Here is a 72,089-nt window from a genome sequence, read left to right as displayed (position 1 = left end):
CCATAGAATTCAGTTACAGACCATCCAAACCATACCTTTTTGGAATCTTTATGATCAGGCAAGTAATGTGGCATAGGTTTCAATATGATTGGAGCATCTTTTAATTTTGACTCCTGTGTAATTCTTCAATTGACCCCTACCTGAACGCCAATTGAAAATTCAAGTGGCCAATAGGTCTTTTCAAAAGAGGATTGTCTGAGTATTTCTGCCGAAGTTGATGCTTTTATTACCATTTGCAGGATTCTGCTCTAAATATTCTCTTATCTGCTGCACTAATTGTGGCAGTTGTAGTTTTGTTGGATTGTTCAGAATATGACAAAATGTTTTTCTTGTAAATACATATGAAAAAAATAGAGATGTTATATTCATGTTCTAGACATTTGTATGTGAACACATTTGCAACATTATGTGATGCTAAATATCCACAACACGGTGCACCCCACAAGATGGAAGCAACCCACGCCAGTGACATTCTGTGAAAGCAATTATATTACATCTCAATGTTGCTGGTGTGTGTTGTTTTACTGAAACAAAACCCGTCTACAGTGATTTTTTTGAGAATTACTAGATGAAACATTTTGCAGTGGCTTGCAGTGCTTTTCTCCAAGGAAACAAATGTTATATGGTAACACGAAGCATGTGTAGCAGAGTCATCAAACAACTCTCAAGCACCCATGAAATACAAGCATAACATACTGTGTGTGTGTGTGTGTATATATATTTTTTGTCTAAATTGAATCAGACGTGATATATCCAGTTAGAATAGACCAGACCCAACAGACCCAATTTCCGATTTGAACTGCCATTCTGAACAAAGTAGCAAGGTTCATATTTCACCTCTACATTACGAAGCTAAATGTTTGTTTGTAGATCCACCTCAAAGTTTGAAACTTTTTATTCAATGGCAACTTTTTCTTCAAGATTTGTGAAAATCTCTTGACTCATTTTTGTGGAAAAATAATGTTGTTCTTGTTTACAGAAGCCAAAAAAAACTCTTGCTGTCGTCTGAAGCGTGTTTCGTGATGCGCTACACTGAGTTCTGTTTGGGTCACCTTTACCACATGACAGACACCGCTTATGTGAGCCATGTAAATCATTGTCTATAAAAAGCCCAGTGTTCTGTTTACTCCGCCGAGCGATGTAGTATGAGTGCATGTGTGCTTTCCTCCAAGTGAGTAATCCTGCAAACAAACAGACGAGGGGTTAAAAAAAAAAAATTAATCACGCACACACACATAACCTCCCCAGTGAAAGCAAACATCAGTTTTGCATTGTGCTGCAGAGGGAGGAAACTGACCTTTCTGCAAACGCTGTCATTTAATAAATAAAGAAGACGATAAGATGCTACATTTCTATCGCCTCCACCTCTGTGTAGTCATTTTTTGTTCGAACTTTGCCACTCTCATCCTGTTGTTGATGATAGGTTATTTTCTGCTTTGCCAGCTATTTAATCAAGAATTATCTAACTTGTTCGCAGCTGGGAACACATGGAAGGTCACGATTTATAACACTGAGAAACCAGCGTAGATCACAGTTGCCCGTGAATGTGATCTACCCTACGGTTTCATGGTGTAAACACACCAGACTTGTACCCTGAGGTATAATTTTAACTCCAGCCTAGGGCTTCCAGTAAACCCGACGGTGATGTCACGGCATGTACTAGAACGGGTACAGGCGCAGAGGAAATGCCATTAAAAAGGAAAACGCACCTGTTGTCATAGCTCAACAAAAGCGAATAGGTCCCTGACATGTCAGCGAAATCCTCTACCAGTCCGCTGATGAATTAGAGTGAAGGACTTTAAAATTGAAAGCCCTCCCAGAAATGACATCACCAGGAAGTAAAGGAGAAATGTTTTTCCACGGAAGCTAGCTTGTGCATTTACGGCCAATAATGGACATTAAATCTAATTTATTTTCGTTTAGTCCTTACCGCAGTTGACTGCAGACACCCCTGTATTTCAGCTCAATCCATTTATCATTTTAATCCAATTCCATTTTTTTCCACAAATCTGATTGGTTAATCATGTGAGATTTTAGACCGTATAATATTGGGCATAAGGTTGCAAAATATTTGACCATTTCACATTTCATGTATTACTTCATGCCCTGATTGCACGTGGTGCTACGTAGATGTCAATAATCGCGGTGTCAGCTCAGAGTGAGAGAAAGTCGCGTAGCGATGACAATGCCGAAATGGCTGAATTTGAGCTACCATATGAAAGTATTGATGCAGATTCTGATACAGAATTACTGTTTCACATTTGATGGATTATTCCGCATCCTGACGGCTATTGGAGTGACGCTGCCTCGACGGTAAGCCTCGCTGACCGAATTACCTACAGAAAAATAAACTGTTCAAACGATAGAATTGGATTAGAATGAGAATAACCCGCTTGTGTCTGATGATTTGCAGACTTTCATGCTGGTTATACGGTCGCAATTTGAGCTTTACCGGCGACGCGTTAGTGGAGCTAGTAAAAAGGAGCTTTATGGATATTTGACGGACAGATAACTGATCCTCATAGCAAATTTTAAAAAGCTGTATCTCGAAAGCTGCACTCATGTTGTGACTTTATTTCTGGAGGTGCATAAATAAACTGGTTTTAAACATATATTTCTGGACAGTCTGGATGCAAAAAACTGTGTATACGACCTAAACTCCAATACAGTATGGTGGCCCTGAAGTGCAAAACACAACAGCAAATCGCACAGCACAACAGCAAAAGAGAAACGACAACAACATTAACCAAAACAGAAAAGGTAGGTACCTTCGGGCAACACAAATCGTCGCTGATTGGACGGTGGTCCGTCCTGTCCTGTGTGTTGTGTGGGCCGCCAGAAGAGGAGGTACTGCTGGCCCACCACCAGAGGGCGCCCTGTCTGGAGTGCGGGCTCCAGGCACCAGAGGGCGCAGCCGCCTCACAGGAGCAGCCAGGGTGACAGCTGTCACGCATCACCTGCAACAGCTGTTACCAATCATCTGATCGGCAGGGGTATATCAGCAGGACGACGTCTCCACCTCTTTGCCGAGATATCGTTCTACCTGGAAGGTAACGTACCTCAGCTGACTGATTGACAGTGCTATTTTTGTGACTTTGTGCGTTGTAGTGTGGACTACTTTTCCAACGAGAGGTGGAGGTAGTTTTTCCTGCCGTACGGATTCCTGGGTGCAAACGCGCCCTCCTTTAATTGCTTTTTGTTCCTCACCAGCAGTACCAGGTCTGACACGTGGAGGCAGTGGCCACCTGGGAGTTCGGGACTTGGCGGCTCCAGTATTCCCGGGGTCTGGTGGCGGAGGAAATCGTGTGTGGTTCCGGTTCTGCTTTGGACAGGCGTCTCCTATCTTCGAGCCTGCCCACACGACACCTTTGTGAATTGACACCTGTCTATTGTTGTAATCTGTTGTATTTGTTGTGCACATTCACAACAGTAAAGTGTTGTTATTTGACCTACTCCATTGTCCGTTCATTTGCACCCCCTGTTGTGGGTCCGTGTACCTACACTTTCCCAACACTGTGAACCGGAAGACCGTATACTCAGGCGCCAGATGAACAGAAACAAATGAACATGCCGCGATGTATTGCCACAACTGTGGCAAAGAGTTTGAGGAAAAGCCAAACTTCTGCAGTGATTGTGGGAAAAGGCTAAAAGAAGACGGTGACGACACTCACGCGTGACCTTCAAGTTTAAGAGCACGTACGTTTTTACTAGCAGCACTTATATTTTGAAAACATGTAAACCTTCCGGTTCACAAGACAGGACGGAACACTGTCCAATCAGCGACGAATCTTGTCGCCCGAAGGTACCTACCTTTTCTGTTTTGGTTAATGTTGTTGTCGTTTCTCTTTTGCTGTTGTGCTGTGCGATTTGCTGTTGTGTTTTTTTTAATTTGCTGTTGTGCTGTGTGATTTGCTTTTTTTTTTCTGTTGTGCTGTGTGATTTGCTTTTATTTTTTTTTTCTGTTGTGCTGTTGTGTTTTGCACTTCAGGGCCACCATACTGGGGGATTATTATAATCCACTCAATGGAATAATTATGAAATAACCCTGTTGTGTTTGATGATTTGTGGACTTTTATGCTGGATTACGGTCGCAAATGTCCATAAATAAATATCCCCTTTGGTTTTAGTTTACGTCTTAATTCAATATTTTGCATCAAGACTGTCCAGAAATATGTTTAAAACCAGTTTTTTTTTATGCACCTCCGTCCGTGTGGACGCATTTCAGAGTCGACTGACAGCGAAGGAGGTGAGAAGTTATATATGAATCGGACTAATGAAAATGATTCCACCATTGTAAGCTAGTAAAAAAAAGGTGTAATTATCCATTTGTAAAAGTAAGTGACCTGAGAAAAAGGTTTTTAGTTTCTCTCGTTCCTTAAAGCTGCCGTGGCTGTTTCTCCAGGTGACTGCGTCGCAGCTTCAAGCAGAAAAAATAAATGGGAAAAAAATTCAGCAAATTAAAAACCGTTCTATGTCTTAACCCTCAGGTGTGTGGCGTCCCTGTCTTCATCTCATATCTGCCATCAAACATCAGGCTGCTGTGTTAGCCAAAAAGCTAATGGTGCTTGTTGCCCTTAAGGCTGTAATATGTTTCCAATAAAGCTGCTGCATTAGCGAAGAAGTACACTTTCCAGCACTGTGGCGCCAACGTGCCAAAATCATGTGACTGGTCACCCCACAGATGAAGGGCTAGCATGTACAGTTTAGCTTTTCTTGGGTCTTATTCTTCCGTTGTTATGCTAATAACATGCTAGTGCTAGCATTAGCAAAGCATGAGTATACTTTGGCACGCTAAGTTTGTCCATGTATCTATAATAGACCAAGCAAAACGTACAATGCAACACCTGCGTGCTACGCTAACCTGTTTCAGGAAACAGCTTTATGCCAATTGATTTGGTTTTTCTAATTAACTGTTTTTTTGCAGCTCGCGCAATTGGAGAGCAGGAAGTGATGTCGTGTACTGGAAGTACATGTGGCGATGTTGTGAATATACAAGGTCTATTAGAAAACTAACCGGCAGTTTTATAAAAAAAAAAAAACTATATGGATTTGAATCACGTGCGATTACACCAGACATGCTTGAACCCTCCTGCGCATGCGTGAGTTTTTTCACGCGTGTCGGTGACGTTATTCGCCTGTGGGCAGGCTTTGAGTGAGCACTGGTCCAGCCCTCTCGGCTGAAATCCTTTGTCTGAGACGCTGCTGGAGACGGCGCGCATTGCTGTATCAAAATTTTTTCAGGACCTGTGAGGGATATCCGAGTGGACACTATTTGAGAAATTCTGCTGGTTTTCGGTGAAACGTTTAACGGCTGATGAGAGATTGTGGAGTTTCTTTCGCTTTAAGGACAGCTCACAATGCGGATCGGCGCGGTCGGAGGTGGCGTCCGTCTGGCTGTTTCGAGCTGAAAACATCCTAATTTAAGACTCTGTTCACCCAGGTCGTCGTCAGAGAACAGAGAAGTTTCAGAAGAGGCCGGCATCAGGAGTTTACCCGGAAATTCCACTGTTAAAGGAGATTTTGTAATGAAAGAACGTGCGGGCAAATTCACCGAGTCGGTTCCGTGACGACGACACAAATCCGTCTGCGCCGTGACAGGAAAAACACATCTGTGTTGAAAACCATTTGTAAAATTCAGGCGGCTTTTGATGGCTTTCAACAAGTGAGTATCTGATAAATTGTTTAACAGCTGGGCATGTTCCAACTTGTCCATTAAGGTTTCCAATGGAGGTGTTTTTCCTGTCGCGACCCCCCGCGGTCGGGTCCGGCCCGACATGCGAATCTGCCCGCACGTTCTTTCATTACAAAATCTCCTTTAACAGTGGAATGTCTGGATAAACTGCTGATCCCGAATTCTTCTGAAAGTTCTCTGTTATCTCACGACGTCTTGGGTCCACAGAGCCTGAAATTAGGAAGTTTTCAGCTTGAAACAGCGAGACGACGATGCCTCGGAGCGCAGATCACCGTCAGGCACCGTGGGCCGTCCTTACGGCGACAGTAAAACTCCAAAATCTCTCATCAGCCGTTAAAATTTTCACCAAAAACCAGCTGAATTTATCGAATGGTGTCCACTCAGTTGTGCCTTACAGTTTTTGAAAAATTTTTTATCAACCAAAGCAGCAGTCTCTGAGCCATTCCTAAACAATGAAAAAAACGACGAGAGGGTGGGCCACTCCTCACTCAAAGACTGCCCACAGGCGAATGACGTAACCGACAGGCGTGAAAAAACTCTCGCATGCCCACGAGGCTTCAAGCATGTCTGATGTAATCACACGTGATTCAAATCCATATGGTTTTTGAAAAAAATAATAAGGTCGGATACTTTTCTAACAGACCTCGTATAATAGATATTCTGTTGCAGTAATCAACATTTTTAGGCTTCAATCAAAAAAAACAAAAAACAAAAAAACATTAGCCCTTCTCTTCTGTGATAGGCTAATTAGTTTATCCATATTTATCTCTGAGGTAATCTCATGATGCACTTTTTTCCAAAGTAGGGTTTTTCTATCGGATCTTTCTGAGCTTACAAGTGTTCTGAACACAGCAATAAACTTGCCATATTACCTGTTGGAGGTTACCACGCCCCTAATGGTTAGCTAATTTGTTAACATTAAGTGTTACTATTTACATTAACTTGTTGTGTGGTTACACACTGTATGCTAATGTATAATGCTACAGTAGGCTATGTTTTCTTTAATAATGTCAGTATTTAAACCCACTAATGGTGTGCAAACTGTTAGCATCAACGTCAATTGTTAGCGTCAGTTTTTATGGGGGCACATACTGTTTGCTAATGCTACTTGCTAACTTGTGATGTGACTTGCGATGCTTCCTTTAATACAGCCCGTCTGTTGGAAACTTTAACATTAATGGCTTGTGTGGCTGCATACTGTATGCTAATGCTACTTGCTAACTTGTGATGTGACTTGCGATGCTTCCTTTACGCTAACAAGTGATGCTTTTTTTAATACAGTACATCAAATGCACATCATGATCCTGAACATTTCTGTAATACTGTTTGAGTTTTTCAAACAGAAAAGCCAGGATGCCTTACAGAGGTGTTTTTCATCAGTAGAACGTTCCTTAGGATATGAGTTTAAATCTAAACATTAAAAAGGGAGGAGCAGAAATAACTGTCGGGTTGGGGGTCCACGTGAAGTCTCGTGTGGCCTGTTGGGTTAATGTTGACACTGAAGAGCCGTTGGCCCTACGTCCTGACCGTCCTGTGGCTCCACCACAACTCCTTCAGGATCTCCGCTCTCTCTTAAGCTCTCCACACACTCCTCTCCTGCTCGCCGTGCTTCATTTGCTCACCTCCTTTTTCCCATTCTCCTTTCTCATGTGGAGACGTGAATCACAAAGCCATCAAAGGGTTTGTTTCGCGAGCTGCCTCGTTAGCGGCTATGATTAATCTTCATTTGAATTTCATACGAGGACTAAACTGCTGAATTTCATGGCGGTGGTGAAAGTGGGGATTGGCGGGGATTTGGAGATTGATCAGCTCGATGAGGCGAAGCGAGACGAGGCAGCCTGCATGTTCTGCTTATTGCAGATGTGATTTGAATATTGATGCACGCAACTCAAAAACCCGAGAGTCATTCAATTAATTAAAGGAATGCATAGTGAAGCATGCCGTCGGATGTGATCTCACACTATACCAGGGAGCGAATCGCATCCAGAAAACTAGCACAATGTGGCCCGGCATGTATTAACGTAATTGCCCAGGTCCACGAGGTGTGTGTCCTTGTACAGGAGTCATTTATTTAAAGTTCCTACCTCCTCTTCTGTCCGGTGCATGACACACTGAACCCTGTTTAGAGTCGGAGGTCACCGAAGGTTTTCCCATGGCCTTCAATTAAAAAAAAAAAGGGGCGGGGGGGGGGGGAAGAAAGTTCACCTTGAAAGGCTTGAAGACTGACATCAAAGAGGTTCCTTCTACAAAAAGGCAATCGTTTGTGTTCCAGTTCTTCTCTCCAACAGGCAGGCTTGGGAAAATGTAAAATGGAATTTCCGTCTTAGCTAAAAGTACTTAAATTACTTCAATCCACCATGTGTAGAAGTGTGCAAAAAAAAAAAAAAAAAAAAAAATCAGCAACCACACAGTGATGTTTGACCGGAGACCTACTTCAACCCAGATCCCATCCACCTGATCTATCGAGAGAGCCTGTTCGGGTTTGTGGATCTTGTCCACCTGATCCTCCTTTGAGTCCTGTTGCAGTTCTTCCATCTAAGTGGATCCCGTCCACCTTGTTGGGTTTGTCTGTTTGAATAGACGAGGCCCCCCAGAACCGCTTATTTTGGGGATATAATGTGCACCATCAACTTTTATGTGAGGATTATCATCCCCAGTGTACACAGAGGAGCTACCCTGTGATATCAGCCGGAAATGGTCACGTGTTAGACTTCTGGGACATATGAATGTCACTCGTTGTGAATAATCAGGTCCCATCTTATCTTAGGGACCTCATAGTACCATATCACCCCAATAGAGCGCTTCGCTCTCAGACTGCAGGCTTACTTGTAGTTCCTAGGGTTTGTAAGAGTAGAATGGGAGGCAGCACCTTCAGCTTTCAGGCTCCTCTCCTGTGGAACCAGCTCCCAATTCAGATCAGGGAGACAGACACCCTCTCTACTTTTAAGATTAGGCTTAAAACTTTCCTTTTTGCTAAAGCTTATAGTTAGGGCTGGATCAGGGGACCCTGAATCATCCCTTAGTTATGCTGCTATAGACTTAGACTGCTGGGGGGTTCCCATGATGCACTGAGTGTTTCTTTCTCTTTTTGCTCTGTATGCACCACTCTGCATTTAATCATTAGTGATTGATCTCTGCTCCCCTCCACAGCATGTCTTTTTCCTGGTTCTCTCCCTCAGCCCCAACCAGTCCCAGCAGAAGACTGCCCCTCCCTGAGCCTGGTTCTGCTGGAGGTTTCTTCCTGTTAAAAGGGAGTTTTTCCTTCCCATTGTCGCCAAGTGCTTGCTCACAGGGGGTCGTTTTGACCGTTGGGATTTTTCCGTAATTATTGTATGGCCTTGCCTTACAATATAAAGCGCCTTGGGGCAACTGTTTGTTGTGATTTGGCGCTATATAAATAAAATTGATTTGATTTGATTTGATTCCACAGATACACTGAATCTATCTGCTGAGACTCACCAGGGACATTTCCTGGAAACATTCCGTGTCCAAAGAAGGCAGTGGAAGATCTATTAACCAATGTCTTTTTTAAAACTTTATTGTATCCATTCATAATTTTTCCCCAGATATAGTAAGCAAACTTATTATTGAATTTTTCATTTCTCAATAATTCTGGCGTATACGGGGGATATATAATGTAATTCTTGCAACATATTTGATACCAACAGTGATAACATTCATTGAGCTGTATTTACTTTTGTTTAGTTCTAGTAAAGTTCATTTATAAGCGCTAACAGTTAGCTGTGCGAATTTTCAATATTGTAAGCAACGACATTCCATCCATGCAACACGACATCAATAATCAGCTGAGATCGGCTTTGATTCTGTTCTATTTATGCGTGTTTGTAAGACACGACAGTGAGTCAACACCGGGTCCCAGCACTGACATTTAAATGGACCGCAGCCATAATTTCATTAAATTACAGAGGTGTGTCAGTTGAGTCAAAGTGCCACGAGAGAGAGAGCAGTCGAGACGGTCTCAAGGAAAAAGGAAGCGTTAATTAGCATGTAGCAAAATGTAACATGTTTTCATCAGATTCTGTGCTTGTTAAATGTTAATTAGCTTCACAACTGGCTTTAAGCCAAACCGACAAATCTGTTTTCCAGTCTGTGGGCAGCATGTGCCACCATGAATTTAAAATGCAACACTTCCCTTAGAAATCGCCTGAGAAGATGAGAAGGTTTGGAAAAGTAAGTTCAGAATTTATGGGTGAGCTTTGGAGATCCGAGCCACACCCCATGATGAGGTATTAAATTGTATATTCCCCCAGCTGAAACCAGTTTTCCTTTTACTCAATCCAGCATTATTTACTTAACCAGCGTCATTCCCCACACTCCTCGCAAAGATGACAAAGGTCAGAACTCCGACACCAGAGGATAAAACTTTAAGATTTACTGCTGAGCTGCAACCGTTGAGCTAACTGAAACTTGCAGAATTTCTATTGCTAATCAGCCTGTCTGACAGCTGTGGCTGTGCCACAGCTACAAATTAATTTCTATGTATATTTCCTTTCCAGTGATCCTTGCTGTAATTCTCAGTTCCAACTCTTACCAAATAATTGACTAGAAGGGCACCCTGATCCAAGTCAAGGCTCCACAGACCCCTGTCATTTAAGCCCTGCACATTCACCTTTGATCCTGATTACTCATCTTTCATCCTGACTGCAGATCTTTGTCCATTGTACTTTCTGAAGGAGGTTATGTTTTCATCACTATCTTGTTTTGATCCTATGAGCAGGATCACAGGAATCAACATCCTGACCTTTGATCCTGATCACTCTTCTTTGATCCTGACTGCAAATCTTTGGTCTTTGTAATTGCTTGAGGAGGTTATGTTTTCATCACTATCCTGTTTTGATCCTATGAGCAGAATCAAATGAATCATGATCCTGACCTTTGATCCTGATCACTCTCCTTTCATCCGGACTAGAGATCTTTGGCTGTTGTACTTCCTCATGGAGGTTGTGTTTTCGCTGCCATTTTAATTTGGTCCTTTGAGGCCAGGATCAAAGGAATCAACATCCTGGCCTTTGATTCTGATCACTCTCCTTTCATCCTGTCTGCAGATATTTGGTCTTTGTACTTCCTTGAGGAGGTTATGTTTTCTTCACCACCTTGATTTGATCCTTGGAGCAGGATCAAATGAATCATGATCCTGGCCTTTGATCCTGATCACTCTCCTTTCATCCTGACTAAGGAGCTTTGGTTTTTGTACTTCCTCAAGGCGGTTGTGTTTACAGCGCTGTTTTATTCACTCTTATATCACTCTTTTTTCATCAAGACTGCAGATCTTTGGTCTTTTTACTTCTGTGATGAGGTTATGTTTTCATCTCTGTCTTGTTCTGATCCTAAGATCAAGATAAAAAGAATCATGATCTTGACCTTTGATCCTTACTGTTTAGCTTGGGTCCTGATTGCTCACTTCTTTGAGCTTGAAATTAAGACCAATGGAATCTGGATCAGAATAAAAACAACCAGGATGGATCAAAGACCTAAGATCAAAAATAAGTAATGAAAGAAATTATGAACAAAGATTAAAACTAAGATTACGATCAAAGAACAATGACAAGGGCAAAATCTACTGTACAACTATAAAAGTCTTACATTTGAATTATATCATTTCCGACTGTTTCTAAATGAGTGTTCTAGCTCTTAATCAGATGAACACTTTTCCAGAAAGCTCCTGATGATTGAAAACACGATGTGAAAGAACACCTGAAAATGTTCTCTTAGGTGTCTTATGTAAGTGTACGTGTGCTCTGTAGTCAGTACACGCTGCAGTCTCTGACACCTGTTGCCATGGAGCGCCGATGATGCCACAGCGCTGCCACAGGCATTTAAATTTTATTCTTAGCCGTCATGTGTTATTTTGATAAAAGCTCTTGTGTTATTACAATAGTTATTACAGCGGCTTTGTTGGAGTTGAGTGTGGCTCAGAATCCACAGCTCATTTGATGTCAACATGAGGTTTGTCGTGACCATTTTATTCTGTGTTCACTCATCTGACAAATCCATCCCATTGTCCAACTTCAATACAGTAATATGTCATATTTGCATCTGAGATGGATAGATACTCGAGATGGAGCACAAACACAGCAAGTCTTATTTGTCTTCCTGCTACACAACCTGCTATGAATGCAGTACATGATATTACTGTATTTTTTTGTAGTTTTTGGGGTGCTGCAACTTATACTCCAGTGCGACTTATATATGGAAAAATCCCAAGTAGTAAAACGTACGCTACAACAATACACACAAATCCCAAATGAAAATGCTGCTAGCACAGAAAAATATAGTCTGGTTTGTTTTTTGTTCCTTGTATTGTTAATAATGAACCCAAAATTACAGACAGGGACAAAACGAGGAGTAACTGTGTAAAAAAAACAAACAAACAAAAAACAAAACAACAACAACAACAAAAAAACCAAGTGGTTTATTGGGCTGAGTCGGGAGCAAACAGACCGACGGTTTGTGAAGTGACAAAAACGACACACAAACCTTTCCAACAATGACAAAATGTGGCAAAAACAGGGTGACAGCTGAGTAAACTAACAATGACAGAACAGACTCGAAGGCTACAAGATTACACGAAGATAATAACAATACTTACAGGGAGCGTAGGAAGCAGACGAACGTGAAGGAATCCGCAAAGACGGCAGGTGACTAATCATGACAGGTGCACAAAATCAGAGTGGAACGAAAGAAAGACGTGGAAATGAACACACCACCAGGTGGGTTATGGGGAGTTATGGTTAAGGTTAGAGGAAGGTAGAGTGATGTGGGGGGGGGGGGGTTTGGGTGATGTCGGGGGAGGGGGGAGGGGGTTAGGGTTAAGGTTAGGGGAAGGGGTAGGGTTAGAAATCGCAAATAAAAACTGTCATGAAAATATTAGAAACCCAATGACCCACTAAAGTGGATCACGTGATGACACCATTGCGCTCGACCAATCACAGTGTGTTCTGGACAAATCACAGCGTGTTCCGGACAAATCACAGCGTGTTCCGGACAAATAGCCAAAGTAAGTCCTCTTCAAGTGAGGGACGAATAACCACTGCCCTTTTTTTAAGCTACCTTCTCTAGTCTCAGCAGGTGGCCTCGTGTTAAACCACATCCCTTAGTAACGTTTTAAGTGCACATAAATTTCAGAAGATAGCAGGGAGGAGACGGTGGGCGGAAGCCGGGCAGATTTCAGCAACGTCCTGCTGAGACAAGTGAGAGCTGGAGAAAGAAAGCAGGGACAGATGAGCAGTGGGTGACGGAGACGATAGAGTGGGAAGACGGAACGAGGAGGAGCGGAAAAGATGCCCTAAAAAGAAAAACCCAAAACGAGGTAACGTTTAGCAGGGATGAAGGGTGTTAGAAGGAGGTGAGAGAGCGCGCGGTAACAAGATTTCACAGTAAATTCTCTCCACAAGTGTGAAACACTCGCAACCCACCAGATTAACACTGTTCACGTGTGCTGTACATTCCCACGCTTTTGTTCAGGCCCCCTGCTGGGTGACAGAGCAGGCGGTCTGGTTCCTCATATTTAAATTAGGGGGGCAGCGTCTTTAGCGAGTGCACTGGCTGCAACTCAATCAAATATGCCATACAGGTGTTAAAAGTCAGATCAGATCTGGATCAAACTTTGTCTATTCATTGAGAGTGCCAGTTTGCACCTCATTGTCACAAATGAGAGAGATTGAGGCACTTTTGATTGAGAAATAATGCAAAATGTAAATCAAATGGGCTTTTCAATATTAAATTCAAATGTCCACAAAATCTACAATCCAGATCAGATCTGGATCAAACTTTGTCTATTCATTGAGAGTGCCAGTTTGCACCTCATTGTCACAAATGAGAGAGATTGAGGCACTTTTGATTGAGATATAATGCAAAATGTAAATCAAATGGGCTTTTCAATCTTAAATTCAAATGTCCACAAAATCTACAATCCAGATCAGATCTGGATCAAACTTTGTCTATTCATTGAGAGTGCTAGTTTGCACCTCATTGTCACAAGTGAGAGAGATTGAGGCACTTTTGATGGAGATATAATGCAAAATGTAAACCAAATGGGCTTTTCAATATTAAATTCAAATGTCCACAAAATCTACAATCCGGATCAGATCTGGATCAAACTTTGTCTATTCATTGAGAGTGCCAGTTTGCACCTCATTGTCACAAGTGAGAGAGATTGAGGCACTTTTGATGGAGATATAATGTAAAATGTAAACCAAATGGGCTTTTCAATATTAAATTCAAATGTCCACAAAATCTACAATCCGGATCAGATCCGGATCAAACTTTGTCAGGCGATACTGACCGCCAGGCTGCACCTCACTTTCAAATATGAGAGTGATTGGGGCATGTTTGATTAAGATATAATGTAAAATATACATTAAATGGGGTTTTCGATGTTAAATTTCAATGGCTATAAAATCTGTAATCTGAATCAGATTCAAATCAAACTTTGCCAGTTGATAAAGGATACCATCCTACATACCACCTTCAAATATGAAAGAAATCTGAACTTTTTTTGACACAGTTATGCGTTTTTGAAAATGTATTCAATGTTAAAGATAGGGATTTTTCCAAGATTTTTACCTCGCTTTGCCCTTTGACCTTGAAAATTTTATCGATTAAACGGTGTATAATACTGTAGATTCACACCATTTGGCACATCAGAAAATATTTTTTACAAATCTTTTTCTAATTATTTGATTATGTACAATGTTGTTTTATGCACCTTCCATATCCACCGAATAACCGAAGGTGCTTAAAGAATTAAGAAAATATATGAATCAAAAATATGTTTTGATGTGCCAAATGGCTCGAAGCTACGGTGCCTCATTGGATATTGATGAAAAGGTGAGATGATTTCAGCTCGGTTTTCCACTTATTGTGCTTCCCAATAAGAAGTGTGGCCTTTGCTGTAGTTTGGGGTATTTCTGTCAAAAGGCAGCACTTCAGTCACTTCACTCTTCACTAAACTCCAGTACTAATGTGTGTATTTTTTTATTTTGGTGTCAGAGTGACTGTTACCATTCTCCCCCCTCAATAAGCGGTTTGACCCTGTGAATGCAGAGGGACCCCCCCCCCCCCGCACACCGTTTCCCGCTGAGTCGCCATCTCACTGCTGAAATTGAAATGAGGTATTAAAGTCTATTCCGGCCTTGAAGCTCACTTTCTAAAATAAGCCAACCTTTCATGTCGACTCCGGCTTTCCCGTGTTGTGTTTGTGCTTCATTCCGGTTGGAGTCGTGCTGCTTTGGAGGCTTGTTTGTGTGTTAATTTGCACATTTTATTGTGTGAGGTAAATGCCAAAGGGAGAAAAAAGACCTATGTAGAGTGAAAGAACAGGAAAAAACAATTGGCATTTGAAAACATGAAGGTGGCTCAAACGCATAATGCCAATTGCCAAAGTAATGGAGTCATGACAGGGTGTCAAAATATTAAATAATCCAACCCCTCAGCCGTGTTGTGACACACTGGTAATGGATCACGTAGGGGATCGCCCTTTTGGGCGAAATACGGTGAAGAACTTGTGCGTCCTGTGGCCCAACACGAACCATGAACATGAGATGGCCAATGGGGTTCTGGTGAAACAAGAAGTCCTCAACGGTGCATCAGGCAGAAGAGGTGTTGGCTTCCAACCCAACGGCCGTGAAAAAGGAAAGAGGCTGAAGCAGGTCCTCAGACCCCAATTGTCTGGAACTTCTCAGCCATTGGACCAGACTAAGGAGCTATGTAAAGCCCTTTGTTTGTCTGTGGGGATGTGGGAATGTCACAGGCATCTCGAAACCGACCCTGGATGTAGATATTCGTCTGAGAATTGACCAAGAGACGAGCTTCTTCACCACAGAGGGATTGCCACAAAGACGAGAGCTATACACTTCATTTTTCATTGTTTTTTTAGTGCATGGGCTTTACACTGCAATTAAATGTTTGATTTGAATCACAATTTATTTAAATGGTTTAATCTTGCACCCTATGAGAAGACCATGACTGTCTCGAATGTCACTTCAGAAAATTGTGGTATTTAGTTGATGGGATCAAGCTTAAATTTTATCCAATATTTCACCAAGAAACATACACGTCAAACCAATCAGAATGTACATTACTGACGAGGTTTCACTCAAAATCCACACACTCCAAATCACATGGGCACCCACATCATTTTCCTCACAGATTCCTCAGATTTCACAGATAACACTCTACAAAAAGAAAATGCTGTCACCAGTAGTTACTAAAAGGATACATACAGTGCATCCATAAAGTATTCAGAGTGCCTCACTTCATCCACATTTTATGTTACAGCCTTATTCCAAAATGGAGTAAATCAACTCACAACACCCCATAATGACAACATAATTTTTTTATAATTTTTGCAAATTTATTGAAATAAGAAAAACTAAGAAATCACATGTATATACACTCAACAAAATATAAACGCAACACTTTTGGTTTTGCTCCCATTTTGTATGAGATGAACTCAAAGATCTAAAACTTTTTCCACATACACAATATCACCATTTCCCTCAAATATTGTTCACAAACCAGTCTAAATCTGTGATAGTGAGCACTTCTCCTTTGCTGAGATAATCCATCCCACCTCACAGGTGTGCCATATCAAGATGCTGATTAGACACCATGATTAGTGCACAGGTGTGCCTTAGACTGCCCACAATTAAAGGCCACTCTGAAAGGTGCAGTTTTGTTTTATTGGGGGGGGGGGGGGGGGATACCAGTCAGTATCTGGTGTGACCACCATTTGCCTCACACAGTGCAACACATCTCCTTCGCATAGAGTTGATCAGGTTGTCAGTTGTGGCCTGTGGAATGTTGGTCCACTCCTCTTCAATGGCTGTGCGAAGTTGCTGGATATTGGCAGGAACTGCTACACGCTGTCGTATACGCCGGTCCAGAGCATCCCAAACATGCTTAATGGGTGACATGTCCGGTGAGTATGCCGGCTATGCAAGAACTGGGACATTTTCAGCTTCCAAGAATTGTGTACAGATCCTTGCAACATGGGGCCGTGCATTATCCTGCTGCAACATGAGGTGATGTTTTTGGATGTATGGCACAACAATGGGCCTCAGGATCTCGTCACGGTATCTCTGTGCATTCAAAATGCCATCAATAAAATCCACCTGTGTTCTTCGTCCATAACAGATGCCTGCCCATACCATAACCCCACCGCCACCATGGGCCACTCGATCCACAACATTGACATCAGAAAACGCTCACCCCCACGACGCCACCCACGCTGTCTGCCATCTGCCCTGAACAGTGTGAACCGGGATTCATCCGTGAAGAGAACACCTCTCCAACGTGCCAAACGCCAGCGAATGTGAGCATTTGCCCACTCAAGTCGGTTACGGATGACGAACTGGAGTCAGGTCGAGACCCCGATGAGGACGACGAGCATGCAGATGAGCTTCCCTGAGATGGTTTCTGACAGTTTGTGCAGAATTTCTTTGGTTATGCAAACCGATTGTTTCAGCAGCTGTCCGAGTGGCTGGTCTCAGACGATCTTGGAGGTGAACATGCTGGATGTGGAGGTCCTGGGCTGGTGTGGTTACACGTGGTCTGCGGTTGTGAGGCTGGTATGATGTACTGCCAAATTCTCTGAAACGCCTTGGAGACGGCTTATGGTAGGAGAAATGAACATTCAATACACGAGCAACAGCTCTGGTTGACATTCCTGCTGTCAGCATGCCAATTGCACGCTCCCTCAAATCTTGCTACATCTGTGGCATTGTGCTGTGTGATAAAACTGCACCTTTCAGAGTGGCCTTTTATTGTGGGCAGTCTAAGGCACACCTGTGCACTAATCATGGTGTCTAATCAGCATCTTGACATGGCACACCTGTGAGGTGGGATGGATTATCTCAGCAAAGGAGAAGTGCTCACTATCACAGATTTAGACTGGTTTGTGAACAATATTTGAGGGAAATGGTGATATGTGTATGTGGAAAAAGTTTTAGATCTTTGAGTTCATCTCAGACAAAATGGGAGCAAAACCAAAAGTGTTGCGTTTATATTTTTGTTGAGTTCACATCTTTTGCTCAGTACTTTGTTGATGCACCTTTGAAAGCAATTACAGCCTCAAGTCTCTTGAATATGATGCCACAATCTTGGTGCACCTATCTTTTGGCAGTTTTGCCCATTTCTGTTTGCAGCACCTCTCAATCAGGTTGGATGGGGCGCGTCGGTGCACAGACATTTTCATATCTCTCCACAGATGTTCAATCGGATTCAGGTCTGGACTCTGGCTGGGACACTCAAGGACATTCAAAGTTGTCCTGAAGCCACTCCTTTGATATCTTGGCTGTGTGTTAGGGTCATTGTCCTGCTGAAAGATGAACCGTCGCCTTACTCTGAGGTCAACAGCGCTCTGGAGCAGGTTTTTCAGATTGGTTTATTCCCACCATTCCTAAAGCTTTAGCTAGTGTTAGCTTATCATTTTTTCTGTAATTTTTTTTGTATTTGAGATGGGCCAGGCTAAAAAGCTGACCGGCTATGCCAGTGGTTTTATTTAAATGTAATAGCATAACTTAATGATTACATAAATCGGTGTTTCAGTACCCGCCATGCTAGCTTCATTGACCTATGTTACATCTCTTTAGACCCATTTCAAACATTCCATCCCGCACATTCCAAACACCTCATCCCACCTCCTGTCTTGTTTTCTGCCCTCTACCCTGGCATTTGCGTCGGCGTGCCTTCATCCATGAAGAGCTTGAAAATGCATCTTGAAAAAACTTGCTTTGGCAGCCTATGACGGGAAACAAATTAATAGTTTACAACTTCAAACGAAGCCTCACCAAGGCAACCCCTAGCCGTCTGCCAAGGGTTTGCCTCACTCGCTCTGAGACAAACTGTGAGAAGAGTTTTAATAAGCACCAGCTCCAGCTGAATTCCTTTGACGCGAGAAGGCTAGCACAGCTAACGTTTCTAATCTGCCTTTCATTTGACTATGGATTTGTTGCTTTGTAAGACATTATGCAGTTAGTTCTTCCAATAATATACTTAATTCGTGTTAAGTCTAAGATGCTGTGCCTGAACTGACAGCAGATTAGGTTTTGTCACTTCCTCGACACCTTTTGTTCGATTTGGTGAAGGGACACAAATGTGCAAGACGTTTTCTGAGAAGACGACGGGGGGGGGGGGGGGGGGGGAAAGATGTGTTCAGGTTCTCATACAAGTTTCCTCTGTTTTTCTGAAGCCAAGCGCTTTACTGACTGCCTGAGAAATGTCAGCAATTACTCCTGTCAGCCGCCTTCCTTTTGCCTTGTTTACCTAGAACACTGTACATCGCTATTATTGATCTACAGCGTGTAAAAGGTCACAGGATTGACGATGACAGCCGCTCCAGTAACCATGGAGATGTCACTCTCTCTCTTTATGATGGAGCACAGTATCAGTCAGTGTCAGGGGATAAAAGTTTGTTTTTGGAGCTATTTCTTCTGCACAAATGCATGCCCACACAGAACAGCTCACAATCACAAGTACAATGAGGGATTCGCAATGAGGGATCCGATGGTCCGGACACAAGCGGTTAGAATTTCAAATAATACTGGGAGCAAGTAAGTTGATCCCAATACACCTGTTGACTCTAAAGTCTTGAGATACTGCATAATCCTCCCAGTATATTGATTCTATCACGTAGATTGCTTATATTTGGTATAGACCTTGTGCAGACCAGATGGATCCCTTGCATCTTCGTGGCAGTCCCTCGGGGTCAAGGATGACAGTCTTCACATATTGTCACTAATGGGTCTGTAGGTGACTGATAAGGCCAATCCCTGCTTGGAAGGATCAGCGGCAGTGCGGGCATGTGGTTCCACAAGGAAATGCATTTCTTGGCGCTCTTTTCGTTGTCTTCTTTTTTCTTCCAACTCTGTGTACCTTTTGGACTCAAAGGTCACCATTCTTCTCTGATGGTGGTTCTCCAGAGAGGTCTGTTTCTTGCAATTTCCTCCCAGTTTGTGAAATCAATGTTGCATTTCTTGAGGTTTGCTTTCAAGACGTCTTTGAAACGCTTCTTTTGGCCTCCTCTTGAACGCTTGCCATCCTTGAGTTGGGAATAGAAGCTGTTTGGGGAGGCATTCATCAGGCATCTGTACTACATGACCACTCCATCTTAGTTGGTTCTTAATGATGCAGGCTTCAATGCTGGTAGTGCGTGCTTCTTGTAGTACACTGACGTTGGTTTTCCTGTCTTCCTAGCTGATGTTGAAGATCTTCCGAAGACAGTGTTGGTGATGAAATTTCTCAAGTCCTTGCATATGAACTAAACTATCAACTTGTAGCTTGGATTCCTGGTGTGTAAGTCGGCCCTACTTGTTTGGTGGCTTGGACAATACACTTAATTACATTGTCCTAGTTCATCTAGCAATAAATAAGGACCATCTGTAGTTGGGCTAGAAACCTGCAATGGACTAGCATCCGATCCACATGTGACCCAATGACTTATTTTTGTGGCAGGGATGGTGATGGGATTTGAACACCGGATTGCTCGCACTCGAGACCAAGACTCTACCAGGTCAGCGAAAGAGGAATTCCCAGCTAGCCATGCTAGCAGGAACATCTTTTCAATCCGGACTTCACCTTGCTACATATTTCCCCCCATTTTTTACTTCGTTCCGAAGTCACAGGTTCATTTAAGCATGTTCAGCGACTACCCAGTCAACTTCCACATTCTGCCGACAACGCCAGTTTGTAACCGGAGGGTTGTTTTTGTGGCAGGGATGGTGGTGGGATTCAAACACCGGATTGCTTTGCAAGCTAGCAGGAACATCTTTTCAATCCAGACTTCACCTTGCCACACACAGGTAGCTGGGGATCCACATCATGCCATAGCGTACAGAGATGATCACTGGCTCGATGGCCCTCGGGGTGTGTATAGGACTTTGGTCGCAATGTTCACAGTTCTGACCCCAAACTAAATTGGCTCAGTTACAGATTTTCTTCAAACTAATCTGGTCTGGATGGAGTGTTGGCCACATTGTAACAACAGCTGAAACATTTGTTAAAAGCAACTTTGGTGGTGTTGGGGATGGCATCATTGGGAAGGCATAAACCACACATCCAAACAGATGCAGACCAAAGGTTGCTCCGTGATCCAATGAAAATGGGGGAACTTGGTCTGGTACAAAGAGCCCATGGTACGGTTAGATTGTGACGTCTCCAAGAACAACGCAATTGTTACAGTGGATTCCACATAATAGGACACAGACAATTCCAAAAAAAAGTACTTCTTAGGATGAATTTACATTAGTGATATGCAAGTTGACTGTAAACTGGATAAAGAGGGGAAGATGGAAAATTCCACCATCGCTGGATGTGAGATCGGTAGCTGCACATGGTCACAGTGTGGACCATAGAAAGTTAAAAATGTTATATTTTACCATTTTGATAGAAACATCTATAGGGATGCCAATTGCCATTGTAATGCCAATTCCTAGAATGACAGTCACTAAAATATCATTTCACACAGGGGGTTGTTGTCAGTCCTTTCCCACATCACAAAGAGCGAAGAGGCCCAACCGCAGAAGAGTTTGCCCAAAGATACGCCAACGTTAAGTCATTTTATACCTTTTGATTCGACAAACAGGGATTTCAGAAGTGGTCAATTTCTGCTGGTGTATAGTCTGATTATTAACAGAATGTATTTGGGGGTTTGACGTAGTGCCTCAGTCACTTTCGGCCAGACAACTGTAACTCAGCAAAGCTTGCAAAAACCCACAATATACAGAGGGGCATAAAGTGTTGAGTGACCTTCTTACAGAGAAGATGTCCCACCGGTCTGAAGCACAGTGTCACAACAAGAGATGAATTCATCGGGATGACCAGGTTGAGGTTACTGATGGCCTTAATGTTCATCTCTCCATTTAACAGGCTGCTGAAGTTGCTACTATGACATAAACCCTGAAACCGAAAGGCAGCACTTCTGACTAATGAGGGATATGTTTCAAGCTTCTCGTTGTTTTGATGAGTCAACCATCGAGCAGCTTTATAACTACAAGGCTAATAATGCCCTGCACCATGTTGCAAAACTTTTTTTTTCATTTGCTTAATTATTTTCGTCACTGCTAATACCCACTCAGCACGAACTTGACGTCATACCGCTGAGAGGTTTGGCTCTGTTTGGAGAACACAGAAGCGAAGGTTGTTTCCCTGTTGTATGATTAAGAGCACCATTGCCAGACAGTTGTTCTAGTCCTTGAGTTGACATTGTTGGATGGAATGTTCCATGACGCTTGTCCTCAGACCACTTGATGACACAGTGTACATAACTGATAAAACTAAGGTCTTCATACTCCATCTGGACAATAGGCGTCATCTCTGTTCTTTGTTTATCATGCTGACACAAGACACAGCAGCACAAAGTTTTGATATCACACCTGCCGTTCAGACATAACACAAGCAATTCACCTGCATACAAGGTCAAATGCAACACTCTTCATCCAATCCATAACTGTACTTATCCACACAGCAGGGGAAGGCCCGTCCACCTGGGGTCGGTCAAGCGCAGGCTTAAAACATAGGTGGAACGCAATGTCAGGGCTCTTGGTTGCAATGCTGAGTGGGACACTTGAAGGCATCTTTTCAATATAAAATCTGGTTTATGAAGTCCGTTTCCTGTCAGTCTCTGAGTCTTCAAGTTCAGTCACCACATAAAATTACCGGGATGGGATCCGAAGGCAGCAAAATCTCCTACAACATGAATACCGAAAAACGCCTGGACCCCTCCACTCCAACTTGATGGAAGTCCTCAACTCTTTGCTTTGCCACAAATTGTGTTGTTCTTCAACTTCTATCGCAATGACTGACTGCAAGTCAACACGGTTGTATTGTTGTTGCCATTATTTTTTACATATTACGATTCTTGCTAACAAGCAATACTCAATCAAAGTGACCACAGCAACGGGCGCCATTAAGCAACATAAATCCAACAATTAGCAAAGCAACACATCTGCTTTGGACTGATTTGTGGTCTTCCTGTTGGATACTTTCATGCATAATGTAACAGTCTTAGTCTGGGTGATCACAGCATAGAAGAAGTGAGGCGGGAAGATCTTGGCTAACTGCTTATTATGCCGCGCGTTTCAGGGGCTCATCAGTGAGCAGCCAGTCAGCCATTAAGTGTAATATGTTATTAAATATTTATTTGGTCAAAAGCCACCGCTGCGTACATTACATCTACATGTTCGGCATTAGAAGACATCAGCTGCTTTATGAATACAGAACGTGAAACGCAGAGGGCGTACAGCACCTGAACACGCCTGAATACCTGCTGGTCCAGTCCAAGGTCATCGATCTATGCATTCTTGCACAAGGTGTTGAATTGTTAACTTTGTATTTTCTGCATGTTAAATCCTATTTTACACATGTACGCAGTTCATACTCTAGCGTAGAGCTACTGTAGTTCGGATCATTGATGAACAACTCTGACACAAACTTGCCAGCAGTGTTATTGCAACTGTCCTGATCAACACAAATATTAATTTCATGCTATATCCACCTGGGTTGTGCAGAATTCATACTTGGAGACTTGGTGCAACCTGAACTCAATTACACAGCACAATACACTTCCTCAGTCTCTAATGTGCCAATGCCTTTTTTTTTCAATAACAGTCCCGAATGGGGGAGGTTTAACCTGCTGAATCCTATGAAAAGTTGGCATTCCTTCAGAAAATGCTTTAAATTCAGCTCATAGTCAGCTCACTTTTGTGATTGTAAAAGTACAGAAGCCTATGGACTGACTAACAAGAGAATTAGGAAATCTGGCTTCAATCACACTGATAACATGAAATTTTGTTTTTAAATTAATGCCAATACCTTTAAATAAAGTTCCATCAATACACTGCGAGCATTGTTTTTTTTTTTTGTTTTTTTATAATTTACAGTCATTTAATTATTAAGATGTTGTTGTCCTTATGTACAATTTGTACATGTTCAAATCAAATCAATCATCATTTGTTCATGTTGTCCAAATCAAGGAATATTTATAGCTCACCCTCTGTGCATTTGCACGTATTAATGAGACAAATTTAACTCCATAAAGTGGAAGTTAGCTTTGAGTTAGCGGGACGTTAGCATGCACACTAATGTCATCAAATATCTTGTAAATGACTGCAGAGGTGTTATCAGATTCCAAAAACACCATTTCAGTTTAGAAGTGTTTATTTCTCGCTAGCTTTTACATAATATATGACAGAGAGGTTAAATTTACCCACAAACTCAACAGAGTTTTGCAGCTAGCTACCAGCCTGTGACGTCACCATGCTACCGTCAGCGAGAGTCTTGTAAATAAGTTCAGAGGTGTTATTAGTTTCCAAAACAGAATTTTCTGTTGTGTGGGCCGCTGAAGAGGAGGTTACTGCTGGCCCACCACAGAGGGCCACCCTGCCTGAAGTGCAGGCTTCAGGCACGAGAGGGCGCAGCCGCCTCACGGGAGCAGCCAGGAATGACAGCTGTCTCTCATCACCACCTGACAGCTGTCACTCTCACCACCTCGTCACCATCTCCATAAAGCCGGGCAGCTGGTGAGTGCTTGCAGCTGGAGGCTGGGTTTGTGGTACGTGGAGGGCTGACGGCTTCGCTCCCATGCCAAACTTTGATAAGTACTCACAGGTTTCTGCACGTGTCTAGTTTCTGGATTTGAGGTGGAGGTGTTTGTCCCACCAGAAGAGGGAACTGTTTGCTGACTGTTTGCTGGGTCTGCACACACCCACCATTAACTGTTCTGCTTCCTGCCAGCAGTACCAGATCTGACAGCTGGAGACGGTGGCCACCTGGGGACTCAGGACTTGGCGGCTCTGGTGTGCTCCAAATCCGTGGGCAGTGGAAATCGTGTGGGACCCGGCTCTTCTCTGGACAGACGTCTTCTATCCTCGAGCCTGCCCACACGTCACCTTTGTATATTTGACTTGATTCTAAATCTGCTATTGTCTGTATTCCGTTGTGCACCTTCACAACATTTTCTTTTTTAGAAGTGTTTATTTCTTGCTAGCTTTTACATAATATGTGACACAGAGGTTAAATTTACACACAAACAAAACAGAGTTTTTCAGCTAGCTACCAGCCTGTGACGTCACCACGCTACCATCAGCAAAATGTCTTGTAAATAAGTTCAGAGGTGTTATTAGGTTCCAAAAACAGAATTTTCAGTTTTAGAAGTGTTTATTTCTGGCTAGCTTTTACATAATATATGAAACAGAGGTTAAATTTACACACAAACGAAACAGAGTTTTGCACCAGCCTGTGACGTCACCATGCTACCGTCAGCGAAATGTCTTGTAAATAAGTTCAGAGGTGTTATTAGGTTCCAAAAACAGAATTTTCAGTTTTAGAAAGTGTTTATTTCTTGCTGGCTTTTCATATAAACACACAAAATTAAGCGGTTTTGGAAAGACCTGCCACTGACGTCACAGTGCAGCTCGGCTTTCTCACCCCCGCCACTCAAAAACAAAACTGAACAGACTGAAACAGAATGTGACTCTTAAAATATCTCTTGAAATAGGTCAAGGTTAGCCATCTTTAAACTTGTCCAAGGTCTGTGTTCCAAGAATGTTCCCTGTTGAAGACTCTGACAGTAATAAGACTGGACTTATGCTGAACACAGACAGATGGACGGATGGACTGTCTGATGGACGGATGCAAAGCGTTCACAATAGCCGATGACCATATTTGATAGACCTGGGTAAAAATGGACAAAAGACATAAAAAATGTGTTGTAAAACTCAATGGGTTTGGTCGAATGGAACATTTTGAGGAAACCGACTGCCTTAAACCGATTACGATTGGTGATCAGAAATCAGAAACTGTTGGGTTGGTGTGGAAAAAAAAAAAATAAAAAAAATAAAACCTTCTAACCTTTTAACCTTTCAACCTTTTAACCTTCTATTTCACTGCAGATAGTATGAACCCAATATAGTCCTTGTTTTAGTTCACGTTCTTGAGGACTCCAGTGGCTGGAGAATGTCCAAGGGGGTACCCACGCTTTATCTGGCATGATAAGTTGCGTTCGAGAGATGAGGATGGACCGGTTGTGTGTTTGGGTGGTTGCCATTCAGGTGGTTCCACGGCACTAGCATATGATCCCAAACTTGACTTGACAAATTGTACTACTTTGTATTGTAAGTGATATAGTTTTGACAGCGGTATATTTCCACCTTGAACGTGTAACATCGTAAGTGCACTCCATTACTAAACAGTCCCCCCATCTTCTCGGCTTACATCCCATTGTGTGGGATTTCCCACATCTATTGTTCTTGGCATCCATTTTAATATCCATAATGAGAATTAGTCAAAAGTTTTTCGCTGTTGTGTCAACATGTTTATTTTGTTGTAGTTAATTTTGTTCTCGTTTCCTTGTGGGTTTCACTACTTAAGTGTATGATTTATAATTAGAGACAAATTAAAGAAATAATCCATTATTGTAATATATTACACTATTGTTTTTAGTGCACATGGAGCAAAACAATTAGATTTGCTGCTCCATATCCACAGGCAGCGCTGGCTCCTGCAATTACAGCCCTAAAATAAAAACGTGCAAGTGTGTAGCTGTGAATTCATGTTGAAGTCAGTATGAAATGCGCTAAAATGAGACTATCTTACTTTTGCACACACCAGAGTGAGGTGAGCAGTGATGGGGTCTCCACGGCGCTGTGCGTGGTTTTGCACTGTAGACCTCGCTGCTGGATGCGTTTTGGCACATGCACACACAAAGTTGCACAGTGGGGTGCAGCTGCAGCTTATAACTGCCAACTAAAATGTAGTGCAGCACCCGCGCCGGGATTAAATGGGTAAATACCTCGAATAGAACAGCGTGAGGAGTTCTCTGCCATCGTGTGCTGCGCTGATCCCTGTGCTGCGTATGTAAATGCGGATGCATGCATGTGGTCACAAGAATGCATATTCACAGCAACGTAGTGCAAAATCCCTTTCCAGCTTCATCAATATCTGTCAGAAAAAAATGACGGTGGGAGATGGAGAATATTCATCAACACTGCTGGGGAGGAAAGGTTGGCTCTGGGGGAAACTGCATGTTGGTTGTTGAAGCCAGAAAATGTGTTTGTTTATTGTTGAGGTCTCGAACCAGCTGCCTTCCTACTTACTGCCATCGGAAAGGGGTAATGGACAACCCCGCAGCCGAGCGGAAAACCAGCTAATTATTCTTGCACTTCTTTTTTTGTTATGGTTAATTGTAGTCTGTCTATCTTCATGTCTGTATTGTTAATGAGGTAATCAGCAGGTTAGATCCTGACTGGGTTTCAGTGAATTTTCCTGGACAAATACTGTAGACATTTAGTCAAGTCAAGCCAAGACTGGGAGCATGCGCTGGTGTTGAGCTTTGCCGCACACATGGTGCTACGGATCCAGATTGAGACCTGGAAGAAACCCACCCCACTGGGGTCCACAAGACTTGAGCACCTATGTAGTGGATCACGCCTAGAGAAGCATGCCACATGACGAAAATGTCCAAGCTGACTTTCCCTCACGTTGGAAGTGTCTCGGTTCTCTAAGTAACTATTGTTTCACATGGAGTCATTCCAGTGGTTCCCAAAGTTCCTCTGGAGCAACCTAGTGGCAGAGACATCCAGTACTCACCTTGGGTCAGTGGTTTGTGTCCAAGTCTCACAACCATACAGTAAGACAGGAAGCAGCAAGACCTTAAAGACTTGGACCTGTGTTCTCTTGAGAAGACATTGGCATCACCAAACACCTCTGTCCGGTGACCTCATGAGTCCATGAGCTTTTCCCAGACACCCATCAACCTCAAAGGACAAAGACCCAGACACATGAATGTCACTGCCAAGATGAGGGAACACCTCAACACAACAACATGTTCACCGCATACAGATAAACGTCTGCTGGCCGAACCCAGGACATCATTAAAAGCCTTGATCTTGGTCTTGATCCAGGACAATGGCAAACCCAGACACTCCGATCCCCCACTCAGCTTCTGAGGTACTACAGTTAAGGTATTCCACAAAGATGACAGCATAGTCCGTGATGTCAAGGTCAGTAAAGCTTTCCTCACCAACAAAAGCACCTAAGAGCCCTGCTTCTACTCTCCGTGGGAATAACTGTATCTCCAGACAAGAAACCACAGGACAACACCAAAGGTCTTTTTCTGAGAGGATGCCCACTGCACGGTGGCAGAAGGGTCCAAAGCTGGTGGCTGAAAAATTCTTTCTCTCAGTGAGGATAACCATTATTACGTATTGCCTTGGATCTAGTTCATGGTTGAAATCTTGCCTTTGATCTTTGATTTTGATTCTGATCCTGCCTTTCATGGATCTTTGCATTTTAGTTTTTGTTGTGTGATTCATATTCCTTTGATCCTGAGCCTGTTAATTTATCTTTCATCCTGGCTCCTTTGATCCTGATACAGAGCCAAATACTGCCTTTGTTCATTCATCTGACCATCTTTGATACTAATTGCTTCATTCCTGTCTTTGATTCTGACTTGTTGATCCTGAGCTTCAGGCAGTCTTTAATCCAAGAGAATTGACACTGTTTCTGTTGGTCCTGATTACAGGATCAAAGCAATCAGAAATTAGGAAATAAGTTCAGCAATGAGGATCAAAGGTCAGGACCTGCTCTTTTATCCTGAATATTTTTAATCCTGAATATATGACCAAAGGAACACAAACAGATGGTGACAAATACATAACCTCCTTGTTGAGGTTCAACAATCAGAATAAAAGATAAGTGATCAGGATGTCATAGTGCATCTGGAAAGTTTTCACAGCGGTTCACTTTTTCCACATTTTATTATATTACAGCCTTATTCCAAAGTAGATGAAATTAATTTTTTTCCTCAAAATTCTAAACACAATACCCCATAATGACAATGTGAAAAAGTTTAGATCTTTGCAAATTCATTAACAAACAAAACAAAACAAAACAACAAAACAAGAAATCATATGAACGTTTGTTATGAAGCTCAAACATCCTTCAGATGTTTCTGCGGCTTAATTGGAGTCCACCTAGGGTAATTTCAGTTGATTGGACATGATTTGGAAAGACACACACCTGTCTACATATAAGGTCCCACAGTTGACAGTGCATGTCAGAGCACAAATCGACCATGAAGTCAAATGAATTGTCTGTAGACCTCTGAGACAAGATTGTCTCAAGGCACAAATCTGGAGATGGGTACAGAAACATTTCTGCTGCTTTGAAGGTCCCAATGAGCACAGTGGCTTCCATCATCCATAAATAGAAGAAGTTCTGATCCACCAGGACTCTTCCTAGAGCTGGCTGCCCATCTAAACTAAGTGATCGGGGGAAGGGCCTTAGTCAGAGAGGTGACCAAGAACCCGATGGCCACCCTCAGGGCTCCAGCATTTCTCTGGAGAGAGGAGAACCTTCCAGAAGGCCAACCATCTCTGCAGCAACCACCAACCAGGCCTGTATGGTAGAGTGGTCAGACGGAAGCCACTCCTTAATAAAAGGCACATGGCAGCCCACCTGGAGTTTGCTAGAAGGCACCTGAAGGACTCTCAGACCATGAGGAACAAAATTGAACTCTTTGGCGCAAATGCCAGGCGTCATGTTTGGAGTCAACCAGGCACCATCCCTACAGTGAAGCATGGTGGTGGCAGCATCATGCAGTGGGGATGTTTTTCAGCGGCAGCAACTGGGAGACTCGTCAGGATTGAGGGAACGAATGAAGCAATGTAATGAGACATCCTGGATGAAAACCTGCTCCAGAGCACTCTTGACCTCAGGGATGACGGTTCATCTTTCAGCAGGACAATGACCCTAAGCACACAGCCAAGATATCAAAGGAGTGTCTTCAGGACAGCTCTGTGACTGTCCTTGAGTGGGCCATCCAGAGACCAGACCTGAATCTGATTGAACATCTCTGGAGAGATCTGAAAATGTCTGTGCACCGATGCTCCCATCCAACCTGATGGAGCTTGAGAGGTGCTGCAAAGAGGAATGGACAAAACTGCCCAAAAATAGGTGCACCAAGCTTGTGGCATCATATTCAAGAAGACTTGAGGCTGTAATTGCTGCCAAAGGTGCATCAACAAAGTACTTGTTGTGTGGGCCGCTGAAGAGGAGGTACTGCTGGCCCACCACCACCAGATGGCGCCCTGCTTGGAGTGTGGGCTTCAAGCACGAGAGGGCGCCGGAGCCACTGGGAGTGACAGCTGTCGCTCTTCATCAGCACCAGCTGTCACTCATTCAACCCATCACCATCACCATAATGGCCGGACTGCAACTCCACCTCGTCGCGGAGAAATCATCTATCATACAGGTAATTTCTCTGCTTAAACTGAACAAGAGTCTGATCTCATTTACAGCTGTTTTCCTGTGACGTGTCCTTGTCTGCTGTATTGGCGTTTGGTGTGGACTGCGACGGCTTCGCCTCACACCCCAACCAGATAAGTGGTTTCACAAGGAGCTGTACGAGTGTGTGATCGGAGGTGGAGGTTCTCCCTCCTAACTGAACACAGACTGTGGGATTACTGAGTGTGCGTACTCACCTCATCAAACTGTTTCTGTTCTCTGCCAGCAGTACCGGGTCTGACTGCTGAAGACAGTGGACACCTGGGGCGCAGGGCTTGGCGGCTCCAGTGTTCTTCAGATCCGTTGGTGGTGGAAGCTGTGTGGGTTCCGGCTCTTCTATCACCAGACGTCTCCTATCTTCGAGCCTGCCACACGCCACCTTGTGTATGATTGACATTCCTCACTATTGTTATTGTCTGTACTTCGTTGTGCGCTTCACAACATTAAATTGTTACTTTTTGGCTTATCCGTTGTCCGTTCATTGACGCCCCCTGTTGTGGGTCCGTGTCACGACACCTTCCCAACAGTACTGAGCAAAGGGTGTGAATACTTATGTACACATGATTTCTTGGTTTTTATTTTGAATAAGTTTGCAAAAATGTCAAAATAACAACTTTTACATGTTGTCAGTATGGGGTGTTGTGAGGAGAATTTTGAGGAACAAAAAATATTTTATTCTATGTTGGAATAAGGCTGTAACATAACAAAATGTGGAAAAAGTGAAGTGCTGTGAATACTTTCTGGATGCACCGTAAGCATTTTGACCAACAGTAAGTGATCCAGATACAGGGGTGGATCCTACTTGCTGATCTTTGATCAGAATAAAAGATAAGGATTAAAGGTCAGGATCAAACAAGAGAGGAGTGATGAGTATTAAAGGTGAGCGATCAGCATCAGCGATCAGGTTCAGCCATCACAATCAAAGGTCAGGATCAAAGCTGAGTGTTTGAACATGGGGCCTTGGCTGAGATATTTACTCTCTGAGTGCCCTTATCATTTAAAATATTTATTTAAATGCGAGCAGTCTCTCTTCCGCATTATCATCTGAAATGCCTTCACACACGTACACAACAGCGAGCTGGCCTTCACGATAACATTCAAATTCAGCCAAGGGAGCTTGTATCCTTCCTCGCCTTGAAGGAGGCAACTGAGTGACTGCAGCAAGCATGTGATTAGCAGATATTTAAAAAACCCTGTCAAGATTTCACTGCATTCTCATCGGTAAATGTTGGATGTTTTCAGTTTTAATGCTCCACATGTGCTCATGTGTTTGGTTTGCAGGCTGAGTTTGTGGTCAGAGTGAACAGCAGTAACAAGCAGGATTTAATTTCTGATTTCTCCAGTTTTGAGCCCTGATTATTAAAATGGTATTACACATTTATCACCCGAGGCCATGAAATATGGCCATCAGGTATTGCGAAGACTTTGCGTCTGTCCGTCCGTCCATCCGTCCGTCAATCTGTCTGTGCTCAACATAACTCCAGTCCTATTCCTGCCAGAGGCTTCAAATTCACAGGTAACATTCTTGAGACACAGACCTTGGAGAAGTTCAAAGATGGCTAACCTTGACCTATTTTAAGAGGTTAAAAACTCACATTCTGTTCCTTTTTTTTTTTTCTGAGGAGCAGGGGTGACAGCCAATCAGAGAGGCACCATAACATCAGTGGCTGGTCTAGCTAGCTGCAAACTCTTTCGTTTGTGTTTAAATATAACCTCTGTCATATATGTAAACCCTAGCCAGAAATAAACACTTATAAAACCTAGAAAGCTGTTTTTTGGAAGCTGGTGAAACCTCTGAAGTGACTTTCAAGACGTTTTGCAGATGTTACTGTGGTAACATCACAAGCTGGTCTAGCTAGGTGCAAACTCTTTCATTTCTGTGTAAATATAACCTCCGTCATATATTATGTAAAAGCTTGCGAGAAATAAACACTTTTCAAAACTGAGAAAGCTGTTTTTGGAACCTAGTGAAACCTCTGAAGGGACTTACAAGACATTTTGCAGATGTTACTGTGGTGACATCACAAGCTGGTCTAGCTAGGTGCAAACTCTTTCGTTTTTGTGTAAATATAACCTCTGTCATATATTCAGTGGTGGGTGGGCACAAATAACCAAAAAATTAACTTCGATAACAGATAAGATAACTGAAAAGTTATCTTTGATAAAGATAAACTGATAAACCACCAAAAATGTATCGGAAGTTACAGATACTCGATAACCGATAAATTCCGGTATTGTCCATGGGACATTTGCAGTTACTAAAGACCTGAAATTGATTCTTAATACAAAGCTGTAAAAGATCTAAAGAATAAGCAAGAATGTTTGACAATGCTGCCCCCTGCAGGAAGCAGCACAGACAAATCCTGAGAGCACCCACAAGTCTTTACTAATCATAATCCATTTTTCTGTCAACATTGTGCCCCCACTGGAAGCTCTTGTTTACAACAGCGCTCCCACCACAGAGGCACACCAAGAGCAGCCATAAGACCAGATCCCTGTCAATTTCAACACTCCGGTCAGGCAGAGGTCTTGAAAAATAAAGTCATACTAACTTATGGTTTTTGAAAATACTGATAGAATAACTCCATTAATGTCAGTTCTGTCATTTGTACAAAGTTAAATATAACATATATCTTTTAATGTTGAATAAGGCACTAATTCTGAGGTTTTGTAACAAATACAGACCGCAAAGCATTCTGGGTAAAAGTGCTAAACAGTGATTGGTTCAGTAATCCATTATGTAAACCAACACGTTAATGTGACGTGTTTCGTGTGTTGGTTTAAAGATAAATGTGCTTTTGTAAAATATTCCATTTTTATTTGTAAAAACAGGCATTTTTACAGAGCCCTGGAAGTGTCATCGCAGTTGCATGTTTTAAAACTTTTATGATGTTGTAAAACGTGCACTCAATTAGTAAGTAAGTAAGTAAATTTATTTATATAGTGCCTTTCACAGTCATAAGGCCATGTACACACGTTGTCGGGTATTTGTAAAACCGAATATCTTACCCTTTCAGTTTGGGGAAAAAAACTTCATCCACATCGAGCCATATAAATGTGTTGTAATTAGTCTGCCAAACCTTTGGGTGGCGGTACTGATTAAAATTCTATCCAATCAGGAGCCTTATTCTCTTGTCGTCACTTCCACAAAAACTAAAAACATGGCGCCAACCTCGTTCGTGGATCGATAAGGAGTCGGAATTACTTCTAACCAGAATACAAAGTTAAATATATGCACACAAAAGCGCCTGGACAATGGACAATACCAACACTTTGAGAGCAGCCATGTACCCAGACGTTTAATACTGCCATGAACACTCCTGGCCAGTAGATGGCAGTAGTGGCCTCGAAAAAATGTCAAAATTCCAGATAATCTGTGTCTGCTACATTTAAGATGGGTGGAATTTAACAAACGCAAATACACTAACGTCTATAAACCCAGAGAATATATTCACGAGAGTTTTAGGCACTAGAGTTTAATGCTGTTATCTGTGGACCCTGAACAGAGTGTCTGAAATGCATTTGTCCTGTCGTGAACGTCTGAGATTACCTTATGCTACCCATAATGCATTGCTGCCTGGCACAGCATGGGCTTACAAAACCTTAAAAATTAGCACATTACTTTAAAACGAATACATATATCTGATATTTTCACTTTATAAACTTCAGACATGACAATAATTTTAAATAACTTGTCTAAAATGAGTGGTTAAAATTTGAACCATAAGTTAAACATGTATGCCTCTGGATGACTTGGTGACATTGCAATTACATTAGTATGACGTTAAAGGAAGTGACTTTTTTTGGTCACCAGTTCTCCTTTGCTTACAGATTATAGAGTAGTTTCTGATTGCAGAGGATAGAACAACATGCCTATTACGAAACCTTTAACAGTTAGGTTTCAACAGCTTTAACAGTTTTGAGAATGTTTTTCTGTGTTCAGCTTTGTTTAGTATGTTATCGGTCTAAAAGTTATCGGACGGTAATTCATCGGAAGATAATTAGTCCGATGATGGTTTTTAAGTTTATCTAAAAAGATAATCCGATAATGAAAACATTATCTTCGTTAATTATCTGTTATCGGATTATCGGAAGTATGCCACCACTGCATATTATGTAAAAGCTCACGAGAAATAAACACTTCTAAAACAGAGAAAGCTGTTTTTGAAACCTAGTAACACCTCTGAAGTGACTTACAAGACGTTTTGCAGCTGTTACTGTGGTGATGTCACCAGCTGGTCTAGCTAGGTGCAAACTCTGTTTCATTTGTGTGTAAATATAGCATCTGTCATAAATTATGTAAAAGCTTGTGAGAAATAAACACTTCTAAAACTGAAAACATTGTTTTTGTAACCTGATAACACCTCTCGAGTGATTTACAAAACATTTAATGGACGTTGGCGTGCGCGCTAACTTCCGCTAACTCAAAGATAACTTCCATTTTTGTCAAAAGCTAATGTATCCGCCCTCCTGCAGACCGGTAAAACATAAATATTGTTATGATTGATTGATTTGACAGATTGGCTTTATTGAACATGTACAAATTTTACACAAGATAACAAGAACTTATGCCCCTTTGGGTGCTCCTCTGTTTGCTCTTGGGCCTCCCCAGCAGCACTTGGATACCAAATAAACAACTACAAATTATAAAGAAGACAACGCTCATATGGCTGAGGGTATTTTAGCATTGTGTTATATTTTTATTTCCACAAGCTGTGCAATATCCTCATACTATATGCATGTTTATGGACAGTAAACAGAAAATGGGCCCAATAACTATATTGTGAGAGCAGTTGAATGTTGTTTTCCATTTGTACAGCGGCATGAAATCTTTAAAAAGTACATTGTTTTTTTTAAGAACCCTAGTAGTAGATATAATAATTTAACAGCTTTTAATGTGTTTTTCTGAGCAGTTACGCATCACACAGTACACAAAATTGGACAACATATAGTTCCTGATTTAACATTAGGGGAAGAGCTTGGATGAGGACAGAATGAAAAGCCAGCAGAAGTCCATCTTTTTCAAAACATAACACGATGTACGAGGTCTGTCCGTAAAGTATAGGTCCTTTTTATTTTTTTCAAAAACTATATGGATTTCATTCATATGTTTTTACGTCAGACATGCTTGAACCCTCGTGCGCATGCGTGAGTTTTTCCACGCCTGTCGGTGACGTCATTCGCCTGTGAGCACTCCTTGTGGGAGGAGTCGTCCAGCCCCTCGTCGGAATTCCTTTGTCTGAGAAGTTGCTGAGAGACTGGCACTTTGTTTGATCAAAATTTTTTCTAAACCTGTGAGACACATCGAAGTGGACATGGTTCGAAAAATTAAGCTGGTTTTCAGTGAAAATTTTAACAGCTGATGAGAGATTTTGAGGTGATTCTGTCGCTTTAAGGACTTCCCACGCTGCGAGACGTCGTGCAGCGCTCTCAGGCAGTGTCGTCAGCCTGTTTCAAGCTTAAAACCTCCACATTTCAGGCTCTGTTGATCCAGGACGTCGTGAGAGAACAGAGAAGTTTCAGAAGAAGTCGGTTTCAGCATTTTATCCGGATATTCCACTGTTAAAGGAGATTTTTTTAATGAAAGACGTGCGGGCGGATTGCAGCGTCGGCTCGCAGCCGCCACGACGCTCCGTCACAGGAAAAACACCTCTGCTGGAAGCCTTAAGGACAAGTTGGAACATCTCCAGCTGATAAACAATTTCTCATATACTCACTCCACTGAAAGCCATCAAAAGCCAACTGGATTTTAACAAATGGTTATCAACACGGAGGTGTTTTCCTGTGCCGCCGCGCCGCGTCGGCTGCGTCCCGACGCGCGGACCCGTCCGCACGTCTTTCATTAAAAAATCTCCTTTAACAGTGGAATATCCGGATAAAATGCTGAAACCGACTTCTTCTGAAACGTCTCTGTTCTCTCACGATGTCCTGGATCAATAGAGCCTGAAATGTGGAGGTTTTAAGCTTGAAACAGGCTGATGACGCTGCCTGAGAGCGCTGCGCGACGCACCGTGAAAAGTCCTTAAAGCGACAGAATCACCTCAAAATCTCTCATCAGCTGTTAAAATTTTCACTGAAAACCAACTTAATTTTTCGAACCATGTCCACTTCGATGTGTCTCACAGGTTTAGAAAAAATTTTGATCAAACAAAGCGCCAGTCTCTCAGCAACTTCTCAGACAAAGGAATTCCGACGAGGGGCTGGACGACTCCTCCCACAAGGAGTGCTCACAGGCGAATGACGTCACCGACAGGCGTGGAAAAACTCACGCATGCGCACGAGGGTTCAAGCATGTCTGACGTAAAAACATATGAATGAAATCCATATAGTTTTTGAAAAAATAAAAAGGACCTATACTTTACGGACAGCCCTCGTAAATGTAAGATATGTATTTTACATTTACATTGTGGTTTGTGCTATAAAATTCCAACTGCTACAAAAGATTTATCTCTAAAAAACAGCCATGGTGCTTGTCTGACAGGGTTTCCCCATGACTGTCAATGGGACATCAACATTTCCTTACTCCCACACATGGATTTGAAGACATTATTATTTAGAGACCTAAATGGAACAAAGCAGCTCTTGTTTTCCCCCAAAACTTTATTTTATCAATGGATACACATTATTTTAGTTGCTCAAACTGTATCAGGAGAAATTTCATCTTAATAAAGAGAGCAGCAGAATCGCACCACGCCGTGTTTACATCCAGCCCCTACTGTGCATAACTCCAGCAATAGTGTAGAAAGCATGCACAGAAGATTCTGCTTGTGGAAATATGAATGACCAGCTAACATGGTCTGTGGAGCATATTGCTTTATGCATTCTAGGCTACTGCACTGTTTTCAAATAAAAGCATTTCTTTTCCAAAACCAAGGTTTGGTGTTTTGAAAGTATTTTTGCAAAATGTCTTGAGAAAAGGGGCCTGTCCATATTTAAGGCAGTGCCATAATGCTAGGCATTTCCTTTTAGCAATTTTTGCAAAAATGCTTTCTTTGACAATTGTCTAAAGTCAATAAAGCACTTAGACAATCAATTGCTACCAATTTTTTATATGGCTAAAGTGGTTTTTAAAAAAGGTGTATTGGTGTTTTAATCAAAAGAAAACAGTAGTTTTCTATTACCATCTGAATTGCCAAAACTGAATAACTGAATTGAAAACACGCTGAATGGAAATGTGTGTATTTAAAAATAAAAAAATGATAAATATAACAGAAACGTTTTTATGCTTGCATGTTTTTACATTTCTGTAAAAGTTTTGCAAAAAAAAAAAAAAGAAAAAAAGAAGCCTTACTTACTTCAAAAAAGTGGAACGGAAACACTTTTTTCACTATCACAGGTCACGTGTCTCGAGATAGCCTCATTAGAAAGATAGTTATTGCAAAAAATACAGAATCCAGCAGTGGCATTCCACTGGTTAATGAAAAGCCTGTAATTTTGCTTTTCTGCTTTGTTAACATTATGAAAATATCACGAAGCATCTGCACAAATCAGTCTTGGAAACCCAGCTGGTGATGTCATGTAGCCATTGACCGTTCAAGGAGTCTTTTTCTTCTGTAGGTTTTGACCTAAAGTGCTGTTTTGTTTTTGTTTTTTTAGTTTTTATGATCTTAAAGCACCTTACTGTAATAAAGAACAATATGTTTTGTTTTCTTGGAGTATTTCTGGGGCAGATCCTCCATGGATGAAGCTGCTGGTCTATTTAGTTCGCGCGCGGTCCTCGTCTGGGCCCTCAGGGTCCTCTCCTCTGCTCTGGCTGGTCGATAGAGCTTAACAGCCGGGGAGCGGGACTGCAAGAGCGCCGAGTGCTTGATAATGAAAAGACCTTCAACAGATATTCTTACTGTTCTTTTTGTGCGTCTCAAGAGCACTGGGCACAAACACACTGAATGCACATCCTCAGTTGTTCAAGTCGGCATCCACAGTCACACAGAGATACAGGAGACTGGACATGAATGGTCACACGTGTAGTTTACAACAACGTGCACACGTGTGGTCGCGGACCCTTTTACATGTACACAAATTAGCAACGTAATTGGCCTGTTTGTGTTTGTCAGCATGCATAGGTTTCAATCGTAAAGCATTTACTCATGATTACTGTATCAACTGTTACAACACGAACATCATTTTTATTAAAATGTAAATATATGCGTCAATTAATCCTAAAAACATAAGCAGTTTATCTGCTCCCATGCAGGTACCTACAAAGTAAGTTATATACACACACACACACACCACACACACACACACACACACACACACACACACACACACACACACACACACACACACCCACACACACACACACCACACACACACACACACACACACACACACACACACACACACGACGACGTCATCCTCATTAATATGCAAATTTATACACCAAACGACACTAAAATAGAATCAGCTCATCCACTCACCAGGAAGTATCTATGGTGACATTATCAAGTGTTTAACATGTACTGTTGAAGAGTCATGTTCATGAAAATAATTCATCCTCAGAATTATTAAAATGTACAGTACTGCACAAAAGATTTAGGCACATTTAATCCATCATAAAAGTATTAAAATTTTTGAAAACCTGATAAATACTCATAAATAAATTGTGTGATGAATTTCAACTTTGAATTTACATGTGGTTTTTCGCTCCACTAGAGTATAAGTTGCAATGTCTCAAAACTATTTTAAGAAAAATGCGACTAAACGTATGAGTAATTGTGTTTTGCAATCATTTTATTTTTGCATAATCATTACCACCACCAGTGAAGTTGGAGGATGTTATGCTTTTCTCCCTGTTTGCTTGTTTGTTTATTTGTTTGTGAACAGCCTGGAGCCCACAATTTTTCATATGTAGCTATGACATTTTTACTGAAAATTCCTATCCAGCTTTTTTTGAACAATTTTCAAGATCAAAGGTCAAAGTAAGGAAAAACTTGGAAATATCCCTATCTTTAACAATGAACAATTTTTCAAAACTTCATAACTCTGTCAGAAAATATCAAATTTCTTTCATATTTGAGATTGATATGTAGGATGGTATCCTTTATCGAATGAGAAAGTTTGATCCAGATCTGATTCAGATTACAGGTTTTGTAGCAATTTAAATTTAACATTTAAACCCCCATTTAATGCTATATTTTACATTATATCTTAGTTAAACATGCTCCAATCACTCTCATATTTGAATTTGAGGTGCAGACTGACACTCACTATTACCTGACAAAGTTTGATCTGGATCTGATCCAGAATACAGGTTTTGTAGCTATTTAAATTTAACATTGAAAACCCCGTTTAATGTATATTTTACAGAGTATATCTCATACGAACGTGCCCCAATCATGCTCATATTTGAAAATGAGGTGCAGACTGGGACTCACTATCACCTGACAAAGTTAGAGCCAGATCTGATCTGGACTGTGAATTTTCTTGACTTTTGAATTTAATATTGAAATGTACATTTTGCATTATATTCCAATCAAAAAGTGCCCCAGTCACTTTCATTTTTCTGTTATGGATTTACCTACACCACTGTGTCTTCTTGTTCCAGTTATCAGTCGGAAACCAAGTGCCAAAAAGCAATGACAAATTGTGCATAGCAAAGATAACCAATGTTGCGTGAAAATTATCTGAAAAAGTTGAAATAAAAACCAAAAACCTGAAACACACAAAAAACTTCAAGTGCACAAACTAAATACATACTCCTGACATTTGATCACATCTAATTTAGTTGATAAAAAATCACTTCTAACAGGACTTTGACCTTGAAATTTTTTTCCAAGATAAAATTTTGTGGAATTGGAGACTAGTGTTGGCGGAGGCATGCACTCCAAATTCCAACTGTGCTTGTGTGGTATTCTACTAGCCAGTACACTTACAAAAGATATTTATTATTTATCAAAAAAATGCAGCTCACATATTCACTGGAAGTGATTTTCTGTTGCCATGCCAATAAAAAGGGGGGGGGGGGGGCATCAAATGCAAATTTCATTATGACTCAAAGATGCCTAAAACGTTTGCACAGTAATGTATATTCACACACCAAACAACCCATAATCAGCTCCTTCACTCCCCAGGGGATAACTGTGTGTAGAGTGACTATCATGTACTGTTAGACTTTATGTTTCATAAGATGAATTACTTCATCTGAAAATATTGAGACATTTCAAAAAAAGAAATGTAATTTGTTTAGTCAACCCCAAGGGGTACCTATAGAGTAAGTATCAAGTGTATACTGTGTGTTGTTAGAGGTAACCTGTGTAATTTCTGTTTCATAATTATCCCTGAATCTGGTGTCTTTTGATTCTGCTTTGCAGCCTTCCATCCTCCCGGGGCTTTGTTTGTTTTTATTTTTATTTTTTGTGCATCACACTGCTGCATTAAAAAATTCACTGGGCACACATTCTTAGGGACCTGCGGCGGTGAAGGCGCCGCGGTTGTTCCTCAGCTGCGGTTTGCCTAATGGACAATAAACAGCAGCTTTGACAGCATCAAAGTGCACATGAAGAAACCGCCGTGACCTCAGTTACGGAACTTGAAGTTATCTTTGTTGCAGGGGAAGGTAGTTAACTGGCTTTCTTGTAATCGGGGTATTGCACGTGGCCGTATCTGACGGTTGCTACTCCCTCACGTTATTTTGCTTGACTGACAGACGCCTCGGCTCATCCCAAAGGGCTCAGACTTTAAAACATCACCCTTCAAAGGGAAGCCCTGACGTCCACGAGCGCGAAAGCTCCAGTCTGTAGTCTGATTTTAATAAATTTTTTTTTTTTACGGGCAGCTCAGACATCAACCAACTAAGTGAAAGGAATTAGCTTTAGACGTGCACAGACTCCGCGTGCGTTGTTCGTAGCTTTGAAGAATCGATATTTTATCCAGAGGCAAAAAGACATTTCTATTGACAGTTGAAGAGCTGATGCAAAAGTCGGAGAATCGCGTTGATTGACAATTTCTAAAATGATTGCTCTGGCCAAAAAAAAATTGCATATAAAGCCAGACTTGGGAAGAGATGGTGGATGGCAGATAAGTGAATATTTACAGAGGAATCCTTCAATTGGTGATGCAAGTGCCAAATTTGGCACAAATACTCCTTAGACGTTAGCAGAGTGTCCACTTGAACTTTCAATAGGCAGCCAGGTAGGGGTCAATTGAAGAATTACACAGGGGTCAAAATTTAAAATGCTCCAATCATATTGAAGGTTATTCCATATTTTTGGGTGATCATAACGATTCCAAAAAGGTATAGTTTGGACTATCTATGACTGACTTCTATGGAGTTATGGGGTAAAAAAAAGCAAAAATGGCGCAAAAGGTCAATTTTAGTTTGTACAGAGGTCAAAAGTTAAAGTTGCTCCAATTTTGGTAAAAAGTGTTGCCAATTATTGGTAGAGCTAATAGGATTAATAAATGGAATAGTTTTGACTATGAGTGCCTGGTTTGCAATGTAAAGGTTAAACAATGTTGATGTTCATTGGATTATATGACATGTGACAGTGTTGCCACAGTTACTTTGAGAAAGTAATCCAATTACTGATTACTGATTACTCCTTGAAAAGTAACTTAGTTACTTTACTGATTACTCAATTGTAAAAGTAACTAAGTTAGATTACTAGTTACTTTTTTAGTTACTTTTCCCAGCGGACAAACCCTCTGCCACCTCAACATGACAATGATACCTGTTTTGCCAAAACTTACTTTATAGTCACCCTTTCTTGACTTCAATGAAAATAAATACTTGTTTTATAAAAAGTAAAATAAAGACCTCTTTCTTGACCTCATATTTAACTGTTGACAGCACTGTAACAGTAAAACTTGCAATTTCGAACCTACATTGTTTATAAATGTAACTATTAAATTCATTCTAGCATTTTTCTAACATTTAAATTCTCTCTAAATATTTTACTTGTCGAAATTAATATTATTTTAAGTAGTATTAGTAGTTGTAGAAAAAAGGCTTCAAACTGGACCTTTAATCTAGGGTGTTGTGGGGGGGCACATCCCTGCCCCACGCCCCCATTCCATCTGGATTCGCCCCTACTTTGGCGTTTGAGCACAAAGAATGGATAACATTTATTTATGCAGAAAACGTGACCAGATTTACAGGTAAGAAAGTTTTATTGTGTTTTCACATCATGTGGTCCTCAGAAAGAGAGTTTAGGTGCATTTGAGTGGAAAATAGTGTTAGTTCTTCAATTGACCCCAACCTCGCCGCCTGCTGAAAATTCAAGTGGACACCCTGCCTGCTGCACTAATGTTCTGGAGAAACTGGATGGTAAATCTGTGTGAGGTGGGAACTTGTCAAAAACTGAGTGAAGGAGGAGACAAATGAGGGAAGCCACCAAGACACCCGTGACAACTCTGAAGGAGTTATAAGCTACTGAGGGCTGTTACTGGAGAAACTGTGCACAGTGGTGCAACTGTTACCTGTTGTATCACCAGTCACACAGCTTCACCTTGCAGTGCAACAGAGATGGATATTCTTAAAAAGAAGTAAAATTTCTGCTAGTTTTCCAGAAAACATGGGAATCCCGAGCCTAGATTTGATCTGTTTACTTGTATGATAATCTCCCCAATACATCCAACCTTGACGTACTTGTTGAAAGAAAACTGGCTGTAAAAGTGATGATTCCTGATATTAGTTTGCACAGTTACTTGTGACCTCTGTGTATCGATTGGGTGTAATTCTCAAATTGTTCGTCCAACATTTTTGTTCAACCCCTTAAATGAAGGATGATAGTCCACATGACAACCACATTTTGACTGTTTATTTCAGTTCAATTCTGGTGGTATGTAGAAGCAAACTTATAAAAAAAAAAAAACGGTGCCACTGTCCAAATACTTATGGACCTGACTGTAATTTCTTTACATTTTGCACCACTAATGTATGATCGTGTTATATCCTAGCTATTTTCATCATAAATTAGATTTTTGTAACCGCTCTCAACTAATTTTTAGCCCATGAGTTGGCTGCAGTTGCTCATATGTACGTTGTTTCTGTACAAATAAATCGTAAAAAGGATGAGCACATTTTTGTCAAACTGAACAGATGATTGGCTTTTGGATCAGTCAAGGATCATGGTCAAGATCATTAAAAATACTGTAAACCCCCCAAAAAAAATCTATGTTTTTCAGGATATCTCTGAAACCAGTAGGGAGACAGAGAAGATGTAAGGATCATATCAATCAGTAAATAATTTTTAATCAAATGTTGTGACTTTGCGACAATGTCACAAAGACATCATGAAATGATATCACAATTGCCCAGCCCAGTGTCACGTTTTTTTTTTTGACGCGGTCACAAGTTTCAGTCACCAGTCAACCCTAACCACCCCCCCCCAACCATCTCCTGTCACCTCAAATTTCATGACACCATGATAGTGCAGCAAATAACTGAAACAATCCTTCACTTGGTGACACAAGCAACAAATTTGGTATGAATGCTCTTCATAAAGCAGTGTTTGAGAAAAAAGTGCTGGCCACTTGAAAATCCAAATAGGTGGCCAAGTAGGGGTCAATGAAGAATTGCACAAGGGTCAAAATTTAAAAATGCTCCAATCATATTGAAAGCTATACCAAATTATGTGTCTGATCACAAAGATTCCAAAAAGGTATAGTTTGGATGATGTGTGACTGAATGTTCTGAAGTCATGGGATAAAAACAGCAAGAATGGTGACAAAGGTCAATTTCAATTTGTACAGGAGTCAAAAGTTAAAGTTGCTCCAATTTTGGTAACAGGTGGTGCAAATTATTAGTTGAGCTAATAGGATTAATAAATGGAATAGTTTTGACTGTGTTGAATGCTTGGTTTGCAAAGTAAATGTCAAAACAATGTCAACTTCTATTGGATTCTATGGCATGTGACATATGTTACCCTGTAATGTAACAACTAAGCATGACACATGGTCCAAACTGTTCCTTTTAAAAACCCTATTAACTCAACCAATAATTTGCATCACATTTTACAAAAATTGGAGCAACTTTAACTTTTGACCCTGTACAAACTGAAACTGACCTTTGTCACCATTCTTGCTGTTTTTACCCCATAAATCCATAACATTCAGTCATAGACAGTCCAAACTATACCTTTTCGGAATATTTATGATCTGAAAAATAATGTGTTATACTTTTCAATATGATTGGAGCATTTTTAAATTTTGAGCCCTACGGGCCGCCATATTGGATTTTCAAGTGGCCAGCACTTTTTTCTCAGACACTGATTTATGAAGAACATTCATGCCAAATTTGATGCTTGTATCACCAAGTGAACAATTCTGGCCAAAAATCATACTTATCTGCTCCACTATGACAGAGGCGACCCAAAGCATACATCAACCAGCTAACAAGTTCATGATGATGTTGCTAACATGTCCAGCAAAGCGGCCATCTTTCGAAGGTAAAAACCTTCTTTGCCTTGTCCAAATAAACAAACATTGACAGAAACTACATCAACATGAATCAAGCATTTTGTATGAAATAAATACATTTTTAGAACATAATTAATGTCAGAGACTCGTGCCTTTTGCTTCTATGTTTTACATGTAATTTTTTTAATTAAAAATGGCTGAATTGGCAGATCAGATGAGGTTTATCTGCCAATTTCTCTGCCAATGACCAGATGTCATTTTTACAACTATGAACTCTACAAATAAAATGATTCAAGATGTATTAAATAAACAAATGATGCTGCCTCTGATAGCAACAAGTGGAGGTCATTCTCTGCCAGCGTCCAACAGTCATCTGTCAATCTGGCATAAAGTACAAATTGGCAAAAAACCAAGATTTTAGACGTAGAAACATTCACTCGCTTCAGGAATCAAACTCTCCAAACTGTTGTCTGTTTTGTTGCTGGTGTTTTGTGCACACAAGCCTCCGTGGACATTATCTGCACATTAGAGAAGCCAGCAGCAGACGCACGCAGAGCTGCTTCATTACTGGTGGCATTTAGCAGGGGCGACCCTGTCACCTCTTTCAAGACAAATTCCACCGCGTGGCACAAGCAGCCGGCTATTACATTCTGACATCTAACGAAAGGTTAATACAGTTCTCTGAGTGGAGGAGGTGTTTTGGTTTTTCTCTGCTGTCACTGGTCCACGCGATGTGAATGGTGGACGGAGTTTATGCAACACAATGTCAAAAAGAGGGGAAAACAAAAAAGTCTGGATGCCGCATTGCTTGAATGATGCTGTGGACACGCGTCTGGTTATCTGATGAATCTGACTCACATAACAGAGCAAAACTAAAGGGCCATGTCCACCTCTATGGAGAAAGTGGACTTAGTAAGTGATAGAAGTGAGGTTTTCTGGTGAGGAAACAAACCAGCGCATAAGGCACTAAGGTGTGCAGCAGATTATTTATGGGAACGGCAGCCCCTTGAGGTGAAGCCTTGTTTCTGCAACACCTACTCCTACTTCGTCTCCATCCACCCAAACTCACACCAAGACCCGTATGAAATTCAAAATCGGTGATCTTATTTCATTCCCATCTGTTTCATTATTTGCATGTTTCAACAGGGATTTGAACGGAGGATCTTTTGGTCTCAAGCCCAATGCTTAACCACTAGAACACCAACACCCTGCCCCCTTCACATGTTTCGTACCATTTGTTTCAAGTCACCTGTCCCCACTGTCCACAGCTCAGTTTGATGTTCATTTTGATACGGACTCCAAAACAATGTTCAAAAACAGGTGTCAAAATATTCCAAAGCACTGTTTCAACTTAGCCTGCACTAATTTGCAGTACAGATGAAAAGTTAATGGCACCATCCCTGGCAACATGTTATATCTCTAGCTTCATTGTGGGTTTAGTATCCAAATCTTCTATGTTCATTTTGCCCATGTTGCGGTCATCGTGTTTCTCCCAGCGGTTGCAAACTTGTTAGCTGGGCGGAGTAGCGCTGCGAGCAGATAATATGTCCAGTGTTTAGAAGGTAGACAAATTACACATGGGTTCAACGGCAACATTTCTCAAGCATCCTTTAACAACCAAGTCCAGTTTCACGCTTTTTTTTCTGTGATACCTTCACGAAATGAGTCACCTAGTTGCTCCAATTTTGGTACAAAAGTGATGCAAATTATTGGTTGAGCTAATAGGATTAATAATGGAATAGTGTTGACAGTGTTGAATGTTTGGTCTCCAAAGTAAAGGTCAAACAAGGTCCACGTCTATTGGATTCTATGACATGTGACTATGTTACCCTGTAACGTGATAAGTAAGGATGATACATGGTCCAAACTATTCCTTTTTAAAACCATGTTAACTCAACTAGTAATTTGCATCACTTTTACCAAAATTGGAGCAACTTTAACTTTTGACCCCTGTACAAACCGACACTGACCTTTATCACCATTCTTGCTGTTTTATCTCATAACTCCATAGAATTCAGTTACAGACCATCCAAACCATACCTTTTTGGAATCTTTATGATCAGGCAAGTAATGTGGCATAGGTTTCAATATGATTGGAGCATCTTTTAATTTTGACTCCTGTGTAATTCTTCAATTGACCCCTACCTGAACGCCAATTGAAAATTCAAGTGGCCAATAGGTCTTTTCAAAAGAGGATTGTCTGAGTATTTCTGCCGAAGTTGATGCTTTTATTACCATTTGCAGGATTCTGCTCTAAATATCTCTTATCTGCTGCACTAATTGTGGCAGTTGTAGTTTTGTTGGATTGTTCAGAATATGACAAAATTTTTCTTGTAAATACATATGAAAAAAATAGAGATGTTATATTCATGTTCTAGACATTTGTATGTGAACACATTTGCAACATTATGTGATGCTAAATATCCACAACACGGTGCACCCCACAAGATGGAAGCAACCCACGCCAGTGACATTCTGTGAAAGCAATATTACATCTCAATGTTGCTGGTGTGTGTTGTTTTACTGAAACAAAACCCGTCTACAGTGATTTTTTTGAGAATTACTAGATGAAACATTTTGCAGTGGCTTGCAGTGCTTTTCTCCAAGGAAACAAATGTTATATGGTAACACGAAGCATGTGTAGCAGAGTCATCAAACAACTCTCAAGCACCCATGAAATACAAGCATAACATACTGTGTGTGTGTGTGTATATATTTTTTGTCTAAATTGAATCAGACGTGATATATCCAGTTAGAATAGACCAGACCCAACAGACCCAATTTCCGATTTGAACTGCCATTCTGAACAAAGTAGCAAGGTTCATATTTCACCTCTACATTACGAAGCTAAATGTTGTTTGTAGATCCACCTCAAAGTTTGAAACTTTTTATTCAATGGCAACTTTTTCTTCAAGATTTGTGAAAATCTCTTGACTCATTTTTGTGGAAAAATAATGTTGTTCTTGTTTACAGAAGCCAAAAAAAACTCTTGCTGTCGTCTGAAGCGTGTTTCGTGATGCGCTACACTGAGTTCTGTTTGGGTCACCTTTACCACATGACAGACACCGCTTATGTGAGCCATGTAAATCATTGTCTATAAAAGCCCAGTGTTCTGTTTACTCCGCCGAGCGATGTAGTATGAGTGCATGTGTGCTTTCCTCCAAGTGAGTAATCCTGCAAACAAACAGACGAGGGGTTAAAAAAAAAAATTAATCACCACACCACATAACCTCCCCAGTGAAAGCAAACATCAGTTTTGCATTGTGCTGCAGAGGGAGGAAACTGACCTTTCTGCAAACGCTGTCATTTAATAAATAAAGAAGACGATAAGATGCTACATTTCTATCGCCTCCACCTCTGTGTAGTCATTTTTTGTTCGAACTTTGCCACTCTCATCCTGTTGTTGATGATAGGTTATTTTCTGCTTTGCCAGCTATTTAATCAAGAATTATCTAACTTGTTCGCAGCTGGGAACACATGGAAGGTCACGATTTATAACACTGAGAAACCAGCGTAGATCACAGTTGCCCGTGAATGTGATCTACCCTACGGTTTCATGGTGTAAACACACCAGACTTGTACCCTGAGGTATAATTTTAACTCCAGCCTAGGGCTTCCAGTAAACCCGACGGTGATGTCACGGCATGTACTAGAACGGGTACAGGCGCAGAGGAAATGCCATTAAAAAGGAAAACGCACCTGTTGTCATAGCTCAACAAAAGCGAATAGGTCCCTGACATGTCAGCGAAATCCTCTACCAGTCCGCTGATGAATTAGAGTGAAGGACTTTAAAATTGAAAGCCCTCCCAGAAATGACATCACCAGGAAGTAAAGGAGAAATGTTTTTCCACGGAAGCTAGCTTGTGCATTTACGGCCAATAAATGGACATTAAATCTAATTTATTTTCGTTTAGTCCTTACCGCAGTTGACTGCAGACACCCCTGTATTTCAGCTCAATCCATTTATCATTTTAATCCAATTCCATTTTTTTCCACAAATCTGATTGGTTAATCATGTGAGATTTTAGACCGTATAATATTGGGCATAAGGTTGCAAAATATTTGACCATTTCACATTTCATGTATTACTTCATGCCCTGATTGCACGTGGTGCTACGTAGATGTCAATAATCGCGGTGTCAGCTCAGAGTGAGAGAAAGTCGCGTAGCGATGACAATGCCGAAATGGCTGAATTTGAGCTACCATATGAAAGTATTGATGCAGATTCTGATACAGAATTACTGTTTCACATTTGATGGATTATTCCGCATCCTGACGGCTATTGGAGTGACGCTGCCTCGACGGTAAGCCTCGCTGACCGAATTACCTACAGAAAAATAAACTGTTCAAACGATAGAATTGGATTAGAATGAGAATAACCCGCTTGTGTCTGATGATTTGCAGACTTTCATGCTGGTTATACGGTCGCAATTTGAGCTTTACCGGCGACGCGTTAGTGGAGCTAGTAAAAAGGAGCTTTATGGATATTTGACGGACAGATAACTGATCCTCATAGCAAATTTTAAAAAGCTGTATCTCGAAAGCTGCACTCATGTTGTGACTTTATTTCTGGAGGTGCATAAATAAACTGGTTTTAAACATATATTTCTGGACAGTCTGGATGCAAAAACTGTGTATACGACCTAAACTCCAATACAGTATGGTGGCCCTGAAGTGCAAAACACAACAGCAAATCGCACAGCACAACAGCAAAAGAGAAACGACAACAACATTAACCAAAACAGAAAAGGTAGGTACCTTCGGGCAACACAAATCGTCGCTGATTGGACGGTGGTCCGTCCTGTCCTGTGTGTTGTGTGGGCCGCCAGAAGAGGAGGTACTGCTGGCCCACCACCAGAGGGCGCCCTGTCTGGAGTGCGGGCTCCAGGCACCAGAGGGCGCAGCCGCCTCACAGGAGCAGCCAGGGTGACAGCTGTCACGCATCACCTGCAACAGCTGTTACCAATCATCTGATCGGCAGGGGTATATCAGCAGGACGACGTCTCCACCTCTTTGCCGAGATATCGTTCTACCTGGAAGGTAACGTACCTCAGCTGACTGATTGACAGTGCTATTTTTGTGACTTTGTGCGTTGTAGTGTGGACTACTTTTCCAACGAGAGGTGGAGGTAGTTTTTCCTGCCGTACGGATTCCTGGGTGCAAACGCGCCCTCCTTTAATTGCTTTTTGTTCCTCACCAGCAGTACCAGGTCTGACACGTGGAGGCAGTGGCCACCTGGGAGTTCGGGACTTGGCGGCTCCAGTATTCCCGGGGTCTGGTGGCGGAGGAAATCGTGTGTGGTTCCGGTTCTGCTTTGGACAGGCGTCTCCTATCTTCGAGCCTGCCCACACGACACCTTTGTGAATTGACACCTGTCTATTGTTGTAATCTGTTGTATTTGTTGTGCACATTCACAACAGTAAAGTGTTGTTATTTGACCTACTCCATTGTCCGTTCATTTGCACCCCCTGTTGTGGGTCCGTGTACCTACACTTTCCCAACACTGTGAACCGGAAGACCGTATACTCAGGCGCCAGATGAACAGAAACAAATGAACATGCCGCGATGTATTGCCACAACTGTGGCAAAGAGTTTGAGGAAAAGCCAAACTTCTGCAGTGATTGTGGGAAAAGGCTAAAAGAAGACGGTGACGACACTCACGCGTGACCTTCAAGTTTAAGAGCACGTACGTTTTTACTAGCAGCACTTATATTTTGAAAACATGTAAACCTTCCGGTTCACAAGACAGGACGGAACACTGTCCAATCAGCGACGAATCTTGTCGCCCGAAGGTACCTACCTTTTCTGTTTTGGTTAATGTTGTTGTCGTTTCTCTTTTGCTGTTGTGCTGTGCGATTTGCTGTTGTGTTTTTTTTAATTTGCTGTTGTGCTGTGTGATTTGCTTTTTTTTTCTGTTGTGCTGTGTGATTTGCTTTTTTTTTTTTCTGTGTGTGCTGTTGTGTTTGCACTTCAGGGCCACCATACTGGGGGATTATTATAATCCACTCAATGGAATAATTATGAAATAACCCTGTTGTGTTTGATGATTTGTGGACTTTTATGCTGGATTACGGTCGCAAATGTCCATAAATAAATATCCCCTTTGGTTTTAGTTTACGTCTTAATTCAATATTTTGCATCAAGACTGTCCAGAAATATGTTTAAAACCAGTTTTTTTTTATGCACCTCCGTCCGTGTGGACGCATTTCAGAGTCGACTGACAGCGAAGGAGGTGAGAAGTTATATATGAATCGGACTAATGAAAATGATTCCACCATTGTAAGCTAGTAAAAAAAAGGTGTAATTATCCATTTGTAAAAGTAAGTGACCTGAGAAAAAGGTTTTTAGTTTCTCTCGTTCCTTAAAGCTGCCGTGGCTGTTTCTCCAGGTGACTGCGTCGCAGCTTCAAGCAGAAAAAATAAATGGGAAAAAAATTCAGCAAATTAAAAACCGTTCTATGTCTTAACCCTCAGGTGTGTGGCGTCCCTGTCATCTCATATCTGCCATCAAACATCAGGCTGCTGTGTTAGCCAAAAAGCTAATGGTGCTTGTTGCCCTTAAGGCTGTATATGTTTCCAATAAAGCTGCTGCATTAGCGAAGAAGTACACTTTCCAGCACTGTGGCGCCAACGTGCCAAAATCATGTGACTGGTCACCCCACAGATGAAGGGCTAGCATGTACAGTTTAGCTTTTCTTGGGTCTTATTCTTCCGTTGTTATGCTAATAACATGCTAGTGCTAGCATTAGCAAAGCATGAGTATACTTTGGCACGCTAAGTTTGTCCATGTATCTATAATAGACCAAGCAAAACGTACAATGCAACACCTGCGTGCTACGCTAACCTGTTTCAGGAAACAGCTTTATGCCAATTGATTTGGTTTTTCTAATTAACTGTTTTTTTGCAGCTCGCGCAATTGGAGAGCAGGAAGTGATGTCGTGTACTGGAAGTACATGTGGCGATGTTGTGAATATACAAGGTCTATTAGAAAACTAACCGGCAGTTTTATAAAAAAAAAAAACTATATGGATTTGAATCACGTGCGATTACACCAGACATGCTTGAACCCTCCTGCGCATGCGTGAGTTTTTTCACGCGTGTCGGTGACGTTATTCGCCTGTGGGCAGGCTTTGAGTGAGCACTGGTCCAGCCTCTCGGCTGAAATCCTTTGTCTGAGACGCTGCTGGAGACGGCGCGCATTGCTGTATCAAAATTTTTTCAGGACCTGTGAGGGATATCCGAGTGGACACTATTTGAGAAATTCTGCTGGTTTTCGGTGAAACGTTTAACGGCTGATGAGAGATTGTGGAGTTTCTTTCGCTTTAAGGACAGCTCACAATGCGGATCGGCGCGGTCGGAGGTGGCGTCCGTCTGGCTGTTTCGAGCTGAAAACATCCTAATTTAAGACTCTGTTCACCCAGGTCGTCGTCAGAGAACAGAGAAGTTTCAGAAGAGGCCGGCATCAGGAGTTTACCCGGAAATTCCACTGTTAAAGGAGATTTTGTAATGAAAGAACGTGGGGCAAATTCACCGAGTCGGTTCCGTGACGACGACACAAATCCGTCTGCGCCGTGACAGGAAAAACACATCTGTGTTGAAAACCATTTGTAAAATTCAGGCGGCTTTTGATGGCTTTCAACAAGTGAGTATCTGATAAATTGTTTAACAGCTGGGCATGTTCCAACTTGTCCATTAAGGTTTCCAATGGAGGTGTTTTCCTGTCGCGACCCCCCGCGGTCGGGTCCGGCCCGACATGCGAATCTGCCCGCACGTTCTTTCATTACAAAACTTTAACAGTGGAATGTCTGGATAAACTGCTGATCCCGAATTCTTCTGAAAGTTCTCTGTTATCTCACGACGTCTTGGGTCCACAGAGCCTGAAATTAGGAAGTTTTCAGCTTGAAACAGCGAGACGACGATGCCTCGGAGCGCAGATCACCGTCAGGCACCGTGGGCCGTCCTTACGGCGACAGTAAAACTCCAAAATCTCTCATCAGCCGTTAAAATTTTCACCAAAAACCAGCTGAATTTATCGAATGGTGTCCACTCAGTTGTGCCTTACAGTTTTTGAAAAATTTTTTATCAACCAAAGCAGCAGTCTCTGAGCCATTCCTAAACAATGAAAAAAACGACGAGAGGGTGGGCCACTCCTCACTCAAAGACTGCCCACAGGCGAATGACGTAACCGACAGGCGTGAAAAAACTCTCGCATGCCCACGAGGCTTCAAGCATGTCTGATGTAATCACACGTGATTCAAATCCATATGGTTTTTGAAAAAAATAATAAGGTCGGATACTTTTCTAACAGACCTCGTATAATAGATATTCTGTTGCAGTAATCAACATTTTTAGGCTTCAATCAAAAAAACAAAAAAAAAAAAAACATTAGCCCTTCTCTTCTGTGATAGGCTAATTAGTTTATCCATATTATCTCTGAGGTAATCTCATGATGCACTTTTTTCCAAAGTAGGGTTTTTCTATCGGATCTTTCTGAGCTTACAAGTGTTCTGAACACAGCAATAAACTTGCCATATTACCTGTTGGAGGTTACCACGCCCCTAATGGTTAGCTAATTTGTTAACATTAAGTGTTACTATTTACATTAACTTGTTGTGTGGTTACACACTGTATGCTAATGTATAATGCTACAGTAGGCTATGTTTTCTTTAATAATGTCAGTATTTAAACCCACTAATGGTGTGCAAACTGTTAGCATCAACGTCAATTGTTAGCGTCAGTTTTTATGGGGGCACATACTGTTTGCTAATGCTACTTGCTAACTTGTGATGTGACTTGCGATGCTTCCTTTAATACAGCCCGTCTGGTGGAAACTTTAACATTAATGGCTTGTGTGGCTGCATACTGTATGCTGAATGCTACTTGCTACTTGTGATGTGACTTGCGATGCTTCCGTTACGCTACAAGTGATGCTTTTTTTAATACAGTACATCAAATTGCACATCATGATCCTGAACATTTCTGTAATACTGTTTGAGTTTTTCAAACAGAAAAGCCAGGATGCCTTACAGAGGTGTTTTTCATCAGTAGAACGTTCCTTAGGATATGAGTTTAAATCTAAACATTAAAAAGGGAGGAGCAGAAATAACTGTCGGGTGGGGGTCCACGTGAAGTCTCGTGTGGCCTTTGGGTTAATGTTGACACTGAAGAGACCGTTGGCCCTCAGTCCCTGACCGTACCTGTGGCTCCACCACAACTCCTTCAGGATCTCCGCTCTCTCTTAAGCTCTCCACACACTCTCTCCTGCTCGCCGTGCTTCATTTGCTCACCTCCTTTTTCCCATTTCCCTTTCTCATGTGGAGACGTGAATCACAAAGCCATCAAAGGGTTTGTTTCGCGAGCTGCCCTCGTTAGCGGCTATGATTCATCTTCATTTGAATTTCATACGAGGACTAAACTGCTGAATTTCATGGCGGTGGGTGAAAGTGGGGATTGGCGGGGATTTGGAGATTGATCAGCTCGATGAGGCGAAGCGAGACGAGGCAGCCTGCATGTTCTGCTTATTGCAGATGTGATTTGAATATTGATGCACGCAACTCCAAAACCCGAGAGTCATTCAATTAATTAAAGGAATGCATAGTGAAGCATGCCGTCGGATGTGATCTCACACTATACCAGGGAGCGAATCGCATCCAGAAAACTAGCACAATGTGGCCCGGCATGTATTAACGTAATTGCCCAGGTCCACGAGGTGTGTGTCCTTGTACAGGAGTCATTTATTTAAAGTTCCTACCCTCCTCTTCTTGTCCGGTGCATGACACACTGAACCCTGTTTAGAGTCGGAGGTCACCGAAGGTTTTTCCCCATTGGCCTTCAATTAAAAAAAAAAAGGGGGGGGGGGGGGGGGGAAGAAAGTTCACCTTGAAAGGCTTGAAGACTGACATCAAAGAGGTTCCTTCTACAAAAAGGCAATCGTTTGTGTTCCAGTTCTTCTCTCCAACAGGCAGGCTTGGGAAAATGTAAAATGGAATTTCCGTCTTAGCTAAAAAGTACTTAAATTACTTCAATCCACCATGTGTAGAAGTGTGCAAAAAAAAAAAAAAAAAAAAAAATCAGCAACCACACAGTGATGTTTGACCGGGAGACCTACTTCAACCCAGATCCCATCCACCTGATCTATCGAGAGAGCCTGTTCGGGTTTGTGGATCTTGTCCACCTGATCCTCCTTTGAGTCCTGTTGCAGTTCTTCCATCTAGTGGATCCCGTCCACCTTGTGGGTTTGTCTGTTTGAATAGACGAGGGCCCCCCAGAAACCGCTTATTTTGGGGATATAATGTGCAACCATCAACTTTATGTGAGGATTATCATCCCCAGTGTACACAGAGGAGCTACCCTGTGATATCAGCCGGAAATGGTCACCGTGTTAGACTTCTGGGGACATATGAATGTCACTCGTTGTGAATAATCAAGGTCCCATCTTATCTTAGGGACCTCATAGTACCATATCACCCCAAATAGAGCGCTTCGCTCTCAGACTGCAGGCTTACTTGTAGTTCCTAGGGTTTGTAAGAGTAGAATGGGAGGCAGCACCTTCAGCTTTCAGGCTCCTCTCCTGTGGAACCAGCTCCCAATTCAGATCAGGGAGACAGACACCCTCTCTACTTTTAAGATTAGGCTTAAAACTTTCCTTTTTGCTAAAGCTTATAGTTAGGGCTGGATCAGGGGACCCTGAATCATCCCTTAGTTATGCTGCTATAGACTTAGACTGCTGGGGGGTTCCCATGATGCACTGAGTGTTTCTTTCTCTTTTTGCTCTGTATGCACCACTCTGCATTTAATCATTTGTGATTGATCTCTGCTCCCCTCCACAGCATGTCTTTTTCCTGGTTCTCTCCCTCAGCCCCACCAGTCCCAGCAGAAGACTGCCCCTCCCTGAGCCTGGTTCTGCTGGAGGTTTCTTCCTGTTTAAAAGGGAGTTTTTCCTTCCCATTGTCGCCAAGTGCTTGCTCACAGGGGGTCGTTTTGACCGTTGGGATTTTTTCCGTAATTATTGTATGGCCTTGCCTTACAATATAAAGCGCCTTGGGGCAACTGTTTGTTGTGATTTGGCGCTATATAATAAATTGATTTGATTTGATTTGATTCCACAGATACACTGAATCTATCTGCTGAGACTCACCAGGGAATTTCCTGGAAAACTTCCGTGTCCAAAGAAGGCAGTGGAAGATCTATTAACCAATGTCTTTTTTAAAACTTTATTGTATCCATTCATAATTTTTCCCCAGATATAGTAAGCAAACTTATTATTGAATTTTCATTTCTCAATAATTCTGGCGTATACGGGGGATATATAATGTAATTCTTGCAACATATTTTGATACCAACAGTGATACATTCATTGAGCTGTATTTACTTTGTTAGTTCTAGTAAAGTTCATTTATAAGCGCTAACAGTTAGCTGTGCGAATTTTCAATATTGTAAGCAACGACATTCCATCCATGCACACACGACATCAATAATCAGCTGAGATCGGCTTTGATTCTGTTCTATTTATGCGTGTTTTGTAAGACAAGGACAGTGAGTCAACACCGGGTCCCAGCACTGACATTTAAATGGACCGCAGCCATAATTTCATTAAATTACAGAGGTGTGTCAGTTGAGTCCAAAGTGCCACGAGAGAGAGAGCAGTCGAGACGGTTCTCAAGGAAAAAGGAAGCGTTAATTAGCATGTAGCAAAATGTAACATGTTCATCAGATTCTGTGCTTGTTAAATGTTAATTAGCTTCACAACTGGCTTTAAGCCAAACCCGACAAATCTGTTTTCCAGTCTGTGGGCAGCATGTGCCACCATGAATTTAAAATTGCAACACTTCCCTTAGAAATCCGCCTGAGAAGATGAGAAGGTTTGGAAAAGTAAGTTCAGAATTTATGGGTGAGCTTTGGAGATCCGAGCCACACCCCATGATGAGGTATTAAATTGTATATTCCCCCAGCTGAAACCAGTTTTCCTTTTACTCAATCCAGCATTATTTACTTAACCAGCGTCATTCCCCACACTCCTCGCAAAGATGACAAAGGTCAGAACTCCGACACCAGAGGATAAAACTTTAAGATTTACTGCTGAGCTGCAAACCGTTGAGCTAACTGAAACTTGCAGAATTTCTATTGCTAATCAGCCTGTCTGACAGCTGTGGCTGTGCCACAGCTACAAATTAATTTCTATGTATATTTCCTTTCCAGTGATCCTTGCTGTAATTCTCAGTTCCAACTCTTACCAAATAATTGACTAGAAGGGCACCCTGATCCAAGTCAAGGCTCCACAGAACCCCTGTCATTTAAGCCCTGCACATTCACCTTTGATCCTGATTACTCATCTTTCATCCTGACTGCAGATCTTTGTCCATTGTACTTTCTGAAGGAGGTTATGTTTCATCACTATCTTGTTTTGATCCTATGAGCAGGATCACAGGAATCAACATCCTGACCTTTGATCCTGATCACTCTTCTTTGATCCTGACTGCAAATCTTTGGTCTTTGTAATTGCTTGAGGAGGTTATGTTTTCATCACTATCCTGTTTTGATCCTATGAGCAGAATCAAATGAATCATGATCCTGACCTTTGATCCTGATCACTCTCCTTTCATCCGGACTAGAGATCTTTGGCTGTTGTACTTCCTCATGGAGGTTGTGTTTTCGCTGCCATTTTAATTTGGTCCTTTGAGGCCAGGATCAAAGGAATCAACATCCTGGCCTTTGATTCTGATCACTCTCCTTTCATCCTGTCTGCAGATATTTGGTCTTTGTACTTCCTTGAGGAGGTTATGTTTTCTTCACCACCTTGATTTGATCCTTGGAGCAGGATCAAATGAATCATGATCCTGGCCTTTGATCCTGATCACTCTCCTTTCATCCTGACTAAGGAGCTTTGGTTTTTGTACTTCCTCAAGGCGGTTGTGTTTACAGCGCTGTTTTATTCACTCTTATATCACTCTTTTTTCATCAAGACTGCAGATCTTTGGTCTTTTTACTTCTGTGATGAGGTTATGTTTTCATCTCTGTCTTGTTCTGATCCTAAGATCAAGATAAAAAGAATCATGATCTTGACCTTTGATCCTTACTGTTTAGCTTGGGTCCTGATTGCTCACTTCTTTGAGCTTGAAATTAAGACCAATGGAATCTGGATCAGAATAAAAACAACCAGGATGGATCAAGACCTAAGATCAAAAATAAGTAATGAAGAAATTATGAACAAAGATTAAACTAAGATTACGATCAAGAACAATGACAAGGGCAAAATCTACTGTACAACTATAAAAGTCTTACATTTGAATTATATCATTTCCGACTGTTTCTAAATGAGTGTTCTAGCTCTTAATCAGATGAACACTTTTCCAGAAAGCTCCTGATGATTGAAAAACACGATGTGAAAGAACACCTGAAAATGTTCTCTTAGGTGTCTTATGTAAGTGTACGTGTGCTCTGTAGTCAGTACACGCTGCAGTCTCTGACACCTGTTGCCATGGAGCGCCGATGATGCCACAGCGCTGCCACAGGCATTTAAATTTTATTCTTAGCCGTCATGTGTTATTTTGATAAAAGCTCTTGTGTTATTACAATAGTTATTACAGCGGCTTTGTTGGAGTTGAGTGTGGCTCAGAATCCACAGCTCATTTGATGTCAACATGAGGTTTGTCGTGACCATTTTATTCTGTGTTCACTCATCTGACAAATCCATCCCATTGTCCAACTTCAATACAGTAATATGTCATATTTGCATCTGAGATGGATAGATACTCGAGATGGAGCACAAACACAGCAAGTCTTATTTGTCTTCCTGCTACACAACCTGCTATGAATGCAGTACATGATATTACTGTATTTTTTTGTAGTTTTTGGGGTGCTGCAACTTATACTCCAGTGCGACTTATATATGGAAAAATCCCCAAGTAGTAAAACGTACGCTACAACAATACACACAAATCCCAAATGAAAATGCTGCTAGCACAGAAAAATATAGTCTGGTTTGTTTTTTGTTCCTTGTATTGTTAATAATGAACCCAAAATTACAGACAGGGACAAACGAGGAGTAACTGTGTAAAAAAAACAAACAAACAAAAAACAAAACAACAACAACAACAAAAAAACCAAGTGGTTTATTGGGCTGAGTCGGGAGCAAACAGACCGACGGTTTGTGAAGTGACAAAAACGACACACAAACCTTTCCAACAATGACAAAATGTGGCAAAAACAGGGTGACAGCTGAGTAAACTAACAATGACAGAACAGACTCGAAGGCTACAAGATTACACGAAGATAATAACAATACTTACAGGGAGCGTAGGAAGCAGACGAACGTGAAGGAATCCGCAAAGACGGCAGGTGACTAATCATGACAGGTGCACAAATCAGAGTGGAACGAAAGAAAGACGTGGAAATGAACACACCACCAGGTGGGTTATGGGGAGTTATGGTTAAGGTTAGAGGAAGGTAGAGTGATGTGGGGGGGGGGGGTGGTTTGGGTGATGTCGGGGGAGGGGGGAGGGGTGTTAGGGTTAAGGTTAGGGGAAGGGGTAGGGTTAGAAATCGCAAATAAAAACTGTCATGAAAATTATAGAAACCCAATGACCCACTAAAGTGGATCACGTGATGACACCATTGCGCTCGACCAATCACAGTGTGTTTCTGGGACAAATCACAGCGTGTTCGGACAAATCACAGCGTTGTCCGGACAATAGCCAAAGTAAGTCCTCTTCAAGTGAGGGACGAATAACCACTGCCCCTTTTTTTAAGCTACCTTCTCTAGTCTCAGCAGGTGGCCTCGTGTTAAACCACATCCCCTTAGTAACAGTTTTAAGTGCACATAATTTCAGAAGATAGCAGGGAGGAGACGGTGGGCGGAAGCCGGGCAGATTTCAGCAACGTCCTGCTGAGACAAGTGAGAGCTGGAGAAGAAAGCAGGGACAGATGAGCAGTGGGTGACGGAGACGATAGAGTGGGAAGACGGACGGGAGGAGCGGAAAAGAGCCCTAAAAAGAAAAAACCCAAAACGAGGTAACGTTAGCAGGGTGACGGGTTTAGAAGGAGGTGAGAGAGCGCGCGGTAACAAGAATTTCACAGTAAATTCTCTCCACAAGTGTGAAACACTCGCAACCCACCAGATTTAACACTGTTCACGTGTGCTTGTACATTCCCACGCTTTTGTTCAGGCCCCTGCTGGGTGACAGAGCAGGCGGTCTGGTTCCTCATATTTAAATTAGGGGGGCAGCGTCTTTAGCGAGTGCACTGGCTGCAACTCAATCAAATATGCCATACAGGTGTTAAAAGTCAGATCAGATCTGGATCAAACTTTGTCTATCATTGAGAGTGCCAGTTTGCACCTCATTGTCACAAATGAGAGAGATTGAGGCACTTTTGATTGAGGAAATAATGCAAAATGTAAATCAAAATGGGCTTTTCAATATTAAACTTCAAATGTCCACAAAATCTACAATCCAGATCAGATCTGGATCAAACTTTGTCTATTCATTGAGAGTGCCAGGTTGCACCTCATTGTCACAAATGAGAGAGATGAGGCACTTTTGATGAGATATAATGCAAAATGTAAATCAAAGGGCTTTTCAATCTTAAATTCAAATGTCCACAAAATCTACAATCCAGATCAGATCTGGATCAAACTTTGTCTATTCATTGAGAGTGCTAGTTTGCACCTCCATGTCACAAGTGAGAGAGATTGAGGCACTTTGATGGAGATATAATGCAAAATGTAACCAAATGGGCTTTTCAATATAAATTCAAATGTCCACAAAATCTACAATCCGGATCAGATCTGGATCAAACTTTGTCTATTCATTGAGAGTGCCAGTTTGCCACCTCATTGTCACAAGTGAGAGAGATGAGGCACTTTTGATGGAGATATAATGTAAAATGTAAACCAAATGGGCTTTTCAATATTAAATTCAAATGTCCACAAAATCTACAATCCGGATCAGATCCGGATCAACTTTGTCAGGCGATACTGACCGCCAGGCTGCACCTCACTTTCAATATGAGAGTGATTGGGGCATGTTTGATTAAGATATAATGTAAAATATACATAAATGGGGTTTTCGATGTTAAATTTCAATGGCTATAAAAATCTGTAATCTGAATCAGATTCAAATCAAACTTGCCAGTTGATAAAGGATACCATCCTACATACCACCTTCAAATATGAAAAGAAATCTGAACTTTTTTTGACACAGTATGCGTTTTTGAAAATGTATTCAATGTTAAAGATAGGGATTTTCCAAGATTTTTACCTCGCTTTGCCCTTTGACCTTGAAAATTTTATCGATTAAACGGTGTAATACTGTAGATTCACACCATTTGGCACATCAGAAAATATTTTTTTACAAATCTTTTTCTAATTATTTGATTATGTACAATGTTGTTTTATGCACCTTCCATATCCCACCGAAAACCGAAGGTGCATAAAGAATTAAGAAAATATATGAATCAAAAATATGTTTTGATGTGCCAAATGGCTCGAAGCTACGGTGCCTCATTGGATATTGATGAAAAGGTGAGATGATTTCAGCTCGGTTTTCCACTTATTGTGCTTCCCAATAAGAAAGTGTGGCCCTTTGCTGTAGTTTGGGGTATTTCTGTCAAAAAGGCAAGCACTTCAGTCACTTCACTCTTCACTAAACTCCAGTACTAATGTGTGTATTTTTTTTTTTGGGTCAGAGTGACTGTTACCATTCTCCCCCCTCAATAAGCGGTTTGACCCTGTGAATGCAGAGGGACCCCCCCCCCCGCACACCGTTTCCCGCTGAGTCGCCATCTCACTGCTGAAATTGAAATGAGGTATTAAAGTCTATTCCGGCCTTGAAGCTCACTTCTAAAATAAGCCAACCGTTCATGTCGACTCCGGCTTTCCCGTGTTGTGTTTGTGCTTCATTCCGGTTGGAGTCGTGCTGCTTTGGAGGCTTGTTTGTGTGTTAATTTGCACATTTTATTGTGTGAGGTAAATGCCAAAGGGAGAAAAAAGACCTATGTAGAGTGAAAGAACAGGAAAAAACAATTGGCATTTGAAAACATGAAGGTGGCTCAAACGCATAATGCCAATTGCCAAAGTAATGGAGTCATGACAGGGTGTCAAATATTAAATAATCCAACCCCTCAGCCGTGTTGTGACACACTGGTAATGGATCACGTAGGGGATCGCCCTTTTGGGCGAAATACGGTGAAGAACTTGTGCGTCCTGTGGCCCAACACGAACCATGAACATGAGATGGCCAATGGGGTTCTGGTGAAACAAGAAGTCCTCAACGGTGCATCAGGCAGAAGAGGTGTTGGCTTCCAACCCAACGGCCGTGAAAAAGGAAAGAGGCTGAAGCAGGTCCTCAGACCCCAATTGTCTGGAACTTCTCAGCCATTGGACCAGACTAAGGAGCTATGTAAAGCCCTTTGTTTGTCTGTGGGGATGTGGGAATGTCACAGGCATCTCGAAACCGACCCTGGATGTAGATATTCGTCTGAGAATTGACCAAGAGACGAGCTTCTTCACCACAGAGGGATTGCCACAAAGACGAGAGCTATACACTTCATTTTCATTGTTTTTTAGTGCATGGGCTTTACACTGCAATTAAATGTTTGATTTGAATCACAATTTATTTAAATGGTTTAATCTTGCACCCTATGAGAAGACCATGACTGTCTCGAATGTCACTTCAGAAAATTGTGGTATTTAGTTGATGGGATCAAGCTTAAATTTTATCCAATATTTCACCAAGAAACATACACGTCAAACCAATCAGAATGTACATTACTGACGAGGTTTCACTCAAAATCCACACACTCCAAATCACATGGGCACCCACATCATTTTCCTCACAGATTCCTCAGATTTCACAGATAACACTCTACAAAAAGAAAATGCTGTCACCAGTAGTTACTAAAAGGATACATACAGTGCATCCATAAAGTATTCAGAGTGCCTCACTTCATCCACATTTTATGTTACAGCCTTATTCCAAAATGGAGTAAATCAACTCACAACACCCCATAATGACAACATAATTTTTTTATAATTTTTGCAAATTTATTGAAAATAAGAAAACTAAGAAATCACATGTATATACACTCAACAAAAATATAAACGCAACACTTTTGGTTTTGCTCCCATTTTGTATGAGATGAACTCAAAGATCTAAAACTTTTTCCACATACACAATATCACCATTTCCCTCAAATATTGTTCACAAACCAGTCTAAATCTGTGATAGTGAGCACTTCTCCTTTGCTGAGATAATCCATCCCACCTCACAGGTGTGCCATATCAAGATGCTGATTAGACACCATGATTAGTGCACAGGTGTGCCTTAGACTGCCCACAATTAAAGGCCACTCTGAAAGGTGCAGTTTTGTTTTATTGGGGGGGGGGGGGGGGGATACCAGTCAGTATCTGGTGTGACCACCATTTGCCTCACACAGTGCAACACATCTCCTTCGCATAGAGTTGATCAGGTTGTCAGTTGTGGCCTGTGGAATGTTGGTCCACTCCTCTTCAATGGCTGTGCGAAGTTGCTGGATATTGGCAGGAACTGCTACACGCTGTCGTATACGCCGGTCCAGAGCATCCCAAACATGCTTAATGGGTGACATGTCCGGTGAGTATGCCGGCTATGCAAGAACTGGGACATTTTCAGCTTCCAAGAATTGTGTACAGATCCTTGCAACATGGGGCCGTGCATTATCCTGCTGCAACATGAGGTGATGTTTTTGGATGTATGGCACAACAATGGGCCTCAGGATCTCGTCACGGTATCTCTGTGCATTCAAAATGCCATCAATAAAATCCACCTGTGTTCTTCGTCCATAACAGATGCCTGCCCATACCATAACCCCACCGCCACCATGGGCCACTCGATCCACAACATTGACATCAGAAAACCGCTCACCCACACGACGCCACCCACGCTGTCTGCCATCTGCCCTGAACAGTGTGAACCGGGATTCATCTGTGAAGAGAACACCTCTCCAACGTGCCAAACGCCAGCGAATGTGAGCATTTGCCCACTCAAGTCGGTTACGATGACGAACTGGAGTCAGGTCGAGACCCCGATGAGGACGACGAGCATGCAGATGAGCTTCCCTGAGATGGTTTCTGACAGTTTGTGCAGAATTTCTTTGGTTATGCAAACCGATTGTTTCAGCAGCTGTCCGAGTGGCTGGTCTCAGACGATCTTGGAGGTGAACATGCTGGATGTGGAGGTCCTGGGCTGGTGTGGTTACACGTGGTCTGCGGTTGTGAGGCTGGTAGGATGTACTGCCAAATTCTCTGAAACGCCTTTGGAGACGGCTTATGGTAGAGAAATGAACATTCAATACACGAGCAACAGCTCTGGTTGACATTCCTGCTGTCAGCATGCCAATTGCACGCTCCCTCAAATCTTGCGACATCTGTGGCATTGTGCTGTGTGATAAAACTGCACCTTTCAGAGTGGCCTTTTATTGTGGGCAGTCTAAGGCACACCTGTGCACTAATCATGGTGTCTAATCAGCATCTTGACATGGCACACCTGTGAGGTGGGATGGATTATCTCAGCAAAGGAGAAGTGCTCACTATCACAGATTTAGACTGGTTTGTGAACAATATTTGAGGGAAATGGTGATATTGTGTATGTGGAAAAAGTTTTAGATCTTTGAGTTCATCTCATACAAAATGGGAGCAAAACCAAAAGTGTTGCGTTTATATTTTTGTTGAGTTCACATCTTTTGCTCAGTACTTTGTTGATGCACCTTTGAAAGCAATTACAGCCTCAAGTCTTCTTGAATATGATGCCACAATCTTGGTGCACCTATCTTTTGGCAGTTTTGCCCATTTCTGTTTGCAGCACCTCTCAATCAGGTTGGATGGGGCGCGTCGGTGCACAGACATTTTCATATCTCTCCACAGATGTTCAATCGGATTCAGGTCTGGACTCTGGCTGGGACACTCAAGGACATTCAAAGTTGTCCTGAAGCCACTCCTTTGATATCTTGGCTGTGTGTTTAGGGTCATTGTCCTGCTGAAAGATGAACCGTCGCCTTACTCTGAGGTCAACAGCGCTCTGGAGCAGGTTTTTCAGATTGGTTTATTCCCACCATTCCTAAAGCTTTAGCTAGTGTTAGCTTATCATTTTTTCTGTAATTTTTTTTGTATTTGAGATGGGCCAGGCTAAAAAGCTGACCGGCTATGCCAGTGGTTTTATTTAAATGTAATAGCATAACTTAATGATTACATAAATCGGTGTTTCAGTACCCGCCATGCTAGCTTCATTGACCTATGTTACATCTCTTTAGACCATTTCAAACATTCCATCCCGCACATTCCAAACACCTCATCCCACCTCCTGTCTTGTTTTCTGCCCTCTACCCTGGCATTTGCGTCGGCGTGCCTTCATCCATGAAGAGCTTGAAAATGCATCTTGAAAAAACTTGCTTTGGCAGCCTATGACGGGAAACAAATTAATAGTTTACAACTTCAAACGAAGCCTCACCAAGGCAACCCTAGCCGTCTGCCAAGGGTTTGCCTCACTCGCTCTGAGACAAACTGTGAGAAGAGTTTTAATAAGCACCAGCTCCAGCTGAATTCCTTTGACGCGAGAAGGCTAGCACAGCTAACGTTTCTAATCTGCCTTTCATTTGACTATGGATTTGTTGCTTTGTAAGACATTATGCAGTTAGTTCTTCCAATAATATACTTAATTCGTGTTAAGTCTAAGATGCTGTGCCTGAACTGACAGCAGATTAGGTTTTGTCACTTCCTCGACACCTTTTGTTCGATTTGGTGAAGGGACACAAATGTGCAAGACGTTTTCTGAGAAGACGACGGGGGGGGGGGGGGGGGGGGGGAAAGATGTGTTCAGGTTCTCATACAAGTTTCCTCTGTTTTTCTGAAGCCAAGCGCTTTACTGACTGCCTGAGAAATGTCAGCAATTACTCCTGTCAGCCGCCTTCCTTTTGCCTTGTTTACCTAGAACACTGTACATCGCTATTATTGATCTACAGCGTGTAAAAGGTCACAGGATTGACGATGACAGCCGCTCCAGTAACCATGGAGATGTCACTCTCTCTCTTTATGATGGAGCACAGTATCAGTCAGTGTCAGGGGATAAAAGTTTGTTTTTGGAGCTATTTCTTCTGCACAAATGCATGCCCACACAGAACAGCTCACAATCACAAGTACAATGAGGGATTCGCAATGAGGGATCCGATGGTCCGGACACAAGCAGTTAGAATTTCAAATAATACTGGGAGCAAGTAAGTTGATCCCAATACACCTGTTGACTCTAAAGTCTTGAGATACTGCATAATCCTCCCAGTATATTGATTCTATCACGTAGATTGCTTATATTTGGTATAGACCTTGTGCAGACCAGATGGATCCCTTGCATCTTCGTGGCAGTCCCTCGGGGTCAAGGATGACAGTCTTCACATATTGTCACTAATGGGTCTGTAGGTGACTGATAAGGCCAATCCCTGCTTGGAAGGATCAGCGGCAGTGCGGGCATGTGGTTCCACAAGGAAATGCATTTCTTGGCGCTCTTTTCGTTGTCTTCTTTTTTCTTCCAACTCTGTGTACCTTTTGGACTCAAAGGTCACCATTCCTTCTCTGATGGTGGTTCTCCAGAGAGGTCTGTTTCTTGCAATTTCCTCCCAGTTTGTGAAATCAATGTTGCATTTCTTGAGGTTTGCTTTCAAGACGTCTTTGAAACGCTTCTTTTGGCCTCCTCTTGAACGCTTGCCATCCTTGAGTTGGGAATAGAAGCTGTTTGGGGAGGCATTCATCAGGCATCTGTACTACATGACCACTCCATCTTAGTTGGTTCTTAATGATGCAGGCTTCAATGCTGGTAGTGCGTGCTTCTTGTAGTACACTGACGTTGGTTTTCCTGTCTTCCTAGCTGATGTTGAAGATCTTCCGAAGACAGTGTTGGTGAAATTTCTCAAGTCCTTGCATATGAACTAAACTATCAACTTGTAGCTTGGATTCCTGGTGTGTAAGTCGGCCTACTTGTTTGTGTGCTTGGACAATACACTTAATTTACATTGTCCTAGTTCATCTAGCAATAAATAAGGACCATCTGTAGTTGGGCTAGAAACCTGCAATGGACTAGCATCCGATCCACATGTGACCCAATGACTTATTTTTGTGGCAGGGATGGTGATGGGATTTGAACACCGGATTGCTCGCACTCGAGACCAAGACTCTACCAGGTCAGCGAAAGAGGAATTCCCAGCTAGCCATGCTAGCAGGAACATCTTTTCAATCCGGACTTCACCTTGCTACATATTTCCCCCCATTTTTTACTTCGTTCCGAAGTCACAGGTTCATTTAAGCATGTTCAGCGACTACCCAGTCAACTTCCACATTCTGCCGACAACGCCAGTTTGTAACCGGAGGGTTGTTTTTGTGGCAGGGATGGTGGTGGGATTCAAACACCGGATTGCTTTGCAAGCTAGCAGGAACATCTTTTCAATCCAGACTTCACCTTGCCACACACAGGTAGCTGGGGATCCACATCATGCCATAGCGTACAGAGATGATCACTGGCTCGATGGCCCTCGGGGTGTGTATAGGACTTTGGTCGCAATGTTCACAGTTCTGACCCCAAAACTAAATTGGCTCAGTTACAGATTTTCTTCAAACTAATCTGGTCTGGATGGAGTGTTGGCCACATTGTAACAACAGCTGAAACATTTGTTAAAAGCAACTTTGGTGGTGTTGGGATGGCATCATTGGGAAGGCATAAACACACATCCAAACAGATGCAGACCAAAGGTTGCTCCGTGATCCACTGAAAATGGTGGAACTTGGTCTGGTACAAAGAGCACCATGGTACGGTTAGATTGTGACGTCTCCAAGAACAACGCAATTGTTACAGTGGATTCCACATAAATAGGACACAGACAATTCCAAAAAAAAGTACTTCTTAGGATGAATTTACATTAGTGATATGCAAGTTGACTGTAAACTGGATAAAGAGGGGAAGATGGAAAATTCCACCATCGCTGGATGTGAGATCGGTAGCTGCACATGGTCACAGTGTGGACCATAGAAAGTTAAAAATGTTATATTTTACCATTTTGATAGAAACATCTATAGGGATGCCAATTGCCATTGTAATGCCAATTCCTAGAATGACAGTCACTAAAATATCATTTCACACAGGGGGTTGTGTCAGTCCTTTCCCACATCCACAAAGAGCGAAGAGGCCCAACCGCAGAAGAGTTTGCCCAAAGATACGCCAACGTTAAGTCATTTTATACCTTTTTGATTCGACAAACAGGGATTTCAGAAGTGGTCAATTCTGCTGGTTGTATAGTCTGATTATTAACAGAATGTATTTGGGGGTTTGACGTAGTGCCTCAGTCACTTTCGGCCAGACAACTGTAACTCAGCAAAGCTTGCAAAAACCCACAATATACAGAGGGGCATAAAGTGTTGAGTGACCTTCTTACAGAGAAGATGTCCCACCGGTCTGAAGCACAGTGTCACAACAAGAGATGAATTCATCGGGATGACCAGGTTGAGGTTACTGATGGCCTTAATGTTCATCTCTCCATTTAACAGGCTGCTGAAGTTGCTACTATGACATAAACCCTGAAACCGAAATGCAGCACTTCTGACTAATGAGGGATATGTTTCAAGCTTCTCGTTGTTTTGATGAGTCAACCATCGAGCAGCTTTATAACTACAAGGCTAATAATGCCCTGCACCATGTTGCAAAACTTTTTTTTTTCATTGCTTAATTATTTTCGTCACTGCTAATACCCACTCAGCACGAACTTGACAGTCATACCGCTGAGAGGTTTGGCTCTGTTTGGAGAACACAGAAGCGAAGGTTGTTTCCCTGTTGTATGATTAAGAGCACCATTGCCAGACAGTTGTTCTAGTCCTTGAGTTGACATTGTTGGATGGAATGTTCCATGACGCTTGTCCTCAGACCACTTGATGACACAGTGTACATAACTGATAAAACTAAGGTCTTCATATCTCCATCTGGGACAATAGGCGTCATTCTGTTCTTTGTTTATCATGCTGACACAAGACACAGGCAGCACAAAGTTTTGATATCACACCTGCCGTTCAGACATAACACAAGCAATTCACCTGCATACAAGGTCAAATGCAACACTCTTCATCCAATCACATAACTGTACTTATCCACACAGCAGGGGAAGGCCCGTCCACCTGGGGGTCGGTCAAGCGCAGGCTTAAAACATAGGTGGAACGCAATGTCAGGGCTCTTGGTTGCAATGCTGAGTGGGACACTTGAAGGCATCTTTTCAATATAAAATCTGGTTTATGAAGTCCGTTTCCTGTCAGTCTCTGAGTCTTCAAGTTCAGTCACCACATAAAATTACCGGGATGGGATCCGAAGGCAGCAAAATCTCCTACAACATGAATACCGAAAAACGCCTGGACCCCTCCACTCCAACTTGATGGAAGTCCTCAACTCTTTGCTTTGCCACAAATTGTGTTGTTCTTCAACTTCTATCGCAATGACTGACTGCAAGTCAACACGGTTGTATTGTTGTTGCCATTATTTTTTACATATTACGATTCTTGCTAACAAGCAATACTCAATCAAAGTGACCACAGCAACGGGCGCCATTAAGCAACATAAATCCAACAATTAGCAAAGCAACACATCTGCTTTGGACTGATTTGTGTCTTCCTGTTGGATACTTTCATGCATAATGTAACAGTCTTAGTCTGGGTGATCACAGCATAGAAGAAGTGAGGCGGGAAGATCTTGGCTAACTGCTTATTATGCCGCGCGTTTCAGGGGCTCATCAGTGAGCAGCCAGTCAGCCATTAAGTGTAATATGTTATTAAATATTTATTTGGTCAAAAGCCACCGCTGCGCTACATTACATCTACATGTTCGGCATTAGAAGACATCAGCTGCTTTATGAATACAGAACGTGAAACGCAGAGGGCGTACAGCACCTGAACACGCCTGAATACCTGCTGGTCCAGTCCAAGGTCATCGATCTATGCATTCTTGCACAAGGTGTTGAATTGTTAACTTTGTATTTTCTGCATGTTAAATCCTATTTTACACATGTACGCAGTTCATACTCTAGCGTAGAGCTACTGTAGTTCGGATCATTGATGAACAACTCTGACACAAACTTGCCAGCAGTGTTATTGCAACTGTCCTGATCAAACACAAATATTAATTTCATGCTATATCCACCTGGGTTGTGCAGAATTCATACTTGGAGACTTGGTGCAACCTGAACTCAATTACACAGCACAATACACTTCCTCAGTCTCTAATGTGCCAATGCCTTTTTTTTTTCAATAACAGTCCCGAATGGGGGAGGTTTAACCTGCTGAATCCTATGAAAAGTTTGGCATTCCTTCAGAAAATGCTTTAAATTCAGCTCATAGTCAGCTTCACTTTTGTGATTGTAAAAGTACAGAAGCCTATGGACTGACTAACAAGAGAATTAGGAAATCTGGCTTCAATCACACTGATAACATGAAATTTTTGTTTTTAAATTAATGCCAATACCTTTAAATAAAGTTCCATCAATACACTGCGAGCATTGTGTTTTTTTTTTGTTTTTTTTATAATTTACAGTCATTTAATTATTAAGATGTTGTTGTCTTATGTACAATTTGTACATGTTCAAATCAAATCAAATCATCATTTGTTCATGTTGTCCAAATCAAGGAATATTTATAGCTCACCCTCTGTGCATTTGCACGTATTAATGAGACAAATTTAACTCCATAAAGTGGAAGTTAGCTTTGAGTTAGCGGACGTTAGCATGCACACTAATGTCATCAAAATATCTTGTAAATGACTGCAGAGGTGTTATCAGATTCCAAAAACACCATTTTCAGTTTTAGAAGTGTTTATTTCTCGCTAGCTTTTACATAATATATGACAGAGAGGTTAAATTTACCCACAAACTCAACAGAGTTTTGCAGCTAGCTACCAGCCTGTGACGTCACCATGCTACCGTCAGCGAGATGTCTTGTAAATAAGTTCAGAGGTGTTATTAGTTTCCAAAAACAGAATTTTCTGTTGTGTGGGCCGCTGAAGAGGAGGTACTGCTGGCCCACCACCAGAGGGCACCCTGCCTGAAGTGCAGGCTTCAGGCACGAGAGGGCGCAGCCGCCTCACGGGAGCAGCCAGGAATGACAGCTGTCTCTCATCACCACCTGACAGCTGTCACTCATCACCACCTCGTCACCATCTCCATAAAAGCCGGGCAGCTGGTGAGTGCTTGCAGCTGGAGGCTGGGTTTGTGGTACGTGGAGGGCTGACGGCTTCGCTCCCCATGCCAAACTTTGATAAGTACTCACAGGTTTCTGCACGTGTCTAGTTTCTGGATTTGAGGTGGAGGTGTTTGTCCCACCAGAAGAGGAACTGTTTGCTGACTGTTTGCTGGGTCTGCACACACCCACCATTAAACTGTTTCTGCTTCCTGCCAGCAGTACCAGATCTGACAGCTGGAGACGGTGGCCACCTGGGGACTCAGGACTTGGCGGCTCTGGTGTGCTCCAAATCCGTGGGCAGTGGAAATCGTGTGGGACCCGGCTCTTCTCTGGACAGACGTCTTCTATCCTCGAGCCTGCCCACACGTCACCTTTGTATATTTGACTTGATTCTAAATCTGCTATTGTCTGTATTCCGTTGTGCACCTTCACAACATTTTCTTTTTTAGAAGTGTTTATTTCTTGCTAGCTTTTACATAATATGTGACACAGAGGTTAAATTTACACACAAACAAAACAGAGTTTTTCAGCTAGCTACCAGCCTGTGACGTCACCACGCTACCATCAGCAAAATGTCTTGTAAATAAGTTCAGAGGTGTTATTAGGTTCCAAAAACAGAATTTTCAGTTTTAGAAGTGTTTATTTCTGGCTAGCTTTTACATAATATATGAAACAGAGGTTAAATTTACACACAAACGAAACAGAGTTTTGCACCAGCCTGTGACGTCACCATGCTACCGTCAGCGAAATGTCTTGTAAATAAGTTCAGAGGTGTTATTAGGTTCCAAAAACAGAATTTTCAGTTTTAGAAGTGTTTATTTCTTGCTGGCTTTTCATATAAACACACAAAATTAAGCGGTTTTGGAAAGACCTGCCACTGACGTCACAGTGCAGCTCGGCTTTCTCACCCCCGCCACTCAAAAACAAAACTGAACAGACTGAAACAGAATGTGACTCTTAAAATATCTCTTGAAATAGGTCAAGGTTAGCCATCTTTAAACTTGTCCAAGGTCTGTGTTCCAAGAATGTTCCCTGTTGAAGACTCTGACAGTAATAAGACTGGACTTATGCTGAACACAGACAGATGGACGGATGGACTGTCTGATGGACGGATGCAAAGCGTTCACAATAGCCGATGACCATATTTGATAGACCTGGGTAAAAATGGACAAAAGACATAAAAAATGTGTTGTAAAACTCAATGGGTTTGGTCGAATGGAACATTTTGAGGAAACCGACTGCCTTAAACCGATTACGATTGGTGATCAGAAATCAGAAACTGTTGGGTTGGTGTGGAAAAAAAAAAAAATAAAAAAAATAAAACCTTCTAACCTTTTAACCTTTCAACCTTTTAACCTTCTATTTCACTGCAGATAGTATGAACCCAATATAGTCCTTGTTTTAGTTCACGTTCTTGAGGACTCCAGTGGCTGGAGAATGTCCAAGGGGGTACCCACGCTTTATCTGGCATGATAAGTTGCGTTCGAGAGATGAGGATGGACCGGTTGTG

Source organism: Thalassophryne amazonica, chromosome 22 (genome assembly GCF_902500255.1).
Source record: "Thalassophryne amazonica chromosome 22, fThaAma1.1, whole genome shotgun sequence".
In the NCBI taxonomy this organism is placed as follows: Eukaryota; Metazoa; Chordata; class Actinopteri; order Batrachoidiformes; family Batrachoididae; genus Thalassophryne; species Thalassophryne amazonica.
This window is presented reverse-complemented; position numbering follows the sequence as displayed.